Consider the following 72,089-nt stretch of genomic DNA (forward strand, 5'->3'; position numbering starts at 1 on the left):
CTTATTGATATAATCTTCAGTTCTAGACACTCTTCCAGGCCTCTATCTCCTGTCTTTTCTTTTCAAACTAGGACACCCTCTAGCATTTCCTGAAAAACTGCTCTCTTGGTTACAAATTCCTTCAGTTTCTGTTTATCTGTGAATATTCTAAACTTGCACTTATTTTTAAAAGGCACTCTTGCTGTATATAAGATTCTTGGCTGGAACTTTTTCTCTTGCAGTATCTTAAATACATCATATCACTGTCTTCCTGCCTCCATGGTTTCTGATGAGAAGTCAGCACTTAATCTTATTGGGTATTCCTTCTATGTTATGCATTGCTTTTCTCTTGCTGTTTTCAGAATTCTCTCTTTGTCTTTGGCATTTGACATTCTGATTAGTATGTGTCTTGGAGTTGCTCTGTTTGGATTTATTCAAATGGAAGTATGTTGTGCTTCCTGGACATTGATATCTATGCCCTTCAATAGGGTTGGGAAATTCTCTACCATTATTTCTTTAAATATTCCTTCTGCCCCTTTCCCCTTCTCTCCTTCTGGGATACCCATGACACATATGATTGCACATCTTTTGATGTCATTTAGCTCCTTGAAAACTTTTTAAAATTTTTTCCCCATTTTTCATCTATTCTTTTGTATGTTAGCTTTCAGAGGCTATTTCTTCAAGCTCATCAATCCTTCTTCTACCTCCTCAAATCTCCTATTCTATGATTCCAATGTTTTTTAATTTCATTTATTGCACCTTTCATTCCCATAAAATCTGCTGTTTTTCTCTGTATGCTTTCACATTCTTCTTTGTGGTCATCCAATGACGTCTTAATATCCTTCATTGCTTTAGCCATCTCATTGAATTTATCAAAAAACTTTTTAAACATCTATGATTGGTCTCAACTCCTTTATGTCATCTGGAGGGTTATCTTGTTCCTTTAACTGGGCCATATCTTCCTGTTTCTTGGTGTGGATTGTAATTTTTTTTGATATCTTGGCATCTGGCTTACTAGAATTATTTATTCTGGGTGCAGTTTTCCTTCTTAATTTAGGGTTCCCTGCCTTTTCACCCTTGCTGGCTGTGCAGTAGGAGCCAAAGTTTTAATTGATGCTATAAGCTGTGGAGGCTCAAGCTGCGCTCATTGCCCCAGGAACCAAGGAAGCTTCTCCCAAATTTCTCCTTTGCCAAGAGTAGGGACAGAGTCACAGATGTATGAAGTAATCCAAGTCATGCAGGCCTAAACTGTAGTTGTCTACACAAATGGAGGAAGCTTCACATTCTTTCCTCCACTGCCTGGGGCACGGATAGAGCTGCAGGTGTGGGCAGCAGTTTATGTCATTCAGGTTCAAAATGACTGCAATTGTCCAGGTAAATTTCTAACTCTTCAGTCTGTGCCAGCCAAATGTCCTGCAGTTACCCAGACAAGCTGGTGCAGATCGTGCCAGCCTCTTCCCTGCCAGAGGTGGGGTGAAGCCTAAGCTAGGGCTGCAGGACAACCTGGGTGAAAGAAATGGGTCTCTACCATCACTGTGATATTCCGTCAGCCCAACTTCCCCTCATTCTGCTGGCAGAGTCAAAATAGTGGTTACTGGCCTAAATCTGATTTGGACAGGTTCAAACTTGAGCTGTTTTTAGGGTTATACTTTAGCCAGCCAAACTTACTAACCAGAAGTTAAGGTCAGTGGCCAACTGTCTCTTCCTTCCCTGTGTTTAGGAAATAGAGCTTCCAATTCCGTCCACTGGATAGCTCCCAGGGTAGCTTATGCCACCAGAGTAAGAAGATCAATGGCCTCTGCAGCGTGCCCTGTATTTTCCAGAGAGGCTGGCATAGGAGCCCCCAGCTTCCTCCCTGCCAGATGTGGGGCCAGGGCTTGTGTTAGATCTGCAATATGATCTGGATGGAAAGAAGCTAGTCCCTACCAGCACTGGGATTTTCAGTCTGTCCCACTTCCCCTTTTGCCAGGGAAGGAGTTAAGATGGTGGCTATTGGCCTCTTTCTGACTTGGACAGGTTCAAACTATAGCTGTTCTTAAGCTTATACTATAGCCTGCTGAATTTACTAATCACTAGCTGAAGTTGGTTCCCATCGTCTCTTCCTCCCCTATTTTTGGGAAGTGGAGCTTCCAATTTCAGCCATGGAATAGCTCCTGAGGCATCAAGGATAGACACCAGCCTTTGGGGTAGAGAGTGCTCTACTTATGAATCTTCTACTCAGATGGGCAGTCCCCTGTTTCCATTCTTTCAAGGATGTTGCAGGCCTCCTGGAACACTCAAACAGGTGCTTTAGATAGCTCTCAGTGATTACTAACTGCCTGGTAGGAGGAGCTGACTCTAGGAGCTTTTTATTCTGAAACCATCTTGCTGGTTGTCTCTTGGCCCAAATTTTTGAACTATCAAAGCTTCAGATGTACATCCTCTCTCTTCACTCATCTATCTAACATGTTTCACTTGCATCTTCCAAGTCAGGCACCAGGAAAGGGGCTGGAGATTCAAAATTGTATGAGAGCTCCATCCTCAATCACCAGCAGTATGATGAGGTAAATGGAGAAACTGACAACTGATGGCCTTGCAAAGTGATGCGTGTATAACAAGGGACACACAAGGTCCTGAGAATAGACAAAGACCTTCCTCTCAGATGCAGAAATCAAAAAAGGTCCATCCAATAAGTTGCAAACTCCAGAAATGCTTGAAAGAGGCATAATACATATTCCCAAAGAATCTATGTAGGGGTTAGATGTGGTTCAAGCAGGGGAGCACCTGCTTCCCACACTTCAGTTCAGTTCCCAGTGCCTCCTAGAAAAAACAAACAAGCAAAGCAAATTAAAAAAAAAAAAACAATTTAGAGGAGCCAATGTGGCTCAGTGGTTGAGCACTGGCTTCCCACATACAATGTCCCAATTCAATCACTGGATGCTGGTACCTCAAATAATAGTAATAATGAAATAATAAATGAATACTTGGCATACTATTAGGCTTGAGAAATATTAGAAGATCATGAAGAGCTTTCAAACATTTCTAACAAGAACCAGAAATATTTAAGAAATAACTCTTAAATATTTAATAGTACCCAGAATGTATATCTATTGATCTAACGACATAGCAATTTTGCCCAAATATTTTCTGAAACAAAATTTCATAAAATAAAATATAAAATAAATATTAAGCTTACTAAGGATGATGTACTATTTTTCCTCTTCAATTGTACTCTATTTTATTTCATTTAAAGAATGTGAATAATGATCCTTCCAAAAGATTTCACAGCCAAAGAAATATTAGTGCTTCAGAAACACTGATCTGATTTACTTTGTCCAAGAGCCTGTAAATAAGCCAGTGGTTTCTCAAATAAGTTATCAATTGAATAATCCCCTTGTATTTTATTAATTTCCCATGTTTATATTTTTGGATATCAATTTTTAAATATCATCACACCTGTGTAATGTCAGTTTTTAAATTGTCATGGGCTATGTGAGAGAGAGAACAACAGAAGGGTTTTTCTCCTTGTTTGCCTGGAAGCTCTCTGTGGACCACAGGATGAGCTTGGTGGCTCTGGGGCACATTCGGATGAATGCAGTTTCGTGTCCACCAAGACCCACATGCAGACACATGAGCAAATCCAGGAAGGGGTAAATAGAAGACACCCACAGCAACAGCCACAGCCACATCCACACTGGAAGCAGACACCACATGGCCTTGCAAAGATGTGCCTGTTCTCCTTGAACATACAGTGCACAAATAGCCCAGTGACATGCCAACTCCCCTCCCCTTTCCAGCATGCAACAGGGGAAGCACAGCCCACCCCTTCTCACCTATCACCTCCTCTCCCCACCACTCAACCCGTGCCAGATGGCTGCTGAGCAAGAGCTGAAGGCATTCAGGAACCCGGTCCCAGAGGAGGGAGCCCTGAAGCCTGATCAGGATGGGTGGGCCAAGAGGGGTCAAGTGGGAAAGCCCTCTCAGAAATGGGAAGGTCCCAGATGGGCAGAAAGCCCCCCACCTCAGCCCCCTCTTTGGTGAAGGCCCTGCAAAGAAAACCTGCTCTTCCCACTTGAATTCAATACTCTTTAGGGCTCTCCATTCAATACATGTTTTCTTATATATGCAGATATAAATATTAGTGTTAACTTGTACATTTTTATCTTTTATATATTTAACGTAGTTAAGTTTTTTCTTTTTTTGTTTTTTGTTTTTTCTTTTATTTGAATGTCTTTTTTAAAAAAATACATAGATCACACAAAATGTTACATTAAAATATATAAGAGGCTTCCATATACCACACTCCCCACACCCCTCACTCCTCTCACATAGACATCCTCTTTCATCATTGTGGCACATCCATTGCATTTGGTGACTTGAGCCATGGAATAGATGCCATGGAATAGAGCCAGAAACCAGTTCTTGGTTCTGGGGCAAGTAAGCACCAAGACAAGGCTTGGGCATTCTCAAGAAATCTGACTGCTTCCTTGAAAGTTGACACGCAAACTCTGGAATGTGCTTTGCCTCCTAAGTTGGACATTAAGCAATCCTCAGGGTTGCTATAAAATGGGCAGGATGCATGAGGGCTTTGCAGTCCCACTCTGAGGATGATTGTTCGCACGGGATAACCCCAGGGTCGAACTTGGTGGCTCTCAGGTGTTGTCGGCTTCACCTGAGAGTGGGACAGACACTGGCCATAGCCCAGGGGCTGTCCCTGAGGAAGCAGGCTGGACAAGTGCCCCAGGTATTGATTCCAGCCGGGGTTCTGGTACCAGCTGCTGATTGGCCAGATGTTTGCTGAGTTTGTAAATACATGTATCATTGCCTAACTTTCTATTAACTATAATGTCCTGCATCTGTCCCTGCAATATCATTCAGGACAACCCCAAGTCCTGAAAATGCCCCCACACCTCACCTCTTCGTCCCTCTCCCTGCTTTCAGCAGCTCCTGTGTCTACTGTCTCCACATCAATGATACAATTTCTTCTATTGCTAGATTCACAGTAGTTCTATAGTAGAATACCAGTAAGTCCACTGTAATGCACACTCCATCCTGTGGACCCTGGATGGTTATGTCCACTCCACCTCTATATCAAAATGGGGCTTATATTCCACATGGATGATGGGTGCAATTCTCCTGCTTGCAGTTGTAGGCACTCTTGGCTTCTTCACCTTTCTTCACCTTTCTGTTACCTGGCTGAGGTAAATCCAAGAAACCAGAGGGTAGGAGTTGCAAGTCTGTTGATGCTCAGGGCCTGGCTATCACATGGACAGTCCAGAGATTCAGGTCCCCTGACTATACACTGAACCCCAGCACCAACCACAAGTCCAGTAAAAGTAACAGGAGAGACTTATGAACAAAGATCACATCTCAGTACAACTCCATCACACTCAGAAACACAAACTCCAAAGTAGGGCCAACTGACATGGCACTGAACTCCATCTGACATGAACATAGAACCTGTGGGTTTCTGTAGCCCTCAGAAGTACCAATACCTGGGCTTGTGTCTACTTTGGCTGTCTTTGGGACCCTGCTGAGGCATGCGTAAGGGTGTCCCCACTGATGACCACCTGATTCTTTGTTGGAGACTCATAGCCATATAAACTCATTTGTCCTTTCCATTTCCCCTTTTATTCAGGGTCAAAAAGCATTTTTTATGCCAGATATTACATGTAGGCTGAGATATTCTGTTGGTCTTGGGTGACCCTTTTATTCAAGTTTGCTTTCTAATTACACCATCAGCTGGTACTTGGTAGTAATCCCTCGGTGCCAGGGAGGCTCATCCCCAGGAGTCATGTCCCACAGTGGGGGGAAGGTAATGCATTCACATGCTGAGCTTGGCTTAGAGAGTGGCCACATGTGAGCAACATGGAGGCTCTCAGGAGGGAATGCTTAGACACCCTGCAGCTCTAGGCCCAGTTCATATTTCAGATGCACAGGCTCATAAGCATAGTCATCAATATCAAGGGCTCATTGTTGGACTATCCTTCTTTATTGGTCTTTAACACTGCACTTCAGACATTGATGCTGTTCCATTGGAGAATGCGATAGAGCTCTGCTGGCTAGGAACTCAGCACTGCCTCGGTTGTCATTTTTAACTGTTACCACTATGAAAATATCCAAACATTTTTAGGTACCCTGTATCCATGCCCTGGAGAACTCCCTCCCAATCATGTGCCCCCTGTCAATAACATCCAACACCAGTATTCCTCCACTACCATAGTTGAAACTCTCTGTGGTCCAAAACTTCTTCGACATTGAACCCTAATATATTGACAGTTCGCATTAATAGTAAAGTGGAATACATTGATAGATTTAATGGTTAGATATAGAATACATACAAATTTAGAAAAATTAAAGTAAAAATAAATTGGGGTATCAAAAAATTAAAAAACAAAAAAGCTTTTTTTTTGATGTTTTGCCTTTTATCACTGCAATAAGTGTTGTCCTGTATGTCCAGTAGCAAGGGAATTTCCTCCATTTCTTCCTCAGTGTCTACATCCTTTCTTTTTCTTTTTTTTCAATTATTAAGTTTGTATTCACAAAATTTTAGATCACAGCAATTCATATACAAAATATACGGTACTCCCACATATCCAATATCAAACAATTTGTTCCTTCCCCATCAATGATCTTTTTACGTGTTTATATTATATTTGCTGCAACTGAGTACAGATAATGAAACAATAGCTTTCAAACATGGTTACACTTGGATTTACATCATGGTTTATATTTTAGACTATACAATTTTCTACAGTTTTAGTTATCTTGTGTTGTACACTATGGTTTGCATTTTAGCCTATAGACTTTTATACATTTTTGGTGTGATTTAAAATGTCCTATATCCATCATTGCATGATCTTGTGGAACACTTCCATTGCCCCACAGTTACACTGATTCCATCTATTCAATACCTCTTTCCCCCTCCCCTCAGGGCCCACAGTGACAATCAATCTTCATTGCTTGAAGGACCATATTCAGAGATACTTGCAACAATGTTGAGGGCTTGACATGCTCGTCTGCCCTAACTCACTGGGAGCACCAATTCTCTCGAGAGATACAATTCCCTCTATTTGAGAATATCAGTCCGCCCCAGGATGTGGGTATACCTTCGCTCTCATTGCATGGGACTCCATCCAATGATGTATACCCCTCTATGACAAAATGAGCACCTGCACACTCCCTACAAGCCTGCCCTGTGTCAGATTCTCCCCTTTAAGCATCTTAAACAGGTGACCTGCCTTATTATATTTTTGGAAAAGTTTTCTCAACAGTATAACTTAAACTACATACCTAATAATCTCCTATGTTCAAATGTTCACCCTACCCTCACACTAATTTCTTGGGCCTTCTTACTATAATCCCATCCCTAGCCCCTCTCAAGCCTGCAAAGTCCTACCCAAAGCTATCCCTATGCCCCCATCTTATCCCTTCCCTGAACAAATACTTACCTCCAGCTTATCATAGATTTCACCCAAGTAGGTGTCAGCTTGAAACCTTCCTCTACCCCCCAAATTCCTTTAAGCCTATCATCCAGTCTTTAGCTCTCTAAGACAGTTTCGTTTACTTATTTCATATCAGGGAGGTCATGTAGTATTTGACCTTCAATGCCTGAGTTGCTTCACTCAACATAAGGTTCTCAAGATTCATCCTTGTTATCACATGTGTTTCTACTGTATTCATTCTTATAGCTGAGTAGTATTCCATTGCATGTGCATAACAAACTGTATGTATACATTCTTCTGTTGATGGGCATTTGGGTTGATTCCAACTTTTGGCAATAGTGAATAGTGCTGCTATGAACAGTGGTGTGCATATATCGGTTTGTGTCCTTGTTCTCAGTTCTATTGGGTATATACCAAGCAGTGGAATTATTGGGTCATATGGCAAATCTATAGCTAGTTTTTTGAGAAACTGCCAAACTGTTCTCCAGAATGGCTGGATCCTCCTGCATTCCCACCAGCAGTGGATGAGTGTTCCCATTCCTTCACATCCTCTCCAGCACTTGTAGACTTCTGTCTTTATCATAGCTGCCAACCTTATGGGAGTAAGATGCTATCTCACTGTAGTTTTGATTTCCATTTCCCTAAGAGCTAGTGATTTTGAGCATTTATTTCATGTTTTTTAGCCATTTGCATGTCTTCTTTGGAGAAGTGTCTGTTCAAATCTTTTTCCCATCTTTTAAATGGGTTGTTTGTATTTTTATTTTTGAGATAGAAATTCCTTATATATGCAGGATATGTCTACTTTCAGATATATGGTTACCAAATATTTTCTTCCATTGTGTAGGCTCTCTTTTCACTTTCTTCATAAAATCCTTTGAGGTGCAGAAGGTTTTACTTTTGAGGAAGTCCCATTTATCTATTTGTTCTTTTGCTGCTTGTGCTTTGAGTGTGAAGTTCATGAAGCCATTCCTATTACAAGGTCCTGTAGATGGTTCCCTACATTGCTTTCCAAAGTCTTTATCATCTTGGCTCTTATATTTAGGTCTTTGATCCATCTTGAGTTGATTTTTGTATCCGGTGTGAGTTGGTAATCCTCTTTCTTTTTTTTACATAGGGATATCCAGTTCTGCAGGCACCATTTGTTGAAGAGGCCATTCTCTCCCAGTTGAGTGGGTTTGGTGGCCTTGTCAAATATTATGTTACTGTATATATGAGGATCTATATCAGAACTCTCAATTCAGTTCCATTGGTCAATCTGTCTATCCTTGTGCCAATACCACACCATTTTCACTGCTGTAGCTTTGCAGTATGTTTTGAAGTCAGATAGTGTGATTCCTCCAATTTCATTTCTCTTTTTCAATATGTCTTTGGCTATTTGGGGCCTCTTTTCTTTCCAAACAAATTTCATAGCTAGTTTTTCTATTTCATTAAAGAATGTTGTGTTCATTTTTAATGGGATTGCATTGAATGGGTAAATCAGGTTTGGTAGGATAGACCTTAATAATATTTAGTCTTCCTATGCTTGAACAGGGAATATTCTTCCACTTATTTAGGTTTTCTGTGATTTCATTGAACAGTGTTGTGTAGTTTTCTGTGTATAAACCTTTTACATCTTTAGTTAAATTTATTCCTAGGTATTTGAATTTTTATTGACTATTGTAAATGGTATTTGTTTCTTGATTTCATTCTGAGCTTGCTCATTATTGGTATATAGAAATGCTACTGATTTTTGCACATTAATGTTATAACCTGTGACTTTACTGAACTCATTTATGAGTTCTAGAAGCTTTCTTGTAGACTTCTCAGGATTTTCTATGTATAGGATCATGTCATCTGCAAATAATGAAATTTTGACTTCTTCCTTTCCAGTTTGGATGTCTTTTATGTCTGGTTCTTTCCTCAGTGCTTGAGGAAGTACTTCTAAGACAATGTTAAATAGAAGGGGTGATAGTGGGCTTCCTTCTCTTGTTCCTGATCTTAGAGGGAAAAATTTTAGGATTTCACCATTGTAAATGATGTTAGCTGTGTGTTTTTTAGATATACTCTTTATCATGTTCAGAACATTTCCTTCTCTTCCAATCTTTTACAGTGTTTTTATCAAGAAAGTGTGCTGTACATAGGAGGTCCACAGTTCAAACCCTGGGCCTCCTTGACCCACATGCAGCTGGCCCACGCGCAATGCTGATGAGCACAGGTGTGCTGTGCCACGCAGGGGTGTCCCCTGTGTAGGGGAGCCCCACGCACAAGGAGTGTCCCCCGTAAGGAGAGCCGCCCAGCATGAAAGAAAGTGCAGCCTGCCCAGGAATGGTCCCCACACATGGAGAGATGACACAAGAAAGAGAAACACAGATTCCCATGCAGCTGACAGAAGTGGGCAAAGAAGACGCAGCAAATAGACACATAGAGCAGACAACCGTAGTGGGGGGGGGGGGGAGAAGAGAAATAAATAAATAAATAAATAAATGAATAAATCTTAAAAAAAAAAGAAAGAGTGCTGTATTTTGTCAAATGCTTTTTCTGCATCTATTGATATGATCATGTGATTTTGTTTCTTCAATCGGTTTATTGGGTGTATTACATTCATTGATTTTCATATGTTGAACCACCCTTCCATACCTGGAATAAATCCCACTTGGTCATGGTGTATAATTCATTTAATGGGTTGTTGAATGTAATTAGCAAGTATTTTCTTGAGAAGTTTTGTGTCTAGGTTCATTAGAGAGATTGGTCTGTAATTTTCCTTTCTTGTGGTGTCTTTGTTTGTCTTTGATACTTGGGTAATGTTAGCTTCATAGATGAGTTAGGCAATGTTCCTTCAGTTTCAATTTTTTGGAAGAGTTTCAGCAAGATTGGTGTTAGTTCTTTCTGGAATGTTTTGTAGAATTCACCTGGGAAGCCATCTGGCCCAGATCTTTTCTTAGTTGGGAGGTTTTTAATGACTGATTCTATCTCTTTTCTTGTGATTGCTTTGTTCAGATCATCGACTTTTTCTTTCATCAATGTAGGCTGCTTATGTGTTTCTAGGAATTTGTCCATTTCCTTTAAATTGTCCTTCTTGTTGGAATATAGTTTTTCAAAGTATCCTCTTATGATAGTCTTTATTTCTCTGGGGTGAGTGGTGTTATCTCTTTTCTCATTTCTTGCTTTCTGTATTCACATCTCTCTTTTTTTCTTTGTTAGTCTAGCTAAGGGTTTGTCATTTTTATTGATCTCAAAAATGAGCTTCTGGATTGGTTTTTTTGAGTGCTTTCTTATTTTCTATTTCATTTAGTTCTGTTCTTATCTTTCTTCTTTCTTTCTTTCTTCTTCCTGTGGGGTTACATTTTTGTTTTTTTACTAATTCCTCCAAGTGTGCAGTTAGGTCTTCCATTTTAGCTCTTTCTTCTTTTTTGATGTATGAATTTATGGCTATAAATCTCCCTCTCAGTGCTGCTTTTGCTGCAGCGCATAAATTTTTATATGTTGTGCTATGATTTTCATTTGTTTCATGGTAGTTATTGATTTCTTTTGAAATTTCCTCCTTGACCACTGTTTTTCTAAGAGTGTGTTGTTTAACTTCCAAATCTTGTTGCCAAATCTGGGTCTTGGGCCCTTGCAAATTTCCAGCTTCATTCCACTGTGATCAGAGAAATTATTTTGTATGATTTCAATCTTTCTGTGTTCATTGAGACTTTTTCTGTGGCCTAGCATGTGGTCCCTCTTGGAGAATGATCCATGTGCACTTGAGAGGAATGTATATCCTGCTGTATTTGGGTGTAAGCATCTGTATATGTCTCTTAGGTCCAGCTCCTCTAATATACTGCTCAAAGTTTTTGATTCTCTTTTGACATGTTCTGTCCAAAGTTGATAGTGGTGTATTAAAGTCCCCCACTATAATTGTAGAGGCATCTATTCTTTCACTTAGTTTTTCCAGTATTTGCCTCATGTATTTGGAGGCACACTTGTTAGGACTATAAATGTTTATGATTGTTTGTTCTTCTTGAGACATTATACCTTCCACTAAGATGTAGTGTCTATTTTTGTCTCTCAAAACTCTTTTGCATTTAAAGTCTATTTTGTCTTATATTAATAAAGCTACTCCTGCACTTTTTGGTTATTGCTTGCTTGTAAGATTGTTTTCCAGTCATTCACTTTCAACCTCCTTGAATGCCTGGGTCTAAGATGTATTTCTTGTAGACAGCATATAGATGGGTCATATTTCCTTACCCAATCATCCAGTCTGAATCTTTTGACAGGTGAGTTTAATCCATTGAAATTCAGTGTTATTATTTTTAAAGAATTATTTATATTAGCCATATTTTCTTTGGATTTGTGTTTGTCATATTTTAATTTTTTTCTCTTTTTCTCACTTTAGCTATTGTTACACTCTTCTCCAACTCTGCCTCTCCTGATTTTTTCTTTCTTCCTGCAGAACTCCCATTAATATTTCTTGAAAGGCAGGATTCTTGTTGGCATACCCTCTTAGTTTCTGTTTATCTGTGAATATTTTGAACTCTCCATCCTTTCTGAATGTTGGCTTAGATCGATATTCTTGATTGGAAATTTTTTTCTTTTTGTACCTTGACTGTGTCATACCACTGCCTTCTTGCCTCCATGGTTTCAGATGAGAAGTCAACACTTAATCTTATGGAGCCTCCCTTGTATGTGATGCTTCTCTTTTCTCTTGCTGTTTTTAGAATTTTCCCTTTGTCTTGAGCATCGGATAATTTGACAATTATATGTCTTGTGGTAGGCCTTTTGGGATTTATGCTGTTTGGGGTGTGTTGTGCTTCCTGGACATGTACATCTATCTCCCTTAGTAGATTGGGGAAGTTTTCAGCCATAATTTACTCCAACACCCCTTCTGTCCCCTTTCTCTTCTTTTCTCCTTCTGAGATGCCTATAATGTGTATGTTTGCATTGCCATTCAGGTCCCTAAGTCACTGCTAGATTTTTTCTGTCTTTTTATTGATTAGTTCTACTATCTGTTCGATTTCAGATGTACTGTCTTCCACATCACTAATTCTTTCCTCTGCCTCTTCAAATCTGCTGTTATTTCTTGAGGGTGTATTTTTGATTTCTTGAATTATGCTGTTCATCACCATCATATCTGTTATGATTTTGCTTATGATTGCAATTTCTTCTGTTTTCTCTCCAAATGATTTCTTCATATTCTAAATCTCTTCCTTCACTTCACGAAATTGGTCACTAAAATATATTTTGAGAGCTTGAATTACTAGTTTGATGTTCTGCTCCTCTTCCTGGTTTTCAGTTTGTTTTTTCGATTGGGGCATAGTTTCCTGATTATTGGTTGGATTGTCATTTTTTTTACTGTGTGGTCATCATTTTATCTTGATGGGCTTAATCAGTTCCTTAGCTTCTTTGTCTAGTCTTTGGGTTTAATTAGTTGTTTTTGCTTACATGTTATGTCTTCTCTTTTTCACTTTGTTCTTCTTAATCTATATTCTTGTTGCTGGCTAAGTTCACTTGAAGGAAAATATTAGGGCCAGAGAAAAAGGGGGGAAACAAGCAAGAAAAAGAAAAAGAGAAAAAAGAAAGAAATGAAAAAGGTCTTGGTGAGATAAAGAGGAAGGAAAAACAAGAAGACACACCACCAAAAAAAAAAAAAGTTTAAAGCAAGGAATCCTCTTTGCAGTTAAATAAAGCACTTGGGAATCTGGTGTTCCCCTTTTTTCCCTTCTTCACTTCCCTCTCTCCCAGGGCAGTATGAAAGCTGCATGAGGGTTCCAGTGGGAGAGTCAAGTGGGTCCTTCCTGAATCAACTCAACACAGAAGACAAGGACTCTATTTCCAGTGAGAGAGCACCTAAACCTCACAAGGAACCCCAAATATGTTATTGGAAGCTTGGAAAGCACGTCCAACAGTCCCTCTCCCTTATGTGTGCTAGGGGAGGGCTAATTGATTTTCTAACTCCACCTTCTCCCAGACCAAGTTTCCTATCCCAGGGCATTTAGGTAAATTGGGCTTTCTCAGCAGATTCACCTCTCCTTTCTTCCCAGGCTCTCCCCAAGCTAGCTGGCATGCTCCTCCCAGTTCAAAAAAAGGGAGGGAGGGGCCCAAAACATTGAACCCACACTCACCTAGCCCCTCTGTATCTCACACCAAATCTCTCACACTCACAGAAACTGGAGGGCTAGGGTAATCATGGACCTCAGGGAATGCTGGATTTAGGAATCGGAGGTCTGGGATATTGCAGACTCAAGGTATGTGGGTCTGTGGAGTGTGGGCTATGGGGGCTTAGGGGACACAGACCACAGGACCATGCATCTGGGAAACATGGGGCTTGGGAACACTGTTGTACAACCAATAGTTTTCAGGGAATGCTGTGGCCGCCAGCCATAGGGGGAAGGGTCCTACCTCCCCCACAATTTCTGGCCTCCTTGTCAGAAACCCAAATTCTACCTCTAGCAAGAACCACTTCTGTCACTGTCTCTCTGAATCGACGTCCAGACACCTCCTGCTCTGCAAGCCCCCAAACAGCCTGCTCCAGCAAGACTCCAACCCTACTCAGCGGCTTCTTTGCAGGAGAGATTATGAGGTGCACTCACTCAGATGCCATCTTGCCCTGGCTCTCTTACATATATATATATATATATATATATATATAAAATATATATATATATATATATTTTAATAATAGCATTTTTTGTGATCTATGTATCTCTTTAAAAAAAGACTATTAAAAAGTAAAAGACAAATTTTTTAAAATCAGGGGGGAAAAAGTTCCTATTAACTTTCTGGTCGCTTGTGAATTTCCTCAAACAGCTGGACCCCTGTTTGTTGCTCACAGGCCACACATCTTATTAATCACTAATTGGCAGCTATTTCTGCATACTATTTTGACTTAAATACATATCAGTTGTATCCATCTCCTTCGCATTTCATAAATGGTATAACATTAGGCCTCCATTCTTTTAACCTTTATTTGGCAGGGCAGTGTATGATAATGGATAAGTTCTTCAGAGAGAAGTAAAGGAAAGGAGGGAGTGAAGGGTCAGGAAGGGCATGGGTCAGTGATGGCGTTCCTGAGAAGGCATCACCTGAGCAAAGGCTCAAAGGAGGCAAAGGCTCAAGGATACCTGTGGGGAGACCATTCCACACAGAGAGAATGACTAGAGACTGCCTGGGCTCCTCAGTGGTGGGCCAGAGCCCAGTGTGCTTGAGGGTGAGAGGAGACTAATAAGAGAAGGAGAATAACAGGGACCAGAGCAAGGTGGAACCTTAGAGAACTCTGGACTCAGCTCTACCTCTGATGGAAATGAAGGGGAAGGTTAGGGGCTGGGGAGGTGAGCAGAGAGGACCATGATCGGGTTGCGGAAACAAGACTGGCCCTATCAGGTGAAGATTCAAGGCCTTCTGAAGGTTAGGGAGAGGTGTATAGAGAAGCTAGGGTGTGCCTGTGAGATGACTATGCAGAACATCCTTGCTCTCATCAGTAGGGGCAGAAAGGCGGGACCACAGATGGCCCGGGGCTCCCCTCAGGCCTGGGCATCCTGCACCCTAGAAGGTCAGGAAAATACACATGCAGGGGCCACAGACCGGCGGTGGCCCACGAGCATGCTTACCCTAGGCTTCCAAGAGTAGGCAGGACCCTGATACTGCCACTGCCTCTGGCCCGCCTGGGCCTGCCTGGATTTGTACTTCTCCATCCAACCAGGGGTGGCCTTTGCTTTCTGATCTTGTCTCCCTTAGCCTGCTGTGTTTTTGATGTTTATCTGTTTCATTCACTCCCGTATCATTAGAGATCGGTAGACAAGAATAAAGAATTTGGAGGCACTGAGGGAATAAACGCTTGAATGAATGTCCGGGAACTATTTAGGGAATATAAATATGAATTTCTGGAGGACAGGAATTTTACCCTGTTATTTTTTTCAATCATTTCATATACACTTATTATGTGTCTACTCTGTCATTTCTCCAGTGTCTCCAGGTTTGGAGAGTACTTTCTTGCCTCCTTCCTTCCTTCCTGCTTCCCTCCTCCCTCCCACCCTTCTTTTCCCTTCCTTTGTTCCTTCTTTCCCTCCCTCCTTCCCCCTTCCTTCATTTGTTCCTTCCTTCCCTCTCCCTCCCTCCCTCTCTCTTCCCTCTTACCCTACTTCCTTCTCTCCTTCCTTCCTTCTTCCTCCTCCTTCCTTCTTTTCCTTCCTTTCTTCCTTACCTCTTTCCCTCTTTTCTGCCCTCTTTTCCTTCCTTCCTTCCCTCCTTCTTTCCTCCTTCCCTCCCTCCCTTCTTTCCTTTCTCCTTTCCTTCTTTTTCCTTCCTTTCTTTACTCCCTCCCTCTTTCCTTCTCTATTTGTTCCCTCCTTCCTTTCTTTCCCCTCCTCCTTCCCACTCCCTCCTTTCTTCCCTCCCTTCCTTCCTTCTCTCCACCCTTCCTTCCTTCCATTCTATTAGACTTTGCTCCTAGAGGCAATCAAGGTACCACAGAGCCTGGTTCTTAGGATTTGTTCAGTCAGTCCTTAACTGTGGCATGAAGGAATGAGAGAGGGTAGAGGGAGGGTTCGAGAAGGATGGAGTAGCCTCCTCAGTCCAAACATGAGGACTCCTCCAGTGTGTCCCTTGCATTAATTCATCCTTCAAGCTGCTCCAAGGATGACATCGGAGAATGAGCAGGTTGCTAACATGGAAGGACAGGGAAGAATTTGGGTCAGATCCCCACTCTTCCTACCTCCCTTCTTCCTGCAGACCCATCTGGGTCCTTTTTCTGAGGGTAGAAATGCCCCAGGCATTATCTCCAGGAAACTCCCTCTGCTGCCCCTTCTAGAGTCCAAGGGAACCCATCTTGTGTCCGAAGAGAATATTGACCTCCTGAACTGAGGCAACCTGGCAGGAAGGTATCTGGACAGGAGTGGTACTTGTCCCCCTCCTCTCTGGCGATGAGGTCCTGGAGGCAATAGTCCCATTCTTGAAGAAATAAGGGGAGAAAGAGAGGGACCGATTAGAAGACCAAGATCTGTGATGCAGCAACCCCCACACCCCATCATCATCCTTAAAAGCCTTAGAGGAAGGGGAAAATGCTGGATCATATTCATATCTCACAAACCAAAAACACATATTCTTCTTACCTTAACATTAATATAGAACTTATTGCTTTTGCAACAAAAATTACAAAGTTGTTGTTAACTACTGTCTATAAATCACATTAGTTGTATTTTCCTATATATCAGCACATTCTTAACACACTGTAGTAGAACATTCCTGTATTTATATTATTAATCACAATCCCCATTAACACCAAAATAATTGTTGTACATCCCTATATTGTCTTCCAGCTGTCCTCCAACTAACATTAACCTTCCTAGACTACTTGTTTCAGCCAGAATCACATCCATAAAGAAAGAGTGCTTCTTATACTCATTATAATGTGTTACCATCAAGTCCATCCATTATTCCATATTTACATTTGAGGGGTGGTGAAGTTGGGCCTCTAATCCCGCTTTGGGAGGGGATTAAAAAGGCACCCTGAAACAGGACCGTGACATGACATCCCTGATGTGCATTGATCACTGAGGCAACCCTTCATGACTCTGGGTTTCAGGAAATGTAGCTGATGTGCCAAGAGCAGACACATTGACTTCCCATTGCCAACCTCCACTTCCTATTCCCATCAAGCTCCATGCCTCTCCTAATTTCCTAGAGATGCTGCAATAAAATATTATGGCTTAAAGCAACAGAAATGTATTGTGCCATCATTCTGTAGGCCAAAAGTCCAAAACCAAGGTCTCTCTGAAACCTGTAGATGAGTCTTTCCCACGCTTTGCTTAGCATCCAGTGTTTTGCCAGTACTCTGTGGTGGTCCACAGTTTCCAGCTGCAGCTTCTGTTGTTCCATGGCCTTCTCCCCTCAAGCTGACACTGTATCTAAATTTCCTCCCCTTATAAGCACACCAGTCATATGGTACTAGATTTTACCTGAATCCAGTTTGGTCTCATCTAAACTAAACACATGTCCAAAGACCCTTTATCCAAATAAGGTGACACGCCAAGACCTGGGTTTAGGAGTTGAATATCTTTTTAGGGGACACAATTGTGTGTGTGGTGCCTTTTGATCGATTGATTGATAATTGCCATGACTATTTTTTTAAATATAGTTTTTAAAATTTTTTAAAAAGACGCTTACATTATATAAATGTTACACCAAAAATACAGGAGATTCCCACATGTCCCACTCCCATCCCAACATTCACAGCCCTCATTAGCATGGCACACTTGCCACAACTGTGAGCATGTCCTGGAGCACCACCACTAAGCATAGATGATGGCCCTCACCATAGTCCAGTTCTGCAAGTGATGACCAGATTACGAGACATGATTTAACCCATGACAATCCCTCTTATCTCCAGGCCAGCCCATATGCCTGGACCCCATCACCTCTGGGCGGCAACCCCCAACACATACCTTGATAAGAGGGAGGAACATCAACCTCTACAAAGGGACAGGACAGGGCCCAGAATAGAATGAGAGGGAGGAAAGCAAGGCAGGGGTTTCCTGTCCAAGAGGGTAGAAAAGAATGCTCAGTACAGAAATGCCCAGGGGAGTCGAAAGACAGAAAGTGCCAGCTCACACCCCAGTTGAGGACCAGATGGAGAACTGTCCCTCCTAGACAGACCAAAGCACAGGATACAGGAGGGAAGTGGGATCCCTTTGAGGGTAACCATGTCTTAGTAGATATGGAGGGGAGAATAGGCTGGTGGCCATGACTTAGGAGCAGTGGAGGCAGGATCAGCCATCCCCTTGGGGGTATCATGTTAGGACTCAGCCTCACTGGTGTGCATGGTGCAGCCCCAAAACCTCATTGGTGCATTCTTTGGTCAAGAACTCGTTAAGCACCACTATGCTAGGCATCCTAGAGGGGAAGATGAGGAAATAAATGCCTTCAAAACAAACAGATCCCAGGTGAGGTGAGCAGAACAGAGAAATGTACAATCAGTTAAAAATAGAGCCTTTGGAAGAAGGAGGGAAAAGGCTCTCAGTGTTGCAGATTTGGGCCTGCAGGATATTGGGAATGAAACAAAGAGAATGAAACAAAGAAAAAGAAAGAGAGAGAGACCTGGGATCAGGGGGTTCTGTGAGTAAAGACTCATCATAAAACTTTATTGTTTAAAATAGGCTTTATATATACCTCAGTCTATGTGAGAACAAGCAGCAACATGCAGTTAACGATTAGCATTATTCATGATCTAAGGATTTCAAAGAATCTTACCTCAAGGTACAAAGTGTAAATGTTCTATCTACCTACAAATTGTATGTCCTCATCTTTTCTTTCAGCCTTTAACAGCTTCATCCTGTTTGCTCAAAACTCTTAATTGACACATTCCTTAGGGTGCTAGCATAACCATGGACACAGCACATCTCTCCTTGTGAGACCACTATGCCTTAGTTTCCAACATTTCCCCCTTTTTGTTTTAGTCGAGGTGACCATGCCTGTCTCAGGTTGCCCTCCTCTTGAGAGTCTTACCCATCATTAACTACCAGCCAATTTCTTCAACTAGAGGAAGTTATTGAAGTGCTTTTGTTAGCACCAAATTATTCGTGTGTCCCATGGCTGTTATGCTTTGCAATTTTCTTCTAAAGCACTGTCCAGCACAGGCAAAAATCATGAGCAACAGAACAAATATGATTAACCCTATTCCTAAAGCTGACGACAGAAAATACTGTGATTTCTACCAATCAATTGGATTAAACTTTGTAATATGTGAAATCAAGTCTGAAAAAATATCCTTATCATTGGCTAAATGAATTTGATTATGAGGCCTTTCTAATATTTTTCTTTGTCATTCAATTATTTCCAGCGAGATATTACTTTTTTGGCCTAGCAAATGAGTCTTAATTTTTTCCATTCTATATCTGATGAATTATACACAAGTGGAGTTATACAGAAATTACTTTCATTCTAATCACATCTTGACCCCCTTAACAAATATAAATTATACAATTGATCTCCAATATGTAACACAGCTGATTCCAAATCATTAACTCAGTTACTTAACTACTCATCTATATGCTCTTGACTATGCCACAAATCACTAGCATTTTTATGCCAATCATATGTATATTGTTGGGTTGTACTTTTTCACGTAAAGCTACTGCAGCAGTAGGAACAACTGTAATGATTCCAGTTAGTCCCAAAATGCTTTTAATACCAGTCCAATAAAACAGCCAGTCTGTTTCAAGAATTCTTGTGCCATATGTAGCAATAACTGCCTTTCAGGAGACTACTGCCAAATCCACATCATTCTCACAGGTATCCAGATGCCTTTTCTTTTTCTGGCCATCGCTATTGTTTCTCCATCCTGCAACACACTTTCTGATAGACACGTATACAATGTACCCTTTTCATAAAACAATGATTCATTCTTAATAGTTATCTTACCAGTTATGAAAACAAATGGATCTCTAGCACAGGCCTTAAGATGATATGTTTAATTAAGGGTCAAATGCTGTCCTGTCTTGTCTTTATTTCCCAACCATTCGTAAGTATGGGCAATTCCAAGAAAAAGTTTCCACAAATTCTTTTGTAGGTTATGACTATGAATGTCATTAGCCCAAGGGGTCAGTATCCATTTTATTTGTAATGTTAACAGTTCCTGCCACAATAGCATAAGAAATAAGCACAAAGGCCCAAAGTCCATAGGCAAACATAAGCTGCAAGTTCAAGTTCCAGGATTTGTAAAGTTAATGCGATGTGTGGCAGCAATTGCCACAGGTCTCAGTGAAGTATTTTAACCTCTGGCTGTATCTCCACATTTCCCCCTTTTTGGTTCAATAAAGTAATGAATACAGCTCAGGTGGTTTTTTGATGTATTACTCTCCAGAGGGTTTGTAGTATACACCTGAGGACTCATTCTTCTCAAGAGCAGAAGAAATCTGACGTTACAGTCATTGGAGTAAGCACAAAAGAACTTATGGGGGGTGTCTATGCACTGTTGGTGAGTAACAGGCAGCCAGAATTGCTGAGCCAGGCACCACAAGGTTTGGTACTCATGATGTTCACCTTTTCAGTGGAGCCACTTTGCCTTTTCTCAGGTTTCAGTGGTAGGGCCCTGGATCTTCACAAAGGTATCTTCATCAACAGTCCTAAAAGGGATATTAGTGGGGTGGGCAAGGACATGACAGACAGTCACCTGTTACTACTAGCAGATATCCCAGGTGTGTTTTCATAGATCTGAGGGTGATTTACAATAGTCCATCATTTCTGTCTTGCTTTTGGTATTTGCATTCCACCCCTGGATAGGAATAGCAGTCTTCAGAGTGACCAGATACTATCAGGGTTAAATCTTTCACTTTTAGCAGGGCCTCCTATGCTGCACACAACTGTGTTTTTATATTTTGCTTTTGGCATCCTTCCAGAATTGTGATTAAAATCCAAGGGGACTTACCCCACTCAGCTAACATGGAGTTGAAGAATGTAAACCACCACACCATGGAGCCAAGAGGGCCTACAACTGATAGCAGGAGGATTGCATCCAGCATCCATGTGGAATCTAAGCCCCCTCTTGACATAGATGTGGAATGGACACAAACAATCCTAGGTCCACAGGATTGAGGAATAGAATATGGATTAGAGTGGACTTACTGATATTCTATTCATGAACTATTGTGGTTAGTAATCGAAGAAATGTGGCATTGGTGTGGAAAAAGTGGCCATGGTGGCTACTGGGTATGCGGAATGGGAGGGAGAGATGAGATGTGGAGGCGTTTTCAGGGCTTGGAACTGTCCTGGGTGGTACTGCAGGGACAATTACCGGACATTTTAGGTCCTCTGATGGCTGGCTGGATGGAACTTGGGAGAGTGTGGGCTATGATGTGGACCATTGACCATGAGGTGCAGCAAAGCTCAGAGATGTATTTACCAAATGCAATGAATGTGTCATGATGATGAAGGAGAATGTTACTATGTGGGGAGTAGTGGGGTGAGGGGGGTGGGGGGTACATGGAGACTTCATATTTTTTGAATGTAATATTTTTAAAAATGTATTAAAAATAAATAAATATATATATATATATATATAAAAATAAATGAAAACGTTTTTTTAAAAAATCCAAGGGGTATTTGTTTATGATTTTGCCTTTGCCACAAACTCCACCCAAACCCAATATTGGTGCTTGCAACAGGCAATTCACAGTCTAAGTTAATGTCCACAATTTCCTTCCCTTTCCTTATCATTTAAAGTAGCTTGATGGAGGTTTTCCTACTTCCATGAAGGACCTTTCCCAATTAATTCATACAATGGTTTTAATATTTGAGCTAAATGAGGGATGAAAGATTTTTAGTATTTTAACAATATTACAAAGTCTATTAACATGAGAAAACATTGTACTTTATCAATTACAGCAGAGAGTATAGTTTTGTTTTTCCTAACCAAACAACATTTAAGAATTTGATACAGCAGCAGGGACTTTGCAGCCTGTCCCAATTGTTTGTCTAGTTCAGGCTCTTAGTATATGATACTATTGGGAAGCAGACTTGGCACAGTGGTTAGGGCATTCATCTACCACATGGGAGGTCCACAGTTCAAACCCCGGGCCTCCTTGACCCATGTGGACCTGGCCCATGTACAGTGCTGATGCATGCAAGGAATGCCCTGCCATGCAGGGGTGTCCCATGTGTAGGGGAGCCCCACGCACAAGGACTGCACCCCATAAAGAGAGCTGCCCAGTGCAAAAGAAAGTGCAGCCTGCCCAGGAATGATGCCATACACACGGAGAGTTGATGCAGGAAGATGACGCAACAAAAAGAAACACAGATTCCCATGCTGCTGACAACAACAGAATCAGACCAAAAAAAAGAACATGTAGCAAATGGACACAGAGAACAGAAAACAGGGGTGGGGGGAGGGGAGAGAAATAAATAAAATAAATCTTAAAAAAAAAGATAAGATACTATCGTCTCTGATGTTTCTTTTCATTCTGATAAAAAGGATTACTGGTTAACATAATGTCATCAGTAGCATTTTAGCCACAGATTTCTTCTACACAGCCAGATTCTTTGCCACCAGGCCAGGGCAGGTGGTTGGGCTATGCACACAGCCTTGGGGAGGCACTGCAAAAGTCCATTGTTGACTTTTCTACAGGTAGAATGCAGGCTGGCTTGACTTGCCTAAGGAAATACTAAAGAAAGTCTTAGCATGTTTTAAAACAAAGTGATAGTGACATAGTTGGATATTAATTTTTTGCAACAAACTAGCAATATTTGGGACTGCTGCATACTACAGTGTTGTTACTTTAATTTATGATAAGAGGTTGTTTCTGTGACATACACTTTTTTGTAATAATTAACACCATAATTAACCATATTGTACTTTTGTTTAATATTATGTTGAAATATTGGTGAATGTATACACTCTTAAGCATTCATATGAACCTTTCACTCATACAACTTTAATTAACAAAGGGTTAAAAATACTGTTAATTTTATAACCCTTTTAAACACCTTCCATTCAACTTATAATATATTATATGAACTCAACTATTTTATTACTTTAATTTTTCTTTCAAGGTAAAAGAACAAATCTTTTGTAACCAGTTTGAAATAAAAAGCTACTTTTCAGGATTTGACTTTGAGAAAGCAGGTTTGAACATTATGTTCCTTTAAAAGAGATAAGGCCTTTTCTTCTTGGAACACCAAGGAAATAATGAAGTTAAAGCACAAGAGGCTATTTTGATAAAACAGACTTTCTTTGTGTACTGATTATTCAGGATAAAAACTTTTCATAAGCATTTACCAAAACAGACTAATGACTTGAGAGACTTTGAGAAAGAACAAAATTTTAACTTTGCATCAATATACTATTTGATACTAAACCTTTTAAAACCTAATAGATAGACCCATCAAATATTACTCAACTTTTTTTTCTTTTATTTTAAAAGAAATAAAAATTTCTTTTCCATGACCCTTCCACACTTTCAGTATTCATTCAGGTTTTGTCCCACACTCTACTCCTTCCCAGTAAACAATCATTTTATCTTTGGACAAAATCACTTCCTGTTTCCTAACAATAAAAACACATTCCATACATCCCACATACATAAGTTACCAGAAAAAATTCTTACAGCATATAATTATCATCAACACTAAACAAGCTTGTTAAAATAATTAACTTTTCTTCACTTTAAATACTTAGAAGCACGCAATACCAGAAACAGTCTTTTAGAAGCAAGTTGGCAAGAGAGGCTGGCCACTGACAAGTTTTCCTGTTATGAAATTACCTTTTATTATTATTATTATCAATTCAGGTTTTGTTTAATAATGACTTTTTGAATTAGCCGTTAAATACCTTATTTTAACAATGTTTCATTAAATTTCTTAAAATTATTTATAACTATATAGACTGTAATTATATTAATTTAAGACAAATTTTACCTTCAGAGAACACATTCCCTGACTTAAAGTTACCACAATACTTTCTACAACTTGCCACATGCATTTAAGTCCCACGAGTTTATGAAAATTAGCCATCCTATTTTAGGACAAAACACCCCTTTTTGAAAAAATGTATTAAATTTCAGTCAACATTCCCACAAATTTTTAACCTTCTTTAATATTCATTTAAGTTTTACATCCTTCATTTCACCCTGTGAAGAAAAATAAACTATTCATTTCAATCTAGGCAAGAACTATTTTTTATGAAAAGACTTCTAGTAATTTTGTTAATCAAGACTTACAGTTTTTATCATTGTAGAGATCTTATTAACATTTAAACTTATGTATTAATATAAGCACTTATTTAATATTTGGCCATTTGAATAGAGCTCTTTTTAAAATTTTTTATTTCTTAATTTATATCACTTTCCGGACGGATCAAAATATACACTGACATTGAACAAACAGACCAACACAAAACAATTACAACACACCGATAGAAACATACACTTTACAATTCACTCCTAATTCTTACTTTCTTACTTTTTTGGTATAGCTGTTTTTAAGTTCTCCATCATTTCACATCTTAGATTTGACTGTTTTTAAGATTTCTTCTGGAACCCATGTTGCCTCTAACATGCAAGCTTGTTCTTGGAAACATTTTTATTAGTTATCAGCAATCAGTTAAGATAACTCGAGCAGCATAAATGTAGTTAAGCTCATATTTAGCAGTTCAGACATACCGTTAACATATTTTTTTGAATTACTACTCTTTAAGACTACACTGAGACTTGAAGTTCAGGAGTAAACTATTGATTTAAAACTGAAAGTTCCTTTTAACACCTTGATAAAAAAAATTTTGTACTAATTTTATTAATTTGGTTAAATAGGCCTAATCAGAATTAGCATGGAAACAAAACAGAACGCCAGTGTTGCCATGTTTTTCTCCTTTTCCAGTGGTTTAGTTCTGCTAACCCCCACTAGCCCACAGCTACATTATCATGTAGACAGCAGGGGCTTTGCAGAGTTGCTGCCAGAATAGTTTCCTTACTTAGTTAACACTTTAACAGAGCGTTTTCTCACAAGCCTGATTTCACTAACAAGGACTTTATTTAGGATTTTTGCCTGTTTTCAATCTTTCAATAGTTTAAAAGATATTGGCTCAGGATGAAACTCAACACCCCCTTGTGCATTATTTGTATCTGGTGGTATCGCATGTATTGTTACCCGGAAAGCAGATAATAATTGCATAGCAATAAACATTGCATCAAGAGTGTTTGTGGGGTTGGATTAGGAACAACAATCTTATTAACATAAGGCAAAGCATCAGCAACATCTGAAAAAATTTCTAATTTAGGCTTAGTAACACAAAGTAATTCAGTAGGTGCACAGGGTTGTACCGGATACATAGAAGATATTCCATTAGGACACTTCATTGAGTTTTTGTTGAGGAAAGGGTTAGTATCAGAATGAGAGAAAAAACCTGATGGTTCCCCATTACCCTCAAGCTCCTGTTCTTCCAATTTACTTTCTTTTATTTCAAATTTACTTATGGGCTTAGAAAATATAGTAATTTCATCTTTCTCTCCTTCAGACTGTAAAGGATCTAAAGCTGCTGCTATCTAGTGGCATAAGGCCCATACTAAAATGGAATGAATTCCTTATTTTGATGTGCTTTTCATAAAGCTTTTCATTGTGCATCTCCACTGTTTCAAATTTAAAACATTATGCCCCTGCGACTGAAAGCAGCAACAATACTTTTGTATTAAAGCAAACAATTCTAGTAACTCAGAATTTTTTACAGGCACCCCAGTAGCTTTCAACACAGTTTTTAACACTTGTGAATGTTCTTCCACACGTCCTGTTTGATTACCCATTACCCTGATGATTCTCGGATATGTTACTTACCAAGAAGACTCGAGTCAAACTTGTTTGGACATCATTCACGATGCTCATAGGAGTCCTTTCCATGGTTCCTGATACTGTTTTGGAAGACATTTCTTCAGGACCCATATTGGGCACCAGATGTTGGAGATTTGGGCCCGAAGCATAATGGGATTTGTTGTAGAATTTGAGAGAGGTTCAATTATTTGCGTATAGAGAGGCCAGGACTCAGGAATGATTTTGAAAAGGAAAAATGATTTATTGACAGCCAGCCGGACTCGGGAGTGTTCTGTTTCAATCCTGAGCCCCAAACAAGATTTTTGAGTCCCTTTTGTACAGAGAGGAAAGGCCAAATGGTCCTTTTGCTTCACTTCTCAATAGGCTTGAATTAGCATATAACTTCCACATCCTAGGTAAACATTTAGCATGGACTTCATACATTCTAGATAAGCTTTTAGCACATTTGGTTTGCATTTTCCCTGAATATTTAAACTTTATAGACTTTGCAATGTTAAACTGTTTCCTGGGCCTGGAGTCGTTGCCATGGTCACCAAGGGCAGGACTGCAGCCTCTTACCATTCCACACCCACAAGTTAGGACAGACAGATTAGGTTAAGGTTATCTCTGAAGAGACAAAGAGCCTCCCACCCATAGCACACATCAGAATGAAACAAAGAGAAAGGGAGAATGAAACAAAGAGAAAGAGAGAGAGAGCTGGGATCAGGGGGTTCTGTGAGTAAAGACTCATCAGACAAATTTATTGTTTACAAGGTGGCTCTGTATATACCTCAGTCTATGGGAGAGCAAGCAGCAACCTGCAGGTAACTATTAGCATTATTCATGATCTAAGGATTTCAAAGACTCTTATCTCAAGGTACAAAATGTAAATGTTCTATCTACCTACAAAGTGTATGTCCTCATCATTTCTTTCAGCCTTTAACAGCTTCATCCTGTTTGCTCAGAACTCTTCATTGCCACATTCCTTAGGTTTCTAGTGTAGCCATGGACACAGCACGTCTCTCCTTTTGAGACCACTATGCTTTAGTTCCTACATCCCAGGAGCACAGGGAGGGGGCTTAAAGCAAGGGGCGGCCATAACGCAACTTGGACTAGGAGCCATTGTGATGGATGTAGCCAAGGGATACAAGGGACTCATAGAGAGCTGCCAAAGGCAGGGCCAGGAGGGGAAGAGACCACCTCCTGGCCAGGTTGGGGGAGGGAGTCTTGGCAAGAAAAGGCAGGAGGCTGGTGAGAAATGCCCTCAGCGGCCAGAATTAATCAGACTGGTTCCTTGGATGTGGATGCTCAGAGGGAAGGAAGGTCTCAAAAAGCACTGCAAAGTGTCTAACAAAGAAACTGCCCATGTAAGGGCCCACTCAGCCCAGGTGGAGGGTCAGAAGGAAAGGTAGTTCTGGCAAGTGGGGAAAAGGACCATACTATAGGGTTCTGCCTCACTGTTCCCAGGATACAACCCTCCCCCATCTAGAACCTCTTCCCTACTGGACCCACTGGTCCAGGCTAGAATGATCGAGAGACAGAGCAGGAAAGGGCCTGTAATTAATGGGTAGGAGTGGGGACATGCAGGGCAGGACAGAGTCTGCTGACCTTCCCTGCAACTCTCAGGCAGACCTCAGGCACACCTTAAGTCCCACCTCTTGGAGTAGAAACACAACCCATCTGTTAGAACCCAAAAACTATATGGAGTGAAATTACTGGTATTCTGCTATAGAACTACTGCGACTAGTAATGGAAGAAATTGGAGCATTGATCTAGAGAAAGTGGTCACAGTAGTTTCTGAGGCCAAGGAGAGGGAAGAAGAGATGTGATGTGGGGCATTTTAGGGACTTGGAGTGGTCCTAAATGATATTGCAGGGACAGATGCTGGACATTATATATCCTGCCATAACCCACTAAATGACCTAGGGGAGAGTGTAAACTACAATGTAAACTACAATCCATGCGGTGCAGCAGCGCTCCAAAATGGAGTCACCAAATGCAATGAATGTGCCACAATGATGAGGGAGGTTGTTGATGTGGGAGGAGGTATGTGAGAATCTCTTATATTTTTTAATGTAATTTTTTTGTGATTTATGTATCTTTTTAAAAAAAAAGACAATTTAATTAAAGAGGAAAAAGAAAGAAGAAAGAACTTTATGGAGCTCCTGTAAGTATTCCAAGATACTCAGAGACGTCTTTCTCTTTCCTTATGCCTCCCTCCCACCTCCTCCACTGCCTTAACCCTAGGACTAGGGTGTCCCTTCTTTCCAAACCAAAAATGGAGACACATCATTTGACAACTTGATTTTGGAGAGGACAAGGAACAAGACTTCTTGAAGTTGAAAATCTAGACCAGGGGGTTTCCACATCTATTCTTCAGCCATTCACTTAGTCATTCATCCAGAACATAGTCACGATGTGGCCCCAGTGGAGTCACGACCATGCTAAGTGTGCAGCAGAGAGACACAGCCCAAAGCAGATATCTGGGCTCCTCAGCAGCTCCCACACACACACACACCTCAGGACAGGATGCAGTGCCCTTCAAGGCGGGTGGTTGAGTAACTCAGGGGAGCACAGTTGGCCAGTGGGACAGGGAGGCACTCAGAACTTTGCGTCTGGTGTCCATTTGGCTTTGCAAATATTAATTGCCTGTACTGTGGAGCCCCACGGCCATGACAGTCTTTCTGGATCTCATTTTTTCACCGTGAAGTAAAGGGACCATACCGGGCTTTCCTTCACCTCAAAGAAAATAGGCTCTACTTTTCCCACCAGCCAGAGAGGAATCCTTTGCCCTAATGTGCTGAATCTGGTGCACCTCTTTCATGCACAGCTCTTCCTATTCCGGAGAAGACAGCTCAAAGTACCTGCACAAAAATGAGCACGTATTTCCTAAGGCAAGAGGGAGTGAGGCCATAGCCAGCCTCCCTAGTTTTCCCACAGTGGGGAAAGAGTCAGAGGGAAATGAGGTCAAGGATATTAGCTTGGAAAGGAACAGCAACAAGAAACCAAGGAAAATGGAAAAGCAGCCTTTCCTAGGGCCCACAGGGAAGGTTGTAAGGTCCTACGAGATAGAGCATATCCTTCCTTGAAGTCAAGTCAGGAGAAAACAAGCAAATGTCCAGAGGTAGATGGAAATGCAGGCTTTCCATCTGGAATATTCTTTTCTTTTCTATCTTTGTAATTAAAGTTTTATTGGAATACTCATTCGTTTACCTGCCATCTGAGGCTGCTTTTTTGTTTCGTTTTGGTTTTTGGTTTTTGTTGTTTTGTTTCTCTTCTTTATTTTCCTTTAAAGGTTACATTCAAAACATATGAGGTTCCCCCCTCACCCCACTCCTCTCACATCAACAACCTCCTTAACCTCAGCGAGGTGAGGCTTTCTGGGAAATGAGGCGCAGGAACACTCAACGAACCCATAACGTGGAAAACAGAAGAGCCAGTCGCTCCCGGGGCTTGGAAAGGATTTTCCTTCCATATCTCAGATCCTGTTGTATTTTTAAATAAGGCCATCACACGCCCCATCTACGCTCCTGTCCTTCCACAGCTCCAGATGAGTCAGAGTCTTCTCACTGCAATTACCAGAGGTACAGTCTGTCTACTTGGAGAGGGGAGAGGGAAAGATGGGCAGCCCCCCACTGGGCGGAGGTCCTCATCCCCTGAGGGGAATATGCAAAGGGACAACAGAAGCTAGCAGAGAGAGGCAGTGGGGCAAGCAGGGCCATCCCTGTGCCTGAAGCGCCACGGGGGAAGGAGGAAGGTGAATGGCAGTGATGCGCTATTGCATCACAGGAGCAGGGATATAACCTGCGCTCGCAGCAAGTGTTCCTCTGTGTTCCCGGCCCCTCTCCTGACTGCTGCCTCCACCGCCATGCACCCAGGGTGGCTGTCGCTTCTGCTCCTGTCCACGGTGACCCCAGGTGACCGGGCCTTCAGCAGCCAGCTTCTGAAATGTTTCGAGGACCCCCAGTATGAAGAGATGGTGCAGCTGGCCAAGGACGGGCTGGGGCAGACAGCAGAGAGGAAAAGCATCGTGGTGATTGGAGCGGGCATGGCCGGGCTCACTGTCGCCAAGACCCTGCAAGACGCGGGCCACCAGGTACACTCGGGGTGCAGGAGGCCTCTCCGGGGGGCAGGGGAGAAGCAAGTGGGATGTCCCCCGAAGCTAGAGCAAGCGATGGGTTTAGGGTCTAGGCAAGGGCAGGGCGAGGGGCACTGTTTGGTCTGACTACTGGTTCTAAACTGAGTTCTAACTAGGAGAGTCAAGCAAGGGCTGTGGCAGCTGGGTGACCCTCCCAGAACCAAGTAGAGGGTGTAGGAGGGATGTGTTTGGGTTTGGTGAGGCCAGGCAAGGTCTGTCCTTCTAGGTGACTGTCCTGGAGGCCTCGGGGCATGTAGGTGGCAGAATTCAGACACACAGAGTACCTGGAACCCAGTGGTACGTGGACCTTGGTCCCATGAGGATTCCCAGCAACCACAAGTAAGTGTCGGGAGACTGGCGGGGCAGCTGGCAAGGACAGGGCGGGGTCAGCACAGGGGCCAAGAGGCATAGGGCAGGCACAATGCTTCCACCGGAGTGCCGGTGACTGCGAAGCAGGACCACCCACCTCAGCTTCAGAATCGGTCTTAAATCATTACCGGGCCCCAGGTCACTTGCAGAGCCTCTCGGGGCACCCGGTTTTGCTTGTTTTTTTAAATGAAACTATTTTCATTGTCTGTTTTTAAAAAGATATATAGATCACACAAAATGTTACATTAAAAAATATAAGAAAGAATTTGATGATGTCGGAGGAGTGGAGGGTATGGGGAGTGGGGTATATGGGATCCTCATATTTCTTTGTCTTTTTTTAATTTATTTTTTAAATTTCCTTTTTTAAAAAGATACATAGATCACAAAAATGTTACATTAAAATTATTTTTAATGTAACATGGGTATGATCTATGTATCTCTTTAAAAAATGTTTTTAAGGTATTGAAAACAGAAAAAAATATGAGGTTCCCATATACCCACACCTCACACACCCACTCGTCCCACATCAACAAACTCTTTTTTATTATTATGAAATTGTCTTTTTTTAAGATACAGAGATCACAAAAAAAGTTACATAAAAAATTTGAGGTTCCCATATACCCCACAACCCACACTCTCACTCCTCTGACCTCAACATATTTTTAAAATTATTTTTTTATTAAATTCCTTTTTTTAAAAAGATACATAGATCACAAAAAAAGTTACACTAAAAAATATAAGAGGTTCCCATACACCCCACTCCCCACCCCTCACTCCTCCCACATCAACAACTTCTTTCATCATTGTGGCACATTCACTGCATTTGGTGGATACATTTTGGAGCACTGCTGCACCACATGGATAAGAGTTTGCATCATAGTTTACACTCTCTCCCATTTCCTTCAGTAGGTTATGGCAGGATATATAATGTCCATCATGTGACCCTGCAGTATCATTTAGGACAACTCCAAGTCCCAAAAATGTCCCCACATCTCATCTCTTCTTCCCTCTTCTGCCCTCAGCAACTACCATGGCCACGTTCTCAAGATCAATGCTACAGTTTCTTCCATTACTTGTCACAACAGTTCTAATAGAATAAGAGTAAATACACTATTCCATATTTTATTCCTCCATCCTGTGTACCCTGGGATGTTGATGTCCACTCCACCTCTATATCAAGAGGGTGCTTAGATCCCACATGGTTGATGGCTACAGTTCTCCTGCTTGGAGTTGTAGGTACTCTGTTTCCTGGTATGGTGGTTGACCATCTTCAGCTCCCTGTTAGCTGACCTCTGTAAGTCCAACAAACTGGAGAGTAGGAGTTGCAACTCTGCTGAGGCTCAGGGCCCAGTGGGCACATGGCCAGTCCAGAGATTCAAGTCTCCTGGGTATACACCATCCCCCTCACCAATCACAGTTTCAGTAAAAGTGACACAAAAGACATGTGTAGAAAGATCACCTCTGAGTCCAACTCTATCACACTCAGGAACACAAATTCCAAAGCAGGGCCCATTGACAAGGCACTGAACTCCAGAGCAAACTGCCATGACCACAGAAACTGTGTTTCTCCATAGCCCTCAGGAGCACCAGTAACTGGGGTTGTATCTACTTTGGCTGTCTCTGGGATCCCGCTGAGGCATGCATAAACATGACCCCTCTGATGACTTCCTGACTCTTTTTGAAGACTCTTGGCCATATAATCTCATTTGTCTTTACCAATCCCCCCTTTCATTCAAGGTTTTTTTCTAGATGCATCACCCATTAGTGATTGGTACTAATCCCTCAGCACCAAGGAGGCTCATCCCTGGGAGTCATGTCCCATGGTGAAGGGGAAGGTAATGCATTTACATGCTGAGTTTGGCTTAGAGAGTGGCCACATGTGAGCAACATGGAGAATCCCAGGAGGTAACTCTTAGGAACCCTGCAGCTCTAGGCCTAGTTCATCTTTCAGGTACACAGGCCATAAGCATAGTCATCAGTATCGAGGGCTCATTGTTGGACCATCCACCTTCACTGGTGTTTGCTGTTGCTCTTGGGGGATTGTTGTTGTTCCATTGGGGAATGTGACAGAGCTCCCCTATCTAGGAACTCAGCACTCCCGTAGTTGTTATTTGTAACTGTAACTACTATGAAAATATCCTACATATATCTGAACATTTTTATGTACCCGATATATATGCCCCAGTACTCCCTCCCAACCACATGTCCCCCATCAATAACACCCCATGCCAGTGTTCCTCCCCTGCCATTGTTGAACCTCTCTATGGTCTAAAACTTCAAAAATGAAGCCTAATATATTGTCAAAATCAATTAATAGGAAAATGAAATAGTAGTGGTAGGTTTAAAGATTAGAAATAGGATACATTCTAATTTAGAGAAATTAAAATAAAGTAAAAATAAATGAAAAATATCCTAAAACATTGTTTTTGACATTTTGCCTATCATCACTGTAATAGTTGTTTCACTGTAGGTTCAGTGGTAAGACAATTTCTTTTGTTTCTTCCTTAGTGTCTACCTCCTTTTATTTTTCCTACTTTTTAATTTTGTCTTCAAAATGGGTTTAGATCACAGTAATTCAGATATACAACATAGGGGACTCCCATATATCCAACATCCAACTCTTTTCCCCCTTCCCCAGCAATGATCTTTCTACATGTTCATGTTATATTTGCTGCAGTTGATGTAAAGATATTGAAACAGAGCTACCAATCATGGTTCCATTTGGGTTTACATTACGGCTTATATTTTAGACTCTATACTTTTCTAAATTTTCAGTTATGTTATGGTTTACATTGCGGTTTACATTTTAGCCTATAGACTTTCATACAATTTTGGTGAAATTTAACATGTCCTATATCCATCATTGCATGATCTTGTGGAACACATCCATTGCCCTCCCAGTTACCTGCTTCCATCTATTTTATTCCTCTCTCACCTCCCCTCAGAGCCCACAGTGACAACCATTCTTCACTGTTTGAAGGCCCAGATTCACAGATACTTGCAACAATGCTGAGGGCTTGACATATTACACTCTCCCCCACTGGGAGCCACCAATTCACTTGGGAGACACAATTTCCTTTATTTCCAGAACTTCAGGCCTCCCCTGCATATTGGTATACCTTCCCACTCATTGTATGGGTCTCCACCCAATTATATAACAATGATATAACACACTATGACAAGATGAGCACTCACACACTCCCTAGAAGCCTGCCCCTCTGCCAGACTCTCCCCTTAAGCACCTTAAGCAGGTAACCCTTCCTTATTATATTTTCTAAAGAGTTTTCTCAACATTGTAGTTTCAACCACATACCTAACAATCTCCCTTGTTCAAATGTTCACCCCAGTCCTCCCCCCAATTCTTTGGGCCATCTGACCCACCCGCCCAACCCAAGCCCCCCTCAAGCCTGCAAAGCCCCACTCAAAAGTATCCTATGCCCCCATCGTATCCCTTCACTGAACTACTTACCTCCACTTTATCATAGATTTCACCCCTGTAGGCATCAACTCAAAAACTTCCTCTCCCCCACCCCCCACCCCCAATTTCCTGTAAGCCTATCATCCAGTCTCTAGCTCTCTGAGACAGCTAGGTTTGCTTATTTCATATCACAGAGGTCATGTAGCATCTGTCCTTCAATGCCTGGCTTGCTTCACTCAACCTAAGGTCCTCAAGATTCATCCATGTTATTCCATGTGTCTGTACTGCATTCCTTCTTATAGCTGAGTAGTATTCCATTGTATGTATGTACCACATTTTGTTTATCCATTCATCTGTTCAACAACCTTTTTCATCATTGTAGCGCTATCATTGCATTTGGTGAACACTTTTTGGAGAACTGCTACACCACATGGACTACAGTTTACTTGTAGTTTACACTCCCTAGCACCAGTTTTGTTGTGTTTTTTAAAAATATTTTTTATTTGTTTTTAAAAGATACATAGATCACACAAAATGTTACATTAAAAAACATAAGATACCAACCTTCACCCCCCACTCCTCCCACATCAACAATCACTTTATCATTGTGACACATTCATTGCATTTGGTGAATACATTTTGGAGCACTACTTCACCTCATGGATTATACTTTACATCATAGGTTACCCTCTCCCCCAGCCCATTCAGTGGGTTATGGCAGGATATTTAAGTGAGAGCAAAACTGATTCTTCTCTGCCTCTCTAGAAGGGCACAGTTGCCGACGGTAAATGGGATGGAAGAGGCAGAGGGCAGTGTTTGCGATGGCAGGAGTAGCAAGGTGCCCTCCTGGAACGAAGGCCTGGGTGCCCCCTGGGGAGGCTGGGGGCTCCAGGAGGGACACCTGGGCATTGGCTTGGGGCGGCTACCTGTACGGGAGACCCTACCCTTCAGAGCAGAGCTGGTCAAGCAGAGGACCTGTTAGAGACCACAGGAAGATGCCTGTGGTGTCCAAGTGGCGCAGCCGACAGACGGCCAGAGCTGGAGGCGAGGAACTGTAGCCAGCAGGGAGGGGCCGGCAGGTGTGGAGAGACGAGAGAGCACTGGGAGGGGGGGGCCCAGGGGCCCTGCTGCTCAGGAGCAACGCACCTGTGCATCGAGGCCTAGGGGGGCCCAGGGAATCCTTGAGGGCAAGGAAGGGGCAGGCGGCATGCTCCGCCAGCAGAAAGGAGGCCAGCAGCTTCCCTGTCCTGGCTCAGCCCTCTCTGACTCACCCCACAGGCTGTCCCGTGAGTTCATCAGGAAGCTGGGGCTGAAACTCAATAAGTTCATCATGCACAATCCGCAGACCTGGGTGCTGGTCAATGGGGTGCGGCGGCAGGTGAGGGAGGTGGAGGCCCGTCCCCACCTGCTGGACTACCGCCTCAAGGCGGATGAGGAGGGCAAGACGGCGCAGCAGCTGCTCATCAAGTCTCTGCGGAAGGTGAGTGGAGGCGGGCACAGGCAGCCCTCATGCGTGTCAGGCCCCTGACCCTTCCCCATGAGCCCCGGGCACTCCTGGGTCGCCACCTCCTTTAATTTCTCTCTCATTTGACCAGACCCTAGGCACAGCCATAGGGGCATCTACTGCTCTGATCTTTGTCCTCCTTCCCTCTTTCACACTCCAACTCAGACCTTTACTCAGCAGGCTCCGACACCCCAGCATCTCCACATCCCAGCACCGACACTGAACTTGTGCAGGAAGCTAAAGCGCTTCTGTTAATCTAAGCCCCCTCTCAATACAGAGATAGAGAGGACATCACCATCCCAGGGTCCACAGGATGCCAGAATAGAGTATGGATTAGGGTGGACTTACTGATATTCTACTATGGAACTATTGTGATTAGTAATGCAAGAAATTGTAACATTGATGTGGAGAAAGTAGCCACGGTAGCTGCTGAGAGTAGGGAGAGGGAAGAAGAGATATGATGTGAAGGCATTTTCAGGACTTGGAGTTGTCCTGGGTGGTACCGCAGGGACAGTTGCTGGACATTGTATGTCCTGCCATGGCCCACTGGGTGGACTGGGGCAGAGTGTAAACTACAATGTAAACCAATATCCGTGTGGTGCAACAGTGCTCCAAAATGTATTCACCAAATGCAATGAATGTCCCATGATGATGAAAGAGGTTGTTAATGTGGTAGGAGTGGGTTGAGGGGGCTGGGGGGTATATGGGGACCTCTTATATTTTTTTAATGTAACATTTAAAAAAATTTTTTTTTTCATAAAATAAAATAGAAAAAAAAAGAGCTTCCATTAAAACTGTCTTCCCAATCGAGGTGTTAGGTAGGTGCGCTAGAACCCAGACTCTTCAAACACTGCCCCAGCTGCTTCTGCCTGTGGCCTCATTTGTCAGGGCTGCTACAGGCTGGGATGATTCAAAATCACAGAAACACATTGTCAGTTCTGGAAGCCAGAATCCAAAATCAGTGTGTCCCCAGGGCCGTGCTGGTGCTGAAGTCTGCAGGAATCTGCCAGGGGCTTGAGGTCTAACTCTACCTTGCCTTCCATCATATGACTATCTTCTCTCTGTCCGTGCCCAAATTTCTTCTTCTTATAAGGACACCAGTCACATTGGTTTAAGGCCCACACTAACCTGGGTTTTATCTCATCTTAACTAAATAGCCTGTTCATATATCTAGGAGTGGGACTTGGACTCTTCTTTTGGGGGGACACAGTTGAACTTACAGTAGGCCATTGATTCTTCCTGGTTTCTGTAGAATGACCACAGGTTGGTGGTGGGGATGAAACGAGTGAGTGTGGGAATGTCAAAGTCCTGGAAATGTGGTGAGGGCCGGGGTGATAAGAATCATCAAGTCAGATGAGTGCTAGAGAGGAGGAGCAATGCCAGACGCTGCCTGTGGTAGCTGCTCACCTTTATCTGTTGAGCTGGGGTTCCCTCTGCTTTGAAAACCCCTTGAATTCCCTGCAGAGGAGCCAGGCTCTTTCACAGGAATGTGCTCCTGCGAGGCCCTGCCCACAGCCTGGGTTTGCCAAGATGGTGCAGAGGCTCTTCAGGGACACGCCCAGCCCTTGGACAGCTCAACTGGAGCCTTACTCAGCAGCTCGGGGGCAACATTTTCATTTCCTAGATTGTGCAAAGCACCTGCCATGAAATGAGTTCGACTTAAGCAAGGGAAATTTATGAGCTTATGGTTCAGGGTCAGGAAAATATCCATATCAAGGCCTCATCAAGGCGATGCTTTCTTCCTGAAGCTCAGCTGCTGGCGATGCTTGGCTCCTCTGTCACACGGCAGGGTACATGGTGGCACCTACTGGTCTATACCTTCTCCCTGGGTTTCATCACTGCTGTGGCTTTCTCTCTGTGTTTATCCTCTTGTAAAGGCCTCCAAAAACAGGATGAAGACTTGTCCTGAATAAGGTGGGCCACACATTAACTAGACAGCCTCATCAAAAGAGAAAGTGTTCACAGGAGTTGCTGAGGCCAGGGAGAGGGAAGAAGTGATGTGATGTGCGGGCATTTTCGGGGCTTGGAATTGTCAGAAATGATATTTCAGGGACAGGTGCTGGACATTATCTATCCTGCCATAACCCACTGAATGGACTGGGGGAGGGTGTCAAACTACAATGTGAGCTATAATCCATGTGGTGCAGCAATGCCGCAAAATGTATTCACCAAATGAATTGAATATGCCACAGTGATAAAAAAAGTTGTTGATGTGGGAGGAGTGTGGGTGGGAGGTTGGGTATGTGGGAATGTAATATTTTTTAATGTAACATTTTTTGTGATTTATGTATCTTCAAAAAAATACTGTTAAAAAAATAAATGCTCAAAAAAGAGACCCATCCTGAATAAGAGAGGTGGGTCACACTTTAACTGAACAGCCTCCTCAAAAGCCCTGCTTCCAACGGCTTTACTACAACAACCAGGGGCCCCAGCCATTCCTGTACCATTCACCGTGACCTGGTTAAGACTAAAGAAGTGTGCCCCACACAGGAAGAGGGTGGTAGACTTTCCTCCTCCAGAACTCCAGTATAATGGCCTGGCCCTCACCTCCACAACACTCATCGTCTGTCCAGAACCAGAGGTTAGGTTTTCACCACCTGAACTCATCTAGCAAGTCTCACGTGCCTGCACAATTAGAAGGGAGTGGATGGGGATGGGCCAGGGGGCATGCACAGAGCCTTCAGGTCTGATGGGCACCAGTCCCCAGCATCTCTCCTTCTCTCTTTTCCCCATGCCCAGGTGGAGGAAGAGCTGAAGCAAGGTACCACCTGCAGCCAGCTGCTGGCGAAATATGACTCCTTCTCCACCAAGGTCAGTCCCCCTGGAACCTCCCTTCCTGCAGCCCACCATCAAGCAGGGCTCAGTTCCCTCCCCAGGCTCAAGGCAGAAGTTAGCGATGTTCAGCATTGAGGTAGTCCCAGATCTTAGAGGGAACCTGTACCCAGAAATCACCCTCCCATTGGTCAGGTATCCCCAAGAGTGAAAGCCACATCCTTCCTCTCTGCCCTTTACCTGTGGCAGTCACAATGGCCCCTGCAATTTCCTAAGTACACCAAGCCGACCCTTCCTTCAGGACATCTTCCCTCTGCCTGGAGTCACTCACATGTCCCCTTTGAGTTGAGCTTTCCCTCTCCACTCTGGCAGTCCATTATTGACTGCCCTTCCCTGCTTTGTCTCCCTCCACAACACTGTTCACACTTTTCACCATGCGTACTTTACTTAACTTGTGTGTGAGCTGTATCGCACGATAGAAGGTGAGTTCTATGAGGGCAGGAACAGGCTTTCTTCTTTATTATAGAAGTGGTGCATTTAGAGAAAAATCATGTAGAACATACAGGGTTCCCATATACCACGCCATGATTAACACCTTACATGGGTGTGGTACGTCTGTTACAATTGATGAAAGCACATTTTTATAATTGTACTATCAACTGTAGTCCATGGTATAACTTAGGGTTCACTGTGTTGTGCATTCCTTGGATTTTTTTAAAAATTTGATTCTAGTAACCTATATAAACCCAACATCCCCCCTTTTAACTACACTCAAATATATAATCCAGTATTACTGATTACATTCACAATGTTGTGCTACCACCACCATCCATTATCAAAACTTTTTGATCATCCCAAATTAAAAATTCTGTACATTTTTGAGGTTGCGGCTCGCTGGGTGAGGAGTCCGCAGAGGGGCCGCAGGCAAGCAACGACGAGGGGAAGAACCCACACGGAGACGAGGCTGATGGCGCAGGTCTGATTTAATGAGGAAGTGCTTGACAATATAAGCCCGAGGGAACGGGGGTGGGGCTAGCATGGGGTGAGAGCGGATTGGTGAGCACGGGCAGAATACCCTTATATGGCCAGGAGATGCAGCGCTGCAGACTAGTGGGTGGAGACGGGGCAGAGGTGGGCCGGCGAGGGGGTGTAGCCGGCGGCAATGTGAGGGCGGAGTCGCCGGTACCAGGCGGAGGGCGTAGTCACCCATTCCCGCCACCCCTCCCGGGCAGCTGTGGCACCTTACAGCTGCCCTGGGCTGGCCACAGAGGTTAACCATACCTCGGCCTTCTTCATCTCCTCACATTTTAGCCTTAACTCCTTATTCCCTACCCTCTCGCTATCAGTGCCCTTGTGTTACCAGATTCTATCTAGGTTCTTGGCTATGCTGCAGAAGTGAATTTCAAAAGCATGCCGGGTGAGTTAGGCCAGTAAGTTATTCAGGTAGGGAGGGAAGAGAAATGGGAGAAAATAACAGAAAATAACAGAGCAGGATCCCAGGTAGAGAGAAAAGATGTGAAAGGGATGAAGAGGGCTGATTTATAAACTATAATTCCCCATTATAGATTAAAAAAGTCCCCAGTTTTACTTGTGTGGCCATATGGTGGAGGAAAAATGGCAAAAATGACACAAAGAGGGCAGGATGGATCTGTAGACAAAAAGAGCAAGGCAAGCACCTCCGCTTTGTGCCTGGCTTTTAAACTGTTAATTATTTTCTCCTTTTCCTAATGGCAGGAGAGGGTTCCAGCTGTTTGCTGTTTGGATGGATTACCCCACCCATCAATACCTTAGTGAAGACACAATGATAAAGTTTCTAGGGAACATCCGGGGTTTTCCTTGTTGTCGGAGGGAGACTTTGTTCTGGGTGGCAAAATCCGGGGGTGGGGTTCCTACAGCAGCCATCCTGGGAGTTTCTGATGTCCACGTGGACTCTCTGTCAGGTTCCAGATCCATCTATTCCCTATCTTACTAGCCTGCTTCATTGCCCCCTCAGCGAGTTCTACACCTTTAATCTTAAAGCGGTGCTGAAGGAAGATGATCTTTCTTCTGTAGCTGCTTCCTGCCGGTTACGGGCTCACAGACCCTGCCTGACAAGGCATAGAACTCGCTTGCTACTCTATCTCGACTGGGAGAAGATGGATCTGGCATCCTGTATGAAGCTGGATGAAGTCCCCATATGGTTAACAAGATGTTGATCCTGGAAGAAATAAATTTAATTAGAATTTTAAGAATACACAGGTCCACTAAGAGGACACTGGACCATAAGAATAGAAAAGGCCAGGTGTTTATAAAGGCTGCATTTTCTTGACATTCGTGGGTTTTATTTTGCAGGTTTTGATTACTGTCTAGGACTGTTTTAGAGTAATTTATGTAGAGATGACATTTTTCCTTAAGGAAAGGACATACCCTTCCCTGTGCTGCAGTTAGAATGTCAAATTCCCTGTGACTTTGCATTACCATAGCAGCAAGAGAGTCTGCTTGCTGTTTTGGAGCTTTTAACGCACAGTTGGTTTTATCCATGCTATTAGTTCTAGGGAGCAATTGAAATAGATAAAGAGTTTTAGTATAGATTGCCAACCCCAATTTTCGATGGTGCTGGTTATGCTGAAAGCAGCTAAGAGGGGGATGAGAAGGGACACTGCCTTTTTTAAAAGAAAAAAGGACAAGGGGTTTTTAAGGCAATGGGTTAGAGATTTAGATGATACGTAGCTTCATTTCTTGAAGAGATATTTTAGGCCATCCAATGGCTGGCACTCGTATGACCTGTCAGTTGCTTCTGCTGAGTTGATCCCTCCTTGGACAGCTGGCTTCACTGGGGATAATGCACCCAGCTGGCAATTCCTTTAACTTTAACAGCTATGGGAGTGGTTAAAACCACAGGATAAGGTTCCTTCCATTTAGGCTCTAACTGAGAGTGAGGCCTGTTTCCTTGCCAGGTTTTTATTAGAACCTGGTCTCCAGGCTTAATTTTAGATAAAGATAATTCATGGATATGTTGAGTTTTTCCTAGGTAGGTAAAATATTTTGTGAGTTTTTGCACTTCTGGATCTAGCATGAGGTCCTGGAAAAGGAAAGGCCGTCCATAAACCATTTCAAAGGGGCTAAGCTGAAGTGGGTCTTTTGGAGCTAAACGTGGCCTACGGGTAAATTGATGACTAAAGGAGATGCAGTTTCCTGGCAGAGTTTAGCTGGAATTTGCTTTAAAGTGCGGTTAACTCTCTCTGCTTTCCCTGAGGATCGGGGCCTCCAGGAGCTATGGAAATGATATTTAATTCCAAGGGCAGCTGATAGCCCTTGGGTTATTTTACTAGTAAAAGCTGGCCCATTATCACTTTGGAGGGACTTAGGCAATCCAAACCTGGGAACTATTTCTTTTATGAGAGCTTTAAACACTTGAGTTGCCGTTTCTCTCCTGGTGGGAAATGCTTCTACCCACCCAGGCAAAGTATCTACCAGTACCAAGAGGAACTTACAGCCCTGGCAAGATGGCATGTGGATGAAGTCTATTTGCCAGCTTTCCCCAGGGTATGATCCCTGCATCTGGACAGGAGGGTTTAAGGGGGGAGGATAGTTGAGCGTCCCATTGTCTGAGTTATTAACTGTATACAGGGAGCAACTCCTGATAACTTCTTTTACTGTTTGCACTAGGCCCTATGCTTTGAAGACCCACTTGGCAAAGCCAGTTAGGACATCCTTCCCCAGATGAGTGGCTTGGTGAAGTCCATGAAGGACTTTCCATTGCACTGCTCCTGGAAGGTAGACTTGAGTATTTCTAACAAGCCATCATCAGCTTCCAGGGTGAACCCCAGGCTAGCTGCCCTGGTTTGTTCATCCTGGGTATACTGTGGTTTTCAAGAACTGGTACAGGTGTTGGGATAAGGGGTAGGAGGGAGACCTGGCTTTGTGCTGCTGCTTTAGCAGCTGCATCAGCTCAAGCATTTCCCTTTGCTATAGCAGTGTTTGTTTTCTGATGTCCCGGACAATGCATAACAGCTATTTCTTAAGGTAACAGTGTGGCTTCTAGGTGATCTAGGATTTCTTGTCTATGATTAATAGGTGACCCACTGTTCATAAGCAAGCCTCGTTCTCACCAACAGCAGAGTGAGCGTTAAGGACAAGGAAAGCATACTTAGAGTCCGTGTAAATATGAGCCCATTTCCCAGCTGCTAGTGTTTGAGATTTGAACCCAAAGGGTATCGGGAATGAAAAAAAGAGAAAAAGTAGAAGGAAACAAAGAGAAAGAATGAGCGAGAGAGCTGGGATCAGGGAGTCTGTGAGTAATAACTCCTCAGACTACTTTACTGTTTACAAGGGACTCTCTATATACCCCAGTGGACGTGCCAATAAGCAGGAACACGGAGCCTACGTGCCAATAAGCAGGAACATCAATCAGCATTACTGATAGTCTAAGGAATTTTTAAAAATCGTATCTCAAGGTACAAAGTCTAAGTGTTCTATTCACTGCAAAAGGTACGTGCTCATCTTTTCTTTCAGCCTTGAACAGCTTGTTCCCATTTGCCAGAAACTCTTAATTGCCTGAGGTTGCAAGAGTAGCCATGGAGACAGCACTAGCCTGGAGACAGCATGTCTCTCCTTGAGAGGCCACTGCGCCTCAGTTTCCAACAGCTAGTTTTAAACTTTCAGTAAGAGCAATTAGCTCTGCTTTCTGGTCTGAAGTGCCAGGGGGAAAGCTTTGACTTCTATGGTTTCAAATTGAGAAACCACTACATAGCCTGCCTTTTTAATTCCTTCCTTCATAAAACTGCTTCCATCTCTGAACCATTCAAGGTCCGGGTTCACAAGAGGCTCATCTTTTAAATCCGGCCTGCTGGAATAGTTTTGGTTACATTTCGAGGCAGAAGTAGAGAAGGGGTCCGTCAGGATCTGGCTTTGGGCCCTCTACTGGTGGTAGGGTGTCTGGGTTAAGAGTCTGACACACCCTTATTTGCACGTCTGGGGTTTCTAGCAATTGAACCTGGTATTTAATTAACTGGCTACCTGTAAGCCACTGGTGGCCCCTGGCCTCAAGCACATCCTTTACCTGGTGTGGGGTGAAAACTGTGAGAGGTTGCCCCCAAATTAGTTTGCCAGCTTTCTCAATTAAAAGGGCTGTTGCCCCCACTGCTCTTAAGCAAGGTGGCCATCCCTGTGCTGTACTATTTAGCAGTTTAGAGAAATAAGCTACAGGTCAAGAAACTTCACCCAGTTTTTGGACTAACACTCCCAGAGCTATTCCTTTCTTTTCAGTTATATATAGAAAGAAAGGCTTGCTAAGATTAGAAATTCCTAGTGCTGGAGCACTAACTAAGGCCTCTTTTAGGGCATTGAAGGCAACTTTCTGGCTTGTTCCCCACTCTAAGGGTTGGTTATCCACTCCTGCAATGGCACTGTACAATGACTGCGCTATTTTCCCAAACTTCGATACCCACAGTCTATAGTAACCAGCCATTCCTAGAAAAGTTCTCAGCTGTTTCTTTGAGGTAGGAGAATACTAGTGATAGCTTGAATTCTTTCTGGGGAGAGAGGCCTTTCCCCCAGGGTAAGAAGGAACCCTAAATAGGAAGCTTTTTGCTGAGAGATTCGTGCCTTGGATGCTGATACCCTATAGCCCCTACCAGCTAGAAAATGAAGGACTAAAAAGGTTTTGCCATCAGAAACTTCCTTCATTGGATGGCAAAGCAACAGATCATCCACATATTGTAAAAGGACACTCTGTGGCAAGTGGCAGTCAGCTAGGTCCTGAGCTAAGGCATTCCCAAAAATATGGGGGCTGTTTCAGAACCCTTGAGGCAACATAGTCCATAGAAGTTGGACTGGGTCCCTAGTGTTGGACTTCTGCCATTCAAAGGCTAAAAGGAATTGAGAGTCCAGGTAGAGAGGAATGCAGAAAAAGGCATTCTTTAAGTCTAGAATGGTAAACCAAGCCACAGTTTCTGGAACCCGGTTTAGCAGAGTATAAGGGTTGGGTACAACTGGGTGAATTGGTATTACAAAGCTACTGACTGCTCTCAAGTCTTGAACTAGCCTGTAGGTACCATTGGGCTTTTTCACAGGTAGAATTGTCATGTTGCAGGGAGATTGGCAGGGAATTAGTAGGTTATTTTCCAAGAATTTTTTAACTGTGGGCTGGAGGCCTTTAACAGCCTCCTCCTTGAGGGGGTACTGCTTTTTATGAGGGTATGGCTAGTTAACATCATAAGAAATGGAAACTGGGGGAATCCAGAGGGCCCTTCCAGATATCCCAATTTCCCAAACAATAGAATTTATGTTACTTTTGATTTCCTGGGGAATGGCTGTTGATGAAACACCAGACTCGTGATCCAGAACCATGGCTAAACACAGAGTTCCACGTTCTTCCTGGGAGCACTGGGCTACAGGCACCTTCGAGGTTCTATTTATCCTTAAAAGTTGGATGCATGCCCCCAGAGTACTAAGTAAATGTCACCCCAGTAAGGGGGTGGGACATTCAGGGACAATTAAAAATTGATGGCTTACAATTAGGTTTCCTGTCTGGCAGAGAAGGGGTTCAGTAAAAGATTGAACTTTAGTTCTACCATCTATACCCACTACCGGACAGGTTCTAGGGGAGGGAGATTTGGAGAGACAGGTCAGAACTGAGTAAGTGGCTTCTGTATCAATTAAAAAGTTAATTTTTTTACTTGCCACATTGAAGATCACCTGGGGCTCCTCTAGTTCGATGTTCCATGGAGTCATCCACGGAGATGCTCTGTGTCCCAGGCCCCCTCAGTCCTCCACAGGGAAGCTGCTGCCACCAGGGCCCTGTGGCCTGTTTTCCCATACCAGGGCCAGGAATGGGGGGTGGGGGGGTCCTTGTGTGGTTTAGGGCAGTTTTTCTTCCAGGGGCTATTCTCTTCAAAGTTGAAGCGGGATCTCGAGGGTCTGGAGCCTGAGCTGGGGTGACCTTGAGGTGGATGGCTGCCATTTATGGCAACTGCAAGTAGCTGAGCCTTCTGCCTGTCCCTCTTTGCCCTGTACTTGTTAAAGGCCTGGTCATGGTTGTTTTAGACAGAAAAAGCTCCTTTTCAAAGAGAATTCATTGAGGTTCCAGGACCTAGAGCTAGCTTTTGGAGTTTTCTTTTCATATCTGGAGCTGCCTGGCCGATGAAATAGGTTTTTAATATAATCTGTCCCTCCGCTGGGTCTGGATTAACTTGGGTATACTTTCTCATAGTTTCTACTAGTCTCTCTTGGAACAGGGCAGGGTTTTCCTTTTCCATCTGGGTTATTCCCTGCAGCTTATTATAATTAACAGACTTGACAATGCACTTGTTCATTCCCAGTAGTAATCATGTTATCATATAATCATATAAGCTCTTGCTTACCCTCTTTGGTAGTTCCAGTTAGGATCAACCTCTGGAACTGCCGCAACCCCTACAGCATATTGCTGGAGCTGCTGGGCAGCCATCCCATCCCCATGCCCCTGGGCTGCTTCTCAAATGCCGTGCTTTTTTCAGGGGTGCAGCACGAGACTAGGATAACATGCATTTCTCCCCGTGTTAGCTCAAAATTTAGGGTTAACTTTTGGAATTCCTCAGTAAACTTATCTGGGTCTTCTGAAAATTGCCCCGACTGTTCCTTACACTGAGTTAAATCTGTCATGGAGAAGGGAACATGGACTCTAATTGTTCTTGCTTCTCCATTTGCTCCTTTCCTTACTGGGTAGAGGCCGTCTTTGTGTTTCCTATTAGGGTGGAAAGATGCTCCACTTCTTGTGACTCCTGCTGGGGTAGCATAGGCACAGGAGGCATGGAAGCAGAGGCTGGAGGGAGGCGGGACCGAGGAGGGGATCATCTAAGATACCACCCACCCCTTCAGGGAGTGGTTTCACTTCTTGAGCATAACATAACTTGCAAGATCCACTGAACCTTGTATCCTGATATAGAGCCATAAAAAACTGAACATATGAAACCTCTGACTGCTTTCTTTCGTTCTTACAGAGGAAGTATATTTGCAAAATGCTGTCATAATTTAGAGTACCGTTTACAGGCCAATTTTGGCCACCTTCAAGGCTATACTGTCGTCATGCAGTGTTGCAGAAGAAGATCAGTCTCTCCTTCTTCAACCCTTCAGTTGGTAGGGTTGTCCAGTTCATGAGAATACATCCAAATGAGGAGTCTGCTGGTATGTTAGAGGTTGCACCCATTATTCTAGGAAGAATGAGAAGCACTTTTCAGTCATCCGTTCTGGCATCCCAGGATTCAAGTCTGACTAAATTCCACACTCCACATAATTTGGAGCTGAAGCCCTGTCTCAGCATCCTGAGAATATTTATTTTCAGGGTGTAAGTGGCCCACAAGCATCCTTGTGGGCAGGTCTTGGGGGTATCTGATTCCAGATATCAGATAAATGAGCCCAAGCTGACTGGGAGGCCTGAGCAGTGACCCCAAATCAAAGCACCTGAAATGTTTGTCCCAGGGGATATTTGGCTGCTCTCTGAATGGATGGGCCCAAGGAATGGGGGCCATTCAGTTTCCTGCTCTGGTTCTCGGCACCCCTACTTTCCAGGGTCCGAGACCAACCCAAATAGAAGTTCCTGAATGAAATCTCAGGAAATGTTTGGCTGCTCACTGATTGCCACCACCCCAGGAAATCAGAGAGCCCCTGCCGCAAGGATAACTGGGACAGGCTGGACTTGGGAGACAGGCCGAATTGATTTCTAACCTGAAGCTCCCAAGCCGAATTGTGCTTCTTCCACCTATCATTTCAGAATTATTAAGCGCAGCCTTAGTTCTTATTTTACTGGGATACTTTTCCAGTTAAACCAGTTTTTAAAAGACCATTAAGTAATTAGTGGTTAATTGTACAAAGTTAATAGGCTCTGGGGTCCTGAGGCAATAGCTCCCCTGCTAAACTAAGGCACTTTCCATGAGAACTTTATTTTTCCGGTTTTTAAAACAGATCAAAGCATCCTAACAAACCTGCAAAGAGAGAGTCAGTAAAAAATTAAAATATGGGTAAAGGTTAGAAATTGCAAGGGTGTTCTGGCCACGTGGCCACCCTGAGAAGAACGCCCATGGCATCCGTTTAGACTCTGCCCATGGTCTTCGGGCTTCCTTCCTCCAGGTGGGTGCGGTCAGTAGGAAAGCCGCTTGCAGAGGCCTGGGCCCAGTGGAGGGGTAAGCTCGCAGGCCTCCACTACTGCCCTGTGCCCTCTCGAAAGGGCTGCGGGAGAAGGAAGGCAGAGGTCTCCAGCCTCGAGGGCAAAGTCTTGCTTGAAAGACCAGCATCATAGTGAACTCCCCTGCTGTGCCCCAGCCTCCCGAGTGGGGTTAGATCTAACAAGATGGGGTGGGTGGTGCAGACACAAAGAATTTCCAGACCTCAGCCCCTTCCCTCCCAGGATCATAACCTTTGGGGACTCAGACGCAAACCCGTTTAAAATAGAGAACCAAAGGAAGGCATTAAGGAGGCTGTAGCCCATAGTTTCACTTACCAATAAACACCTCAACCCGGCTAGCCAAATATGTTACCAGATTCTATCTGGATTCTCAGGTGTGCTGCAGAAATTAATTTTGAAAGCATGCCAGGTGAGTAAGGCCAGTAATTTGTTCAGGTAGGGAGGGAAGAGAAATGGGAGAAAATAACAGTGCAGGGGTCCCAGGGAGAGGAAAAAGGGGTGAAAGGGATGAAGAGGGCTGATTTACAAGCTACAATTCCCCATTATAGATTATAAATCCCTAGGTTTACTTGTGTGACCATGTGGCAGAAGAAAAATGATGAAAACAACACAAAGATGGCAGGATGGCTGCCTAGGCGAAAAGAACAAGGCAAGAGCCCACTGCCTAGCTTTTAAACTGTTAATTATTTTGTCCATTTTGCAAATGGCAGGGGAGGGGGTTCCAGTTGTTTGCTATTTGGATTGGTTACCCCACCCGTAATTCCTTAGTGAGGACCCAATGATAAAGTTTCTAGGGAACATTTGGGCTTTCGTTGTTCTCAGGAGGGAGTCTTTGTTCTGGATAGCAGAATCCGGAGGTGGGGTTCCTCCAGCAGCCATCTTGGGGGTTTCTGATGTCCACGTGGACTCTCTTTCAGGTTCCAGATCAGTCTATTCCCTATCTTATTAGCCTGCTTCACTTGTAATGTGTATTCTAGATTCTGATTCTTTGCATGCTTATTCTAATTCTGTCATACTAGTGTGACCTTACATATTTGTCCTTTTGTGTCTGACTTCTTTCACTCAACCTGATGTCTTCAGGGTTCTTTCATGTTGTCATATGTATCAGAATGTTACACCTTTTTATGGCTGGATAATATTCCATTGTGGGCATTTACCACATTTTGTTTATCCATTCATTGATTGATTGGCTCTTGGATTGCATCCATCTTTCAACAGATGTGAATAACACAAATGTTCATGTTTGTTTGAAACACTGCTTTCAATTATTTTGGGTATATACCTAAAGTGGAATTGCCAGGTCATATGGTAAATACATACTTAACTCTCTGAGAAACTGCCAAACTGTCTTCCCACCAGCATTGAATGACTCTTCCTATACCTTCATATCTTCTTTAATACTCATATTTTTCTTTTTAACATTAGCTTCTAGAGGATATAAAATGGTATGATATTGTAGTTTTCATTTGCATTTCTCTAATGGTTAATAATGTTGAGGATCTTCTCGTGTGCTTTATGGCCATTTGTATATCGTCTTTGGAAAAATGTCTATTCAACTGTTTGCCCATTTTGAATTGGGTTGCTTTTCTTTGTTGATAATTTAAAGGATTTCTTTATATATTCTAAATATTAAACACATGAGATATGTGATTTCCAAACATTTTCTCCCATTGTGTAAGTTGTCATTTGACTTTCATGATAAAGTCCACTGAGATGCAAAACTAAAATTTTTATGCGGTCCCATTTATCTATTTTTTTCTTTTGTTATTTGTACTTCAGATGTAAAGTCTATGAAACCGTTGACTAACACAAGGTCCTGAAGATGCTTCCCTATGTTTTCTTCTAGGAGTTTTATAGTCCTCATTCTTATATTTCGGTATTTGATCAATTTTGAGTTGACTTTTATATATGCATGTGGTAGTGTTGTCGAATTTGAGAGAGGTTTAATTATTTGCATATAGAGAGGCCAGGACTCAGGAATGATTTTGAGAAGGAAAAATGGTTTATTGACGGACAGCCGGACTCGGGAGTTTTTTGTTTTAATCCCGATCCTGGAACAAGCTTTTTGAGTTCTTTTTATACAGAGGAAAGGCTAAAAGGTCTTTTTGTTTCCATTTTTAATAGGCTTGAATTAGCATATATATCTTCTACATCTTAGGTTAGCTTTTAGCATGGACTTCAGGCATTCTAGATAAGCTTTTAGCTTATTTGGTTTACATTTCCCCTGAATACTTCAAGTTTATAGACTTTGCCTTGATAAACTGTTTCCTGGGACTGGAGTCCTTGCCATGGTTACTAAGGGCAGGACTGCAGCCTTTTATCACCGCACACTCACAAGTTACAGATAGTTTAGTTTATCTCTGAAGAGACAAAGAGCCTTCCACCCATAGCCCACATTAGTAGGAGTCCACTTTCATTCTTTTGCAAATGAGTGGAGATCCAGTTTTCCGAGCACATTTTTTAAAGATACTACTCTTTCCCAGTTGAGTGGTTTTTGCCCCCTTGTCAAAATTCAATAAGTGAAAGGATTGATTTCTGAACCCTCATTTTGATACCAGGGTCAGTCTATTCTTGTGCAAGTACCAGGCTATTTTTATTGCAGTGGCTTTGTAATAAGTTTTATAACTGGAAAGTGTTCATCCTCCAAATTTGTTCCTCTTTTTCAGGATGGCTTTGGCTATTTTGGGCCCCTCAGCCTACCATATAAATGTGATGATTGTCTTTTCCATTTCTGTAAAGGAGGTTGTTGGAATTTTTAGTGGGATTGGTTTGAGTATATTGCTTTCAGTAGAATTGCCATCTTAACAATATTTAGACTTCCATTCCATGAGCATGGCATGTCCTTCCATTTGTTTAGGTTATATTTAACTCATTTTAGCAATGCATTTCAGATTTCTGTATACAAGTTCTTTACATCTCTGGTTAGGTTTATTCCTTCATATTTGATTCTTTTAGTTGCTATTGTAAATGGAATTTTTTCTTGATTTATTCTTCCAATTGTTCATTAATACGGTGTGGAAACACCACTGAGTTTTATGTGTTCATCTTATACCCCGCCACTTTGCTGAATTTATTAACTCTAATAGCTTTGTTGTGGATTTTTCAGAATTTTCTGGATGTAAAATCATGCCATCTACAAATAGGGAAACTTTTATTTCTTCCTTTCCAATTTGGATGTGCTCTATTTCTTTTTCTTGCTTAATTTTTCTATTTAGAACTTCCAGTACAAGTTTGAATGAGAGTAGTGACAGTGAGCATCCTTGTCTTGCTCCTGGTCTTAGAGCAAAAGCTCTCAGTCTTTCGCCATTAAATATAATCTTAGCAGTGGGTTTTTTTGCATATCCCCTTTATCATGTTGAGCAAGGTTACTTCTATTCCTAATTTTATAAGTGTTTTAATCAAGAAGGGTGATGAATTTTCTCTAGTGACTTTTCTACATCAATTGAGATGACCATGTGTGTGGATTGTTTTGGTTTTTTTCATTTATTCTGTTAATGTGGTGTATTACATTAATTGACTTTCTTATGTTGAACCACCCTTGCAGACCTGGGATAAATCCCACTTAATTATGGTGTATGACTCTTTTTTTTTTTTTAAGATTTTTTTCTCCCCTTCCCCTCCCCCACCATTGTCTGCTATCTGTGTCTATTTGCTGTATGTTCTGAGTCCGCTTGCATAGTCAGGTGGCACAGGGAAACTGCATCTCTTTTTTTTGTGTCATCTTGCCATGCCAGCTCTCTGTATGCGCAGTGCCACTCCTGAATGGGCTGTGCTTTTTTCACGCAGGGTGGCTCTCCTTGTGCAGCACACTCCTTGCACATGGGGCACCCCTACGCGGAGGCACCCCTGTGTGGCACAGCACTCCTTGCGTGGCAGTGCTATGCGTGGGCCAGCTTACCATATGGATCAGGAGGCCCTGGGAATCAAACCCTGGACCCTCCATATGACAGGCAGATGCTCTATCAGTTGAGCCATGTCTACTTCCCTCTGACTCTTTTAAAGTACATTCAATTTGCTGGTATTTGTTGAGGATTTTTGCATCTATAGTCATTAGTGTTATTGAACAGTCATTTCTTTTCTTGTGGTATCTTTATCTGGTCTTGACATGAAGATTTGGTTGGCCTTGTAGGATGAATTAAGAGGTCACATTGTCAACCAGTCTGGGGGCTCTTAATGCCCAGCACAGTCATTCCAAAAAGGGGATCTATCTGGTTGGGTGTATCTAATGTTTCCTGTCAGTGCCAAGACTGCAAGCGAAAGGGATATGGCTATTACAGGAATACCTGTTTGGGGACAAAGTGGGGGGTGGGCACGGACCCAGAATTTATTCTGATTGGTTTCCTTTGCTCTGTGGTGGTATACAAAGGAATTGTGTTCAAGATAGGAGTACATAGTGCAAAAATAGGGTAAATAGGAGATAAAAGGAAATCATGAAAAAAATAAAATAAAAATTTAAAAATTTATAAAAAGGAAATCATGGTGAAGATAGGATATTTTTGGGGTGGAGATTGGGAGTTGGAAGGGGTATAGGATCAATAAGAGAATAGACTGAAAATAAGATAAGGAGATTCAGGCATGTCTTCAAAGGGTGTGGCTTAGTGTTTGATTCTGAGAATGCAAATATGTCAGGGAGATCCTAAATAGGATTATAGGTCACTGATAAACAGTAGTTGTTTACCAACTTAACGAAAGTGATAATAAAAGATTTTAAAATTAAATATAGGAGGTAAAATTATTGTTTTTAAAAGGGAAATAAAAACTTAGTTCTTTTTAAAGTGAGAAGACATCCTCTTAAACAAAAAAGGATGATAAAGTTAATATAAGTATCAATGAAGCTGTTCTGATATGACATAGAATCTTTGCCTTCTAGGCATGTTACTCAGATAGTTAAGCAAAAGCTTTTATAACCTCTCACTAAAAGCAGCCAATAATCCAAAAAAAATTTTACACTTTTAATAGAGAGAAATGCAAATTCTAATTTTACATGAAAATATTGTCTTATACGAAAGCCCTTTAAAAAAATCTTATAAATAATCCTTTCAAATCTTACCATTAAACATGACAAATAAAATCCACTTCTCCACATCCTCTACAACTTTTTATATTCCTTTGTGTTTTTCCTACACTTTTCCTATTTCTCATTCTGCAACATCCAGTCCGTTTACTTTAGTACAAAACTACTCTTTTTCCTTAACAAAACTCATCCTGTATTCCTTATATACTTAAATTAGGAAAATGACCTTAGAAATCGTCTTCAAGTCAACATTCTACAAAACACAATAACTCTTGAAATAAAGCTTGTCAGAATAATATCTCAATTTGGTTAAACACAGATTTACATTTTTCATCATTTTAAACTCCTAGTAGATACATTGCTAGTTTATTTCATCAGCAAATCTGTATAAATTTAGGAAGAACATACCCAAGTAGATTGCGACCTATTACCATGTAAAATTGGTTATATTGCACTTAATGTTGATAACTCAGAAGACATAGTTATTTTTTATTTGATTAACAATAGTCAGCTAGTCCTGTTTGCCAAAGGTTTACCTAGATTAAGTATGCCTGAATTTTTAAAACATTTGGATTTAGTTATCAGAAAATTTGTTCTTGGCAGATGGGACAAGTTGAACTTCTTTATTTAATATGAGATGTAAAGCTTTTCCATTTTAATCTGTAGAGGAGACTTTTAAGGTTTTCTTTGCCCTGACATGTAATCTTGTAAAAACTTTGCCCTGTTTCCCAGCCTTATTTGACTTTCAGATTTATCATGGAAAGAGAAATATTGTAGGTCCCTTTCCAGTTCTGACCAGCTTTTGCCATCCAGGATTTAGCATCAGAATTCTGACCAACACATGCACAAGCTGATAAAGGTCAGATAATCCTGGATCATAGGCACCCAAAAGAATTCTAAATTCTCCCATGAATATTTGGGGAATTCTTTAATTATAGCTCTTCATTTAGTTTAGGCCCAAGGTTTAAGTGCTCTGGTGGATGGCAGGTTTCCCTAGAAGTCTTAATCTTTTTGGAGACGGGACTAAATCATTTTTCCTCAGGGCACCAAGAAGAATGAGTTAGACACCAGTGGGGAAGGGCTGGGTAAGGAAGATGAAGATGCGGCAGCTTTGGCTTGCTTTGCAGTTCAGTACCCTTTGTTCTGTTTTTGCTGTTCTTATGCGCCGCTCCCTCCCCTCCCACATTTTCCCACAATAACAACATCCTCCATTAGTGTGGTCCATGTGTCACAACTGATGAACACGCCTTGGAGCATTGCCACTAAGCGATGACTGTGGTGTACATGCAGTTTATGCTCTCTCCCGCACATTTCTTACCAGATGTACAGTGACCTGTATCTGTCATTGCAATGTCATTCAGGACAATTCCCGAGTCCGGAAAATGCCCGCAAATTACCCCTCTTCCGCCCTCCTCCCCCTCAGAGCCTCCAGTGGCCATGGCCTCCACAGCCCTGATAACAGCTCTGAGCACAGTTCCCAGAGCTCTGTGCCCAGCTGAGTGTGCCCTTGTCCTGCCATTCCACCCTGATCCTTTCTGGTGCTTGCGGTCTCTGGCCTTCAGCTCCACAGACACCCTGACCCTCTTTCTCTCCCTTTGCATACGGCTGAAGGAGTTCCTGATCAAGGTGGGGAACCTGAGCCGCGGGGCCGTGCAGATGATCGGAGACCTGATGAATGTCGATATTGGCTACTGCGAGGCCTTCATGGAGAGCCTGCGTTGGATCCTCTCCTTCTACAACCAAACGTAGGGATTGGAGTGGGAGGTGGGAGAATGGGCATGGGTGTGTGGGTTACTTACCAGAAGAGTGGTGGAAGAACTTGTTAGAGCAGGTGAGGATCCCCAACGGAACAGATAGGGGAGCAAGGGGTGAAAGCAGGTGTTTTCAAGCTCTGGAAGTCCCACCCCACAGAGTTTCTGACTCCGGAGATCTGGACTGGGCCTGAGGTTCCCAAGTGATACACATACCACTGGTCTTGGAACCCCCCTTTAAGAACCACTGGCTAAGGAGCAATCGTGCCAGAAGGTTACAGATGTTGTAGGACGATGGAAACAGCTCAAGCTTGAGGCTTTCAGCACAGAAAGATGCACTAGGGAGGCTGGATCTGGACCCACAGCCACCAGCCTACTGGCAGCTAGCCATCCACTCTGGGGCTGCAAAGGTGAAATAAAATGGAGTATGTGCTCCCTGGTTCTGTGAGACCCCACTCAGACAAACAAGGCTGTGGATATCGACAGGAGGGCAGGCTGTGGTTGCTGGAGAGCCAAGCAGACTCAGATATTTGAGCTTCCAGACCTCTTCTTTCCCCAGTAGTGTCCTCTCTGCCAACCCCCAACTTAGGTAGTCTGGGCAAATCAGTTTAAATTCAAGCCAAGGCCTGCTTGAAGGAAGGACAGGAGGGGAGGAGACTCCCTAGACAGACCAGGGCTAGGGGCTAACCCTGGACCTCGTAAGTGGGAAGCCAGTATTCAATTACTGAACCACACCGGCTCCCCTGAGACAACTGCTGAGCCATGTCGGCTCCACACAGGTTACCCGGAGTCAACTACCAAACCACATAGGTTACCCTGAGTCAACTACTGAGCCACATCAGCTCCCCTAAGTCAATTGCTAAGCCGCATAGATTACCATGAGTCAACTACTGAGCCATATCAGCTCCCCTGAGTCAACTACCAAGTCACATAGGTTACCCTGAGTCAACTCCTGAGCAACATTTTTTACCCTGAGTCAACTATTAGCCACATCGGCAACCCTGCATCAACTGCTGAGCCACAACAGCTCCCCTGAGTCAACTATTAGCCTCATAGGCTCCCCTGACTCAACTACTGAGCCACATATGTTACTCTGAGTCAACTACTGAGCCACATCGGCTACCCTGACATTTTTTACTTTGTTGTTTTTGTTGTTTTTGGGAAGCATGGGGAAACAAACCTGGGACCTCCTGTGTGAGAAGCAGGCGCTCAACTTCTTGAGCCACATCTGCTCCTGAATGGGGAATTTTAGTGGAACTACACCTTCATGCATAGAGAGCCCACCCTGTGCTGGGCTCTCACAAAGGGCATTGTATAGAAGGGGCTGAGAGTGACTGCAAGGGTTGTATGTCTTTGTCAGCCGTGTGACTAAGAATCCTGGTGATGACATGGGGCTTTGGAGCACTGTGAGGAGATGGCCACCCAAAGGGGCAAGAGGGAAGTGGCTGGGTGCCAGACCACTGTGCACCCTCCAAATCTTGTACCCAGCACGGGGCCGGGCCTGCCCACAGGGGAGGCCTTTGTCTGACCTGTCAGCCTGAAGGTGCCCCTTTCACTAGCTCCTTGTAGCTAATGGTCATTTGGCCTGGCCTGTTTTCCTTCTTCCAACTGCTCGTCTCTCTAGCCCTGGGTCCAAGCAAGTCCCTTAAAGGACTCAGCCCATGTCCAGCCCAAATGGCCTTGCCAATCAGCTCACTTCCCTCTTTCTTGCCTATTCATCCTCAGCTTTGATGAAATTACCGGAGGCTTTGACCAGCTCCCCACTGCACTGCATGACTCCCTCTTGCCAAGGACTGTCCAGCTCCACTCACCAGTCGAGGAGGTGGAGGTGTCAGGTGACCACGTTCGTATCAGGTACCGGACCCCCAACCCTCTGCGGCCAAGAGCACTGCTGACTGCAGACTATGTCGTCGTGGCCACCACGAGCAGGGCGGCCCGGTTGCTCCGCTTCCAGCCACCCCTCTCCCCAAGCAAAGAGGATGCACTGCGTATTGTCCACTACCACAGTGCTGCCAAGGTGGTCCTGGCCTGCACACAGCGCTTCTGGGAGCGTGATGGCATCTTTGGTGGCTACTCCACCACGGACCTGCCTTCCCGCTTCATCATCTATCCCAGCCACATCTTCCCTAATGGCACAGGGGTCCTCTTGGCCTCTTATACCCTGGACGATGACAGCTCAATCTTCACTGCCATGGACTCTGCCCGAGCGGTGGATGTCGTCCTGGATGACCTGGCTGCCATCCACAACCGGCCCAAGGAGGAGCTCCGGGCCCTGTGCCCCTACTCCAAGGTCAAGGACTGGAGCCAGGACCCCTATTCCATGGGCGCCTTTGTCTCCTTCACCCCCTACCAATACGTGGACTATGTTCGGGAACTCTGCCAACCTCAAGGGCGGATCTACTTCGCCGGAGAGCACACGTCCCTGCCCCACGGCTGGATTGACACAGCCATCAAGTCAGGCCTCAGGGCCTCCCAGGACATCCAGGAGGCTGTGAACTTGGCTTCCTCAAAGGGCCCCAGAGACCCGGAAGTGTCTCACCCCAAAATTGAGCTGTAGGCAGCATCAGGGCACACAGGAATTGGTCTACTGGGAGAAGTTTAAAAACCTAGTACCTTGTGATAAAATAAAATCTCTTCATGCAAGAGGCTGTATTGGCTCTTCATCTCGTGGCTGTACTGAACGATTCACACACACAGCAGCATCTCATTGAGAAAGCAGAACGGAGCTCCTCTGAGGGAGTGGGAACATGGAGACTAGTGAGGAGATGTTCCAACTGACTGACGTTAAGTTCCCCTTTTACATGGGAGAGTCTTACAAAGTTGGGGTGGGGAGGGGCAGATATAAGCTGATTACTATGGTGTGCTTGTCCCATCTGATGAGCTATCTCTATTGACCCCAAAACAGTTTATTAGCAGGTGTTGCTTATCACCAACCCTGTAGCATGTGTTCCTTTTCTTAGGCAAGCCCTTCTGAAGAGGATGTGTTAGCCAAAAGGGGTGCCAATGCGAAGTACCAGAACTCTGTTGGCTGTTATAAAGGGTGTTTATTTGGGGTGGAAGCTTACAGTCACAAGGCCTAAAGAGTCCAGCTCAAGATTAGTTCCTCACCAAACTCTGTTGCTACAATGCAAGATGGCGTGCAATGTCTGTGAGGGTTCAGCCTTCCTCTTTCCCCTAAGACTCCATGGGCCCACCTTCTTCTGATCTGAGCTGCAGGCTGGAAGGCTTATTTCTTCCTAGGCTTAGCTGCTCTCGTCCCTTCACAAGGTCAGCTATAGACTGTCATGCTCATCCCGGCGCCACAGGATCAAAGTTCGTTCCTCTTCTGTGTTTGTGGTGCTCTTTCTATTACTCTGTGTGTCTTTTTTTTTTCTTTTAATTTCATCCCCCCTCCCCCATTGTCTGCTCTGTGTCCATTCACTGTGTGTTCTTCTTTGTCTGTGGTATTTTCATTAGGCCGCTCCAGGAACCCATCCTGGGACCTTCTAGAGCGGGAGAGACATGATCATTCACTTGCTCCACCTCACCTCCCTAGTTCGCTGCATCTCATGTTGTCTCTTCTCTGTGTCTTTTTTTCATTGTGTCAACTTGCTGCATCAGCTCTTCTGGTGGAAGGCAGCACCACTCCTGGGTGGTCTACCCTCTTGTACCGGGCCGCACTCCATGTGTGGGGGCCATTCCTTGCACGGGGGGCACCCTGTGCAGGGTGACACTCCTTGCATGTGGCAGCACTCCACGTGGGCCAGCTCACCACATGGGCCAGGAGGCCCTGGATATTGAACTCTGGACCTTCTACATGATAGGTGGAAGCTCTATCCGTTGAACCACATCCAATTCCCCCTCTGTGTGTATTTTATTCGGGGTCTCCTTGAATGACTGTCTGTCTATATAGCTCACAAGGGGGGAGGGGAACACACTGAGTCACCCTAATCACGTGGAAGAATCAAAACCCTAATCTTGATTCAATAAAGTAAGTGAAACTTCTGAATTTAATACACTCAAAGTGCTATCACACCCAGAGGAACAGACCTGTTTACAAACATAATGAATATCTCTTTTGGGAATTCATAAATAATATAAAACTCCCCCAGAGGGTTTCCCCCGGCAACAGCCCATGCAGGTGTCCATTTTGTTTTCCTTAACACCAGCTGTATCTCCCCCTGTGCCCAAAGATTGGACTAGAAGAAGCTATATAAGTAGCAGAGTAACTCTACTGTTTGGCTAAGTGGCTATTAAATCCTAGCCCCTGGCACTGTAGACAGTCTTAACAAGAACCACAATGCATGACGTAGTCATTATTTTTTTTTTAAAGATATATTTATTTCTCTCCCCTCCCACCCCATCCCAGTTGTCTGTTCTCTGTGTTTATTTGCTGCATCTTGTCCACTTCTGTTGTTGTCAGCAGCACAGGAATCTGTATTTCTTTTTGCTGCATCATCTTGTGTCATTTCTCCATGTGGGAGATGCCATTCTTAGGCAGGCTGCACTTTCTTTAGTGCTGGGCGGCTCTGCTTACACGGCACACTCCTTGCGCGTGGGGCTCCACTATGCAGGGGACACCCCTGTGTGACACAGCACTCCTTGCGTGCATGAGCACTGGCATGGGCCAGCTCCACACGGGTCAAGGAGACCCTGGGTTTGAACCATGGGCCTCCCGTGTGGTAGACGGATGCCCTAACCACTGGCCCAAGTCTGCCGCCTGATGTAGTCATTAAAGCAATAAAGCATTCATGTTTAAGGCCATCACTCAGTACTTTATCTGCCTTCTGGGAGGCATGCAGATAACCACAGAGCTGAGTGCTGAGGCCTAAAGAGGAAGGGCCCCGACTTCAAGAGCCTTATCTTGGGCCCTCCACTCCTCTGTTATTTCATCTGAGTCTAACCTTAGCATTCCTCTCCCCCTCCACCTCCCTTGAATGTGAATTCTAAGAGAAGTTGGGGATTTAGGTACTTCAAGAGAGGCAAGTGTGTATGTGTGAGCAGCAAGGCAAGACGCTGCATGCTGTTGCATGTTATCACAACAACCTAGATGTACACATTCTAGTAGTAAAGACTCCATTTTACAGGGGAGAAAAACTGATTCTCAAAGAGGTTAAAATAACTTGCCTGAGATAGAGGGATTGAGAGGTGATAGCTAAGGTGTGGGGAGTTTTTCTTGTTTGAGTAATGAAAGTGCTATAATATTGATCATGGTGATGAACACACAACTCTATAATTATACCAAAAGCCACTGAATGTACACTGTGGATTGATGCTCTGAGAATATACCTCAATAAAATTTCTTTAAAAAAAAAAATTAATGGGGAGCCGATATGGTTCAAGCTGTGAGCGCCTGCTTCCCACATAGGAGGTCCCCAATTCAGTTCCCAATGTCTCCTAATAAATTAAAAAAACTAACAAACGACAAGTAAACAAACAATTAAACCAATTTAGGGGAGCCTATGTGACTTGGGGATTGAGCACTGGCTTCCCACATAGGAGGTCCAGGCCTTAATTCCTGGTTCTGGTATTAAAAAAAAAAAAAATTCCTCTTGCTTCTTGTATGCCCAATGGCTCTGTTGTATTATTTTCTATGTTCCTCAAACAATCAACAATTAACTTCGGAGACATTCAGCAATGGATATATGTAATGCTCGTATAAATAAAAGTCGCCAGAATGCACAAGGCCAAGGCCACATGGCTGCCCCTAACTTTTTCCCTGTATCTTTCTTGCCTGGCAACCCTGAGGTTAAAGAAGCAGAGAGGTGGAGTAGATATTGATGAGCTCTTTCAAGAGACAGACACAGAGATGGCAGGGCAGATAGATAGATGAGATCTAGCAGGGTCCATTATTTGGCATTCATCTGGCTTGAATTTTGTCCCTATGGGACTCTTTTGGGTGTTAGCAATCACCCAACGGGCACAGGAACGGGCCAATGGGCTCTACGTTGAGCAGTCATTTTACTACCATGGGGTAACAAGAGCCCAAAGGAAGTCCCTCTCAATTAGAAGCAGAGTGAGCATCACCATCCCAAAATCCTCAAGATTGGGGAATGAACAATGGACTAAAGTAGATTTGTTATTATTCTACTATAGACTCATTCTATATTATTCTAGCAATGGAAGAAATTTTATCTTTGATATAAAAGCAGGGTCCACCAGAGTTTCTGAGGGTAGGGAGAGGGAAGAATAAGTGTAATATGGGAGCATTTTGGGGACACTGGAGTTGTCCTGCATGACACTGCAGTGAAGGATACAGGTAATTGTATATTTTGTCATAACTTACAAAATTGTGGGGGATAGAGTGTAAATTATAAACTGTTACCCATGGTTAGTGACGAAGCTTCAAAAAGATGTGTGCATCAATTTCAACAAATGTACCACACTAATGAGGGATGTTGATGTGTGAAAATGCAGGGGAAGGAATGGGGCATATGGGAATCCCTTATATTTCTAATGTAACATTTATGTAATCTAAAGTGCCTTTTAAAATTAAAAAAAACAAAAACAAAAAACCAGCTCAGTCGGTGTCATTCTCTTCAGATCCTGAAGACTGGACAAAACAACACACTATCCAGGAACCGCACTCTGTCAAGGTCTGGAATTTCATCCTACTTGCAAACGAACAAGCTCACCTGCTACAGTTTCATGGATGTGGGCAGAAGACAGACACGAGGCCCCTGCATTAGAGACAAAAGTCTTTATTACTCATAACTAGCAATCAGAATGAACACCCATGCCCCTAGGTCCACAGGTGGCAGCACAGACGCTCAGATAGACACTATACATGCAACGGACTTCCATTACAGCTGAGGAACACTAAGTCTGCTCCTTCTTTAGGGGTTAAGGGTCAGAAATTACCTTCCCTTCAAGGTTGCCTGCTGAAAAACAACTCTGAGAAATGGTTCATGCAAAGAGCCATCAAGCCTTGCATTTGAGGCATACCCAGCAGAAATGTGCAGGGATGTGCTCAGGCCACATGGCAGATGGCCAATGCAGCACTGACCCATCGAAACCCCAACTACCTCCCTATAAAGTGTAGTTATCTGTCTCCTCCCTCACTGTCAACTCAGCCCACAGGGACCACTGGCTGCCACAGTCTCATAAGGGCCCCACTCTTCCACACTGCTTGCATAAGGTTCAATTGTATTAAACAAATACCCAGACAACTGCCCTGAAATTCAGGGAATCAGGCCCAAGTCTTGCCCTCAGTGATCTGGGGGACAGGCTTAGGGACATATTTGGTCATATGTCCAAGTCCATGTGAAAAGTGACAGATGATGGTGAGTGTCACTACTAAAACAGGAACCCTGGGATGCCATGGGTGAGGCTAATGCCACCCATTTCGTAGGGGGCAGGTTTATTTTTCTTTATTCTTCTGAAATAATTATAGATTCATAGGAAGTTGCAAAGATAGTACAGATAATCCTGTATATCGTTCACCCAGTTTTCCCCAATGATTTCATCTTATGTAGCCATCATGCAGTATCAGAACTGGGAAATTGACATCAATATGAAGTGTTTGGATAGTTCTATCATTTACGCACACGGGTAGATTTGCGTAACCACCATCATAATCAAGATATAAGACTATTCCATCACCTCACAGATGTCCCTCATGCTACCCCTCTACAGTCAAACCCACTGTCCCTAACCTCCCTGGCAACCATTACCTCCTCCCACCATCGCTACCCTTGGCAACCACTAATCTGTTTTCCATCTCTATAAGCTTTCATTTTACGAATGTTAGGTAAAGGGTGTCATACAGTATGTGGCCTTTTGAGATTGATTTTTACACTCATCGTTATGCCCGAGAGCCATCTAAGTATGCATGTATCAATAGTCGATTCCTTTTTATACCTGGGTAGTATTCCATTGTATGGATGCACCACTGATTATTTAACCATTCACTTGTTAAAGGGTATTTGGTTATTTCCAGTTTATGGCTATTACAAATAGCGCTGCTAGGAACACTCATATACAGGTTTTTGGTCCCAGATCCTTCCACTCTCAGCTGTAGGCTGGCATAAGGCTTGTCTCTCTCCCAGGGGCTCATTTCTTTCCAGGCTCAGCTACTCTGTTCTCTTCACAAGGTCAGCTGTAGAATAGCAGGTTCACCTCTCTTCCCAGGGTCTTTGCCATGCCTAATGAGCTGTCTTTCCTCCTCTGTGTTCTTCTTCTCCTTTGTTTACTGCCATGTGAAAGTCAGTTTAATCAGCTCACCAAAGGGAAAGGAACTCAATGCAGAGCTGCACTCTAATGATGTGGTTGAAGCAAAGTCCTAAACTTTTTTTTCTTTTCTTTTTTGTCTTTATTTATTTTTTTAATGTTACATTAAAAAAATATGAGCTACCTCCCTCACCCCAATCCTCCCCCCGTAACAACAACCTCTTCCATCGTCATGAGACATTCATTGCATTTGGTGAATACATCTCTGAGTACCACTGTAACTTCATGGTCAATGGTCCACATCATAGCCCACACTCTCCCACAGTCCACCCAGGGGGCCATGGGAGGACATACAATGTCCGGTAACTGTCCCTGCAGTACCACCCAGGACAACTCCAAGTCCCGAAAACGCCCCCACATCTCACCTCTTCCTTCTACTCCCTACCCCCAGTAGCCACCATGGCCACTTTATCCACACCAATGCCACATTTTCTTCGATGACTAATCACAATAGTTCATGAATAGAATATCAGTAAGTCCACTCTAATCCATACTCTGTTCCTCCATCCTGTGCACCTTAGAATGGTTAATGAGATGTTTCGGCTGAATCTAATACAATCACAAGCTTATCATGCCCAGAGGAACAGACCAGTTTACAAACATAATCTCTCTTTCTGGAATTCATAAATATCAAATTGCCACAGTTTAGGAAACATAGGTCAATGAGGTATAGTATCAGTGTCCTACTGCTGCTAAGACAAATGAACACAAACTGAGTGACTTAAAACAACACAAATATGTTATCTTACCATTCTGTAGACCAGAAACCTGACACAGTCTTGCTGTGCTAAAACCAATGCACTGCAGGGTCATGTGCCTTCTGAAGGCTCTGTGGGGGAATCAGTTTCCTTGCCTTTTCCAACTCCTACAAACTGTCATGTTTCTTGGCTTATAGCTCCTTCCTCCTCCTCAGGTCAGCAATGAATGGCCAGCCAAGTCCTATTCACAGGGCATCACTCTGACCTGCTCTCCTGCTCCTTCATCACATTGCCTTCCTGGGCAAAGCCACCTGGGAGCCTGCAGAGCCCAGCATTGCACCAGCTGACATCTAACAGTTCCAAATTTTACCTACCTCCCTGTTGACCAGTTTTCTAGAGAGCCAACCTGGGACACAGCTGGACCAGATTTTAAAAAAACATGATAGCATAGTATATAAGAATGATACTTATATGTGCTATTACTTTGACATAAAAGTATGAAAATAGGTATTTATTTCAAATTATATTTCATTCTGCATTACTTTTCTGTTATATAAATGTACTAATTTTTGAAAAACAACAATAGGGCTACTTAACAATAGCAACTAATAATAATTAATAGTATGGATAATTAAACAAATGATACATGTGAAAATAGATAGCAAAGCAGCTTTTAGCTTTGTAACTCTTTATTGGATATTTAAATTTTTAGGCTAAATTATTGTACATTCTTTAGAGACATGGATGTAAGCCTTTTTAAAAGGATACCAAAAGCACAATAGGACTAAGTAAAAAACTATTTCCTATATTAGATTAAAAATAACTATGACATGTTCCTTTCTGTCTTGAGATACAGTCATAAATTTTTCTTCTTTCTGTTTCCACTAAACTTCTCTGATCTGCCTGCAGACTTTCAGGACATGCTTCTTTTCTTTTATGCATTGGTAAAATGGAACCCAAACATAACATTCACTCTGAATGTTACACTTCACTTTGATGGATTTAATATCTGCAAATATTGTGAGATTTTATAAAATCTGTCTCACACATTGTGCAGAAGCATGAGTTGAAATTCTGTAGGGCAGTCCACAGGCTAGGAACTCCGATGAAGGCTTTCAATGAATCCACCAAGAGAAGCTGGTTCTCTGAAGAAGATGGAAATGGTCTCTTGTGACTTTTGAAATCATCACTTCTCCTTTTAAAGCCTTCAGCTGACTGGATGAGACCTCACTCGTTGTAAGACAATCTCTTAAGTTTGTTGTAGATGTAATCAGCCATAGATGAAATCAATTACTGATGATTTAAGTCCATGAAATGTCCTCACAGTAACAATCAGGCAGTGCTTGCTTAACCAAACAACTGGGCACCTTCAGCCTGGCTCGTTTGACACATGAACGTAACCATCCCATAGCCCAATTCTTTAAATGGTCAAAAGACTTGAATAGACATCTTTCCAAAGGAGTTATGCAGATGGGCAATAAGCACATGAAAAGATGCCCACCATCATTAGCCATCAGGAATATGCGAATCAAAATTCCAAGGAGACCACTTCACCCCCACTAGAAAGGCTACTGTTTAAAATGGAATGTGGGGGAATAAGAACACCACTCAGTCGTTGCTGGTATGGCTGTCAAGTGCTGTGGCCATTGTTGAAGACAGTTTGGCAGTTTCTCAGGAAGCTAAGTATAGAATTGCCATATGGTCCAGCAATCCCGCTACAAGACACATACTCAATAGAATTGAAAGCAGGGATATGAACTGATATTTGAACACCAATGTTCAAATATTGTTCAAAATTGCCAAAAGATGGAAGCAATGCAATTGTCCATCAACCGATGAATGGATGAAAAAAATCTGATATATACATCCAATGGAATATTTATCTGTCAAAAAATGGAATGAAGTTCTCATGGATGGGACAATATGATGAACATTGATGATATTGTTTCGAGCAAAATAAACTGAACTCAAAAGGAAAGTATTTTATAATCTTACTTTTAAAAATAATTAGAATAAGCAAGTTCATAGAGTCTGAAACTAGAATGCAGGTTACCAGGGGTCATGGTAAAGAAAGCAAATGGGAACTTAATGCTTAATTGGTACAGTTTCTACTTGGGGGGTAAATGGGTGGTGGTGATGGTAGCTCAACATTGTTAATGTAATTAACAGCAGAGAAACATTTTTTTGAATGTGGTTCTAAATAATGTTACCAGAGTAAAAGTATTTTAAAAAACATGTAATTGTATAACACAAACAGTGAACCCTAATCAAACTGTGGGCTATAGTTAATAATGTAATTATGAAAAAATTGTTTCATTACTTGTAGTATTAGGTACTACACAAATGCCAAGTGTTAATCATAACAACTGTATGTATTGGGTGGGAGTGGGGTTATGAGGACTGAACTTTCTGTGTGGTTTTTCTGTATAACTACAACTTCTCTAATGAAAAAGTGAAAAAGTGTCTGATAATGCTACACTTGGGATTTTACTTACTAGCAACATCAGGTTTTCAGACTTATGTGAATTCATCTCCTGTACTCCAAAAATGTCCAACCATTTTGTATCTCCAATCTTGTTTTATAGGCCAACAGTTTGTCAATCATATAAGCTATTCATGTCTAAAATGCCCATCATTTTTAAACACTCTGAAGCACATTGGACATAATCGTAAGTTAAACCACTCTTTCAAAGCAAAATTATTTTAAAGTGCAGAGATTATTTGGATTTCTGAAATTAAAGTTGGATTCCAAACATGTCACAGTTCTATTAAAGACATTCACAAAGTCCTGTTTACCTCACCTGCCATTTACTTGCAGCATTTTTTAGTACTGAATCAGTCTTATTTTCTAATTTTTTTCTATATGAGCTTTTATTGCAACCTCCACAAAACCTTAAATAATTGAAATGCAGTCAGTTCTTCGTTTTCCCTGTTCAATCAGTTTTAGAGAAATAGCATATGAATTTCTGTTTAACTATAATCCTTTTCTTCATTCTCATCCTCAATGAATTTCCAAGTTAAAGGATATTCTTCTTGTCCCACACTTTGAAAATATGATTTTACTTCAGGCAAACATTTTAACATATAGCCAACAAAAAATGATAGCCATCTTGTAGACTGATGTCAAAGAAGCTATCTCCTTCTGTTGCAGCAAAGCCAAGAGTTCTGAACCACAGAAAAACTCAAATCTGGTGCTCAGGAGAAGTGGAGGAACAGATTTATTATGCACGGCCTAGAGGAGAGTTAATCTCCAAATTCTGAGCCCCGCTTTTCCGTTTTCATAGGTTTATACAGGATTTTATGTGGGATCAGCATGACTTTTGCTCACTGGCTAATGCGTTGCTAGACAAAAGTTTTCCAGTGGGGTTACAGAAGCAGAACGCAGGTGCAAGGCCGTGGGCTGATTTACGGAAGTGGGGGGCAGGAGAGGTTTGTTAGATTACAGATGCAGGGGCAGGAGTTGTTCTGTGATATTCTCCTGCAAGGCCATGTTCTCACAGGCTGATTTACAGAAGCTGGGGCAGGAGTGACTCATTAGGTATTTTTTCTGCAAAGTTATGCTTTTTCTTCCTCAAGACTTCCATTTCTATAAAAATCAACAACCCCACCAAATATTTCTGCAGGTTTGGAGGAAATTGAAAAGTGATCAAAACATTCATTAGCAAAGCCTCCCTGTCACTGGTAAGCAAAACACGTCCTTTGTCAGCGGTGCCATGGACAGGACTTGGAGTGAAATATACAACACTTTACTTTTTTCAGTGCCTGCCAATCTGCAGATAGATAAGCAAAGTCTAATTTATATTTGGAGAAGATATCAACATCCTTTTGTTCTACAATTTTTGCAGTTCCATTAAAATCTCCACAGAAATGAAAACAGTTTGAAACTCCCTTTTTCACATTAAAGTCTTTAAGAGCTACGAGGAATATATTTTTTATGCCATGATTTGAAGCATAACTTGATATACTGCAGAAAGCACAGTCATTGATAAGAACTGACAGAATCATTTCTTCATATAAAGGGCCAAGACATGCTATCCAAATTGACCCTTTTTTTTACCCACAGGACATTTTAGTTTCAACCTCTCAATCAAGAAGTGTTTCTTTATTGAGTTTCAAGGAGCAGGAGCACTAAGAGATTGGTATGCTTGTGTGTCTTAGTTTGTGTGTTATACCCAAGCTAATTCAGCAGTCACTATTTTCAATTGAGCATTGGTGTCTTGGGGGGAGACAAAAAAAACACAAAAACTATTGATTAATTTAAAAATACTTGTGCTGTCTCTTCCTGTACTTGTGAGTTTTCTTCTCCACGCGTGCTTTGATCCCCTCCTCCACCACACCCAATCCTGAATTCTTCCCATCCTATCATGCAAGATCTCTGGTTTTGTTTATTTACTTCCCTAACCCAGGTATATGTGTCCCTCCACCTGTCATTAAAATAACATAGTCATTTAGCCTTCATTTTGGTGATGCGTGGGGCATGCTGGCATTAGTGTAGTAGTTGTTCTCATTTTCATTATCTGAACTCTTGGAAAGCATGGCCACAATATACATGGTGTTAAAAATTAAACTAAGGAAGTGGATTTGGCTCAATGGATAAAGCATTTGCCTACCACATTGGAGGTCGAGGGTTCAAACCCCTGCAGGGGTGTCCCCCACATAAGGGAACCTCATGTGCAAGGAGTGCACCCCATAAGGAGAGCCACCCAGATTTTAAAAAAAAGTGCAGCCTGCCCAGGAGTGGCACTGCCCACACTGAGAACTGATGCAGCAAGATGATGCAACAAAAAGAGACACTGATTCCTGGTGCCACTGACAAGAATATAAGCGGGCATAGAAGAACACACAGTGAATGGACACAAAGAGGAGACAACTAGGGGGAGTGGGGAAGGGAAGAGAAAGAAATAAAAAATAATTTTTTAAAATAAAAAAATAATAAAGATTAAACTAGCACTATCTCAATACAAACCACAACAGTTCATTCACAGACAAAGTCAAAGATGTACTCTAAATGTCCACAATTACAAGGCACTTAAGTTGCATCACTCTGATGATGAAACAATGGATGATCTATTACTGCAAACTGCAAATCATGCTTGACAACATCAGTGCTCAGGGGGACAGGCAGTGGCAGAAACTTTTGGAAGGCAGATTTTTAAAGTGAAACCCATTTGACACTAAAAATACTGTTTCTTTCAGCCTCTAACATTGAAGGCCAAAGTATGGTAGGGTAGATTGAAATATATACCTCAGTTCAGACATGTTCTCAATCTACATTCCTGTGGGTGTTAGCCTATTTTAAATGGGATCCCTTGAAGATATTCTTTTTAAGTCTCCTCACTCCTTTTAAATTGTGCAGATTTGGGCCTATTAGAAATAACAAGCTGACCAATTGCTATTTCCTTTTAATCATCACTCTTTTAACTACATTGACAAAATGGAAGTTTTGAAGAGACCCTTTTGCAGGGATTGATTAAATTATTCAGGAAGAGCTATTTCTCTCCGTCTCTGCTGGATAAGTAGAGGTCAGGAGTGAGGCAGTGCGAACAGTCAGGGACCTGCTTCCTACATATATGTGTAGTACAAATCTTATATAATTCTCATTTTAGAATATGAATGCATATACTCATTTATTTTTTTTTAGATTTTTTTTTTATTTATTTCTCGCCCCTGCCCCCGCCCCCACCAGTTGTCTGCTCTCTGTGTCCATTCGCTGTGTGTTCCTCTGTGACTACTTCTATCCTTATCAGCGGTACCGGGTATCTGTGTTTCTTTTTGTTGGGTCACCTTGTGTCAGCTCTCCCTGTGTGTGCCACCATTCTTGGGCAGGCTGCACTTTCTTTTCCTCTGGGCAGTTCCCCTTATGGGTGCACTCCTTGCTCGTAGGGCTCCCCTACATGGGGGCCACCCCGGCATGGCACGGCACTCCTTGAGTGCATCAGCACTGCGCATGGGCCAGCTCTACATGGGTCAAGGAGGCCCGGGGTTTGAATCGCGGACCTCCCATGTGGTAGGCGGATTCCCTAACCAGTGGGCCAAGTCCACGTCCCCTCATTTATTTTTAATAAATTGTTTTATACTCTCATGAAGTCCTCCACATGCATTGGTACCTATAGATGGCTAAACAAAAGGATGAAGATGTTTTTAAGAAGAATGGTCAAATGATGGGCCTTTGATAATTTTGCTTATGCTTATGAGCCTGTTGCCCCTGAAATTTCAACTAGGCCTAGAGCTGCAGGGTGCCTAAGAGTTACCTCATGAGAGCCTCCGTGTTGATCAAATGTGGTGACTCTCTAAGCTAAACTCAGCATATAAATGCATTACCTTCCCCCTAGCATGGGGATGAGCCTCCCCGACACTGAGGGATTACTACCAAGCACCGTCTGGTCATGCAACAAGACCTTGAATACAAAGGGGAAATGGTAAAGACAAATGACTTTAAATGGCTAAGAGACTTCAAAATGAGTCAGGAGCCCATCAGAGGGTTGTGGTTATGCATGTCTTAGTAGGATCTCAGAGACAGCCAAAATAGATAAAACTCCAGATAGTATTGCTCCTGAGGGCAATGGGACAACCATGGCATGTAACCAACAGAATCTGGTAAAGGTGATGGAAGGCCACTCTCTGGATTGCATAGCACCATGGAGGAGTCCACCTTAGCAGACTGGAGTGAGATAGCACCCCTTGATGGTGCTAAGGAAGTAAGCTGCCATGTTGTGGAGGGCCCATGTGGCAAAAGCTGATGACTGACTCTAGGATCTGAATGTGGCTGCAGCACACAGTCGACAAAACTGGAATCATAGCCCCCTTCAACCTCTGGGGAGATTACAGCCCTTGCTGGCACCTTGTATTAATCGCATGTTCTACCCTCTGTAAACTGAGGCTTTACATCCATAGGCATCACCAGGTGGCCAAGCCTTCCCTGTAGCCCTGTCACTCCTACCCCAGTTGAGGGGTGCCATTTTCAAATGTGGCCATGCTGGTGTGTGCCTGCCCTACATCTGCATGCTTCTCACAGAAATCATGTAAGAAACTTTCTCACTTCCACTTGCTGTCCTTGCCTTTGTGGCTGATCCTGGTGCTTTCCAGGGTGGACGTGTGTTATATGCTGTGTACTTCTCTGGGAACTGTGAGTAGCCAAAAGAAAAAACACCTAACTTGTTCAACACCACTCCCTTCCTCATCTCTGTACACAATTTTATCAGACCTGAATAATTTAAGTCCTAACATTGTAAGACATACCTGAATTATAACCTGGTGAGATTCCAGAAAATACAACCCAGACTTCTGATCTTCTGAAAGGGTGAGATAATAAACATACATGTACTGGTTAAAGTCCTTAAATTTGTGATGATATATTATACAACAATAGAAAAGGAATATACAAACCAACACCCAATCAGCAATTTGCAGGCCTCCTGTGACTTTGAAATTTTTGCTTTGAGAATTAGTCATTCACTTACAAATTCTAAAAAATAAGGAACAGAATTGGCAGTGGCAGTAGGATGAGAGCAATAACAGACAGGACAGAGAGAAAGTAGACACGGCTCCAAGGCTCAAACATGAAACAAAGCAGAGAGGGAGGTGGAGAATCCTTTTCCCCTTACCTAAAGCCTTCCTAAGCATTCCAGCCATGGGGATTCTCCTGGCTCTGAGTTTCTGCATTGCAGGATGGGTAGAACTGTCCCCACATGATTTGGAATTTTGCCCCCTCTTTTTTTTAAAAAAAAGAAGCTTTATATTACATAAAGGTTACATTAAAAATATAGGGGATTCCCAGAAGCCCCACCATTAACAACATCCTTTATTAGTGTGGTACATTTGTTAAAGTTGATGAACACATGTTGAAGCATTGCTACTAACCATGGACTATATTTACTTTATAGTTTACACTCTGCCCCTCACAATTTTATAGATTTTGACAAAATGAATAACGGCGTGTATCCATCATTGCAATGTCGTGTAAGACAATAGCAATGGCCCAAAAACTTGGTCCCAATTTGTGTGTGTGTGTCATTTTTTGAAATTTATTGAAGTATGTCACTCAGACATAAACATACATAAACAATAAGTGTATAGTAATAGTTGTGAACTTACAAAACAAACATACATAACATCACACATGGCTCTCATACCTCACCCTACCACCAATACCTGGCATGGTTGTGAAACATTTTAATTAATGATTAAAGAGCATACTCAAAATATTACTACTAACCAAAGTACCTTACATTTGGTGTATATTTCCCCCAACCCACCTTATTATTTTTTAAATATATTTTTATGACAGAAGTTGTAAACTTACAAAAGAGCCACACATGTGGACAATTCCCATACAACACCCCTCTATGAATACATCATACCATGGTTTAGCTCTTGTTACAGATTATGAGAAAATATCATCAGATTATTACCAGGTCCATAACGTGCATTTGGCATACTTTTTTTTTTTTTTTTTTTGCTCTCCCTTCCTCCCGCCCCCCAGTTGTCTGCCCTGTGTTCATTTCCTGTGTGTTCTTCTGTGGCTGCTTCTATCCTTATCAGCAGCACCAGAAATCTGTGTTTCTTTTTGTTGCGTCATCTTCCTGTGTCAGCTCTCTGTGTGGGAGGTGCCATTCTTGGCAGGCTGCACTTTCTTTTGCGCTGGACAGGTCTCCTTATGGGGTGCACTCCTTGTGCGTGGCGCTCCCCTATGCGGGGGGACACCCATGCATGGCACAGTACTCCTTGCGTGCATCAGCACAGTGTGTGGGCCAGCTCCACATGGGTCAAGGAGGCTCACAGACCTCCCATGTGGTAGGCAGATGCCCTATCCATCGGGCCAAGTCTGCTTCCCATGGCACACTTTTTCCATACGCCCCCATTATCAACACATTACATCTTTGACATAGATGCATGAATATTACCTTATTACTGCTAACCACAGTCAATAGGTCACTCAAGTTGTGTTTTTCTCCTGCTTCTCCACATTCCCACCCTCTGCAATAGTGATATACATTTGTTCTAGCTCACAAAGGACACTCTTGCATCAGTACCATCAACCACAAGTCTCATCCAACTCTGAGTTTACTGTGTTAGTCAGTCCCTAGATTATTCTCTAGCTTCCTTTCAATTGACATTTACATCCCCAGACTACCCTTTATAACCACATTCCCATATATAAACTACCTGTTACCATAATTTGTTACCATCCACTCTATACATTTCCATAGTTAGACAGTAAAGTTAATTAAAACTTCTGCATATATTATATATCAGTAGTCCATCTCAGTCCTCCTCTTGTCTCCTTTAAAAATCCACCACCTACCACGAGATCTTGAAGATATTTTACTACATTTTCTTCTATAAGTTTTAGAGTTCTTGCTTTTATATTTAGGTTTTTGATCCATTTTGAATTAATTTTTGTATAAGTGTGAGATAGGGATCCTTTTTCCT

General features: G+C 42.7%; 1 protein-coding gene across 1 annotated transcript; it reads left to right on the forward strand.

Moving 5' to 3' along the window:
- Positions 1–29,514: 29,514 nt before the first annotated feature.
- On the forward strand, positions 29,515–56,314 carry LOC101417025 (L-amino-acid oxidase-like). Its single transcript, XM_058277904.1, has 6 exons — positions 29,515–29,742; positions 30,011–30,123; positions 34,850–35,051; positions 37,815–37,886; positions 53,612–53,745; positions 55,477–56,314. The coding sequence occupies exons 1-6, from the start codon at positions 29,515–29,517 to the stop codon at positions 56,306–56,308; spliced, it is 1,581 nt and encodes a 526-aa protein (XP_058133887.1). The 3' UTR covers positions 56,309–56,314.
- The last annotated feature ends 15,775 nt before the right edge of the window (positions 56,315–72,089 follow it).

The sequence above is a fragment of the Dasypus novemcinctus genome, chromosome 16 (genome assembly GCF_030445035.2).
Source record: "Dasypus novemcinctus isolate mDasNov1 chromosome 16, mDasNov1.1.hap2, whole genome shotgun sequence".
NCBI classification, from domain to species: domain Eukaryota; kingdom Metazoa; phylum Chordata; class Mammalia; order Cingulata; family Dasypodidae; genus Dasypus; species Dasypus novemcinctus.

Bases quoted from the DNA above. Each gene is read 5' to 3' on its own strand.
- LOC101417025 (XM_058277904.1), top strand. From the start codon at position 29,515: ATGCACCCAGGGTGGCTGTCGCTTCTGCTCCTGTCCACGGTGACCCCA. The intron at 29,743-30,010 runs GTACACTCGGGG...CTGTCCTTCTAG, and splicing joins TGCAAGACGCGGGCCACCAG to GTGACTGTCCTGGAGGCCTC. The intron at 53,746-55,476 runs GTAGGGATTGGA...ATTCATCCTCAG, and splicing joins CTCTCCTTCTACAACCAAAC to CTTTGATGAAATTACCGGAG.